Source organism: Peromyscus leucopus, chromosome 15 (genome assembly GCF_004664715.2).
Source record: "Peromyscus leucopus breed LL Stock chromosome 15, UCI_PerLeu_2.1, whole genome shotgun sequence".
In the NCBI taxonomy this organism is placed as follows: domain Eukaryota; kingdom Metazoa; phylum Chordata; class Mammalia; order Rodentia; family Cricetidae; genus Peromyscus; species Peromyscus leucopus.
The window spans coordinates 31723390-31794046 of NC_051076.1; the positions used below are offsets into that span (position 1 = coordinate 31723390).

The 70657-nt window shown below is 44.5% G+C and overlaps 3 protein-coding genes, 1 long non-coding RNA gene and 1 pseudogene across 4 annotated transcripts in view; 2 read left to right on the top strand and 3 right to left on the bottom strand.

The window, feature by feature from the left end:
* Positions 1-16567, top strand: part of Mgst3 (microsomal glutathione S-transferase 3) — a 22516-nt gene extending 5949 nt beyond the window's left edge. The window contains exons 2-6 of the mRNA XM_028864359.2: positions 10532-10655; positions 11599-11672; positions 13460-13517; positions 15035-15107; positions 16319-16567. Coding sequence (XP_028720192.1) covers positions 10539-10655; positions 11599-11672; positions 13460-13517; positions 15035-15107; positions 16319-16455 — 459 coding nt within the window. The 5' untranslated portion in view covers positions 10532-10538 and the 3' untranslated portion in view covers positions 16456-16567. The remainder of the gene's footprint in view (positions 1-10531; positions 10656-11598; positions 11673-13459; positions 13518-15034; positions 15108-16318) is intronic.
* On the bottom strand, positions 4920-5228 carry LOC114689913 (annotated as a pseudogene).
* A 12053-nt stretch (positions 16568-28620) lies between the features above and the next one.
* Aldh9a1 (aldehyde dehydrogenase 9 family member A1) lies at positions 28621-49997 on the bottom strand. Its single transcript, XM_028864360.2, has 11 exons — positions 49773-49997; positions 48529-48674; positions 46540-46669; positions 44708-44842; positions 42000-42196; positions 41216-41356; positions 37995-38183; positions 37685-37772; positions 34795-34936; positions 32804-32916; positions 28621-29269 (listed from the first exon to the last, which is right to left on the bottom strand). Exons 1-11 carry the CDS (start codon positions 49939-49941, stop codon positions 29166-29168), a joined length of 1554 nt encoding a protein of 517 aa, XP_028720193.1. The 5' UTR covers positions 49942-49997; the 3' UTR covers positions 28621-29165.
* Positions 49998-50055: 58 nt separating this feature from the next.
* On the top strand, positions 50056-53684 carry LOC114690012. The gene is made up of 4 exons (XR_003734003.2): positions 50056-50145; positions 51439-51490; positions 52006-52087; positions 52239-53684. It is a non-coding gene; the product is annotated as an uncharacterized LOC114690012 (long non-coding RNA).
* Positions 53685-70292: 16608 nt separating this feature from the next.
* Tmco1 (transmembrane and coiled-coil domains 1) overlaps positions 70293-70657 on the bottom strand; it is an 18511-nt gene continuing 18146 nt past the window's right edge. The window contains exon 7 of the mRNA XM_028864361.2: positions 70293-70657. This exon is cut by the window's right edge and continues 287 nt beyond it. The gene's annotated coding sequence lies outside the window, so the exon portion shown is untranslated.

The window sequence follows — 70657 nt, forward strand, 5'->3', positions numbered from 1 at the left end:
TGCCCCTGCTGGCCTTATCTCCCTGGGGGCAAACCCCCGTCAGGGGATCATTTGAAGGCCTGGTCCTTGGTAGAAACGTCCAGAGGTAGAAACCAAGCTGGACAGGAGAAGCTATAGGGAGTGAAGTGAGTCCTCGGTCCCACCTGGGAGTTTGCTGAGCCACCTGGTGTGTGGAGCTTTAAGAGACGTCCATTTTGTGTGATGGAGCCAACCGTTTAAATGATCATCCCTGGGCCACTCTCATTAAATTGCTGGGGTTTGCCATATAAAATAATTGGACTGGTAGCACAGCCAAGGAAGGGTTGCTGTGAGACCTTGGAGGGATGATGGCTTCGAGTTGAGCTAAGAATACATTGTCATGGTTGACTTCCTGGTTGTGTTAATACAAAACAGCAGCTAAACAATCTGCAAGAGGACAGTATCACAAACTGGAGTAAAAGTTGCCGTTGTCCAATCTAGGTTTTATTTGCTTACAGTCAAAGAGATGACAGATACCTATGTCTCCAAAGAACCTGTCATTTAGGAAAACCTAAGGTACTGTGTAACTTGGTGACTCGAGAGTGATAAATTATTTGGGGCAAGTGCCTACATCCATAAATCCTGTCCTTTGCTCTACTTATGCAATGCTGATTGTGCCCTGGGGAATTTCATTGGGCAGCCAAGAGGACTTGGGTACACAGTGGAAGAGAATATTGCACCAGACGTGTTTAATTGAGTGCAGGCTTGCCCAGAACCTTTCCTGGAACCGAAGGAACTGTGCCCCAGTGAGATAAGGCCAGAAGTGGCAGAAGCAGGAATTAGAGACAGGGTTGATCAAAATTGGAGGCCTCGAGTACTGATGTTCCCAGGAGACTCTCTCAGCAGAATTCCTAAAAGGGAGCACCCAAGCCAAAGAGCCCATGACCCCCCATCTGGCTGCCTCACATCCTGAAATGGAGTGTATTCTGGAAATGAGACAACAATAACACATTGTAAGGCTATATTTCATGGCTCTTAAATTGAGAGTGTGGATGGTGACTGTGGCATTCTTACAGTCCCCTAGTGTCTGCTAACTAGCGATATTGCGCAGCCGGGAGTGCTGTTCTCCCCCATCCCTACAGACATCAAGGGCTGGTTACCAGAGCACCCTCACTCTCCTGGAAACCCACCATGGCCTGGGGTGCTTTAAAAAAAAAGGTACTTTATTGAAATTTTTTTTAAAGACTTATTTATTTATTATGTATACAGTGTTCTGCCTGCAGGCCAGAAGAGGGCACCAGATCTCATTATAGATGGTTATAAACCACCATGTGGTTGCTGGGAATTGAACTCAGGACCTCTGGAAGAGCAGTCAGTGCTCGTAACCTCTGAGCCATCTCTCCAGCCCCTGAAATTTCAAAGTTACTGATAGACATGTTGCTGTGTTTTGAACATAGCACAAGAATTAGATTTGTAACATATTCTCAGTAGAGGCATTGATGGAAACCTCCTATAACATCGTATGTAATGGTGAAGAACTGAATGCCTACTCTCTATATGGGGAAAAGGACAAAAGCATCCACTTTTGCCTCTTCTGTTTAACATTGCATTGGTTCTAGCAAGGGCCATACATCAAGAAGGAAATAACAGCAGCTATAAAAAGCCATTGTCATTGGAAAGGAAGCAGTAGCTCTCTCTCTTTCTTGATAGCAGATCCGAGCTCCGGTGTAAAATATCCTAAAGACCCAGGAGGCTGGGACTTTGTACGTGCGCAGTACCAAGCATGTGTAGGGTTGACTCCCCAATGCTGTGAAAGCCTAAGGTGAACCCAGAGGAGCCTCAGTTTAGCTCCAGCCTGCCCCAGTCTGCTGTGCCTTTCCCTTTGTTCCTGGAACAGAAACGGGGTGCGGCTGTACCGCCCAGGACATAAGCTCTGCCCAGGATTGCTCCCTGTTACTGCTTCTCACTTTTAAGGCGCAAGCGCTGCAGAGTGACTTAGTAGCAAATAGCGTAGACACTGGTATCGGTCTACCAGACCCCAGACTTGCCTTCACCAGGGATGGGGGCTTAGGCAAATTGTGAATCTCCTCTTTGCTTCAGTTTCCTCCTGTGTACAGTGAGAGTGGCAGTGATTGCCACTGCCACCTGGGGTTATTGTGAGGATGAAGAGGGTTACTTTGTATGAGGATGAAGAGGGTTACTTTGTATTAAGTCTCTACCTGGCATGCACTTGGGCCCATAGTTAGATATTCAACATGTTATTGGTGAAATATTTCCCATTTTGCTGTTTCTGCCAGAAAGAATGAAAAATCCCATGAGAAGTTTATTGGAGATCCTAAGTCCATAAATATGTCTTTCACTTATTTATGGTATTGCTCATTTAGAATTTGAGGTGCAGCAATTGGTGGTGTGAGCCGTAACAGTCTCCCGAAGGCTGTCTTGTAGCACAGTGACCATCACTCTTGCAGCTAGTAAAGCCTTCCACGCCAGCTCCTTTGACATCTGGTGATTGTGACTGTGTAGAGAGATCCAGGACGGCAGAGGCTATCACAGGTCAGGCTCACTAGGTAAAGTCTCAGGGGAGAAAGAAAAAAAAAAAAAAGGAACTGTCTTGTCCACTTAGGTTGAGCCAAATGTTAAACCCGAAGAGATGCACGGGTCCTGTGGTATGTGTGAACTCCGGTATAACGATGAAAAGTTTAGCCTCAGCTTACCCTGCAGCCCCTTCATGTTCTAGAGATGCTGCGGGGAAAAGAAGGTTCCAGGAGAAAGCTTGGTGTGGATCACCAAGACTGGGGTGTGCTCCGGAGTGTGGCTCAGATACAATCATCACATCCTACAACTTCCCCTTTCCCTAAAACAGTGTTTTAAAATGTCATTCATTTTCGTGTGTACTGGTCTTTTGCCTGCATTATGTCTGTTCACTATGTAGGTGCTTAGTGCCTGTGGAAGCCAGAAGAAGGCATTGAATCCTTTGGAAGTGGAATTATAGACCGTTGTAAACATGGCCTGTAAACTGCCATGTGGGTGCTGGGAATTGAACCCAGGTACTTTAGAATAGCCGCCAAGTGGCCTTAACCACCGAGCTGTCTCTCCATCCCCCTAAACAACAGTTTTTAAAATTCGATCTCTGGCCAGTGATCAGCACACTTGGGAACTTTTGAAAGTTGTATTCACAGGTCCCACTGGAGCCCTATTGAGTCAGAAACTCTGGGAGGGGGCCATGTCTTAATTTACCCTCCAGGTTAAGACTGAGACCCTCAGCAGCACTCAGCCGAGTTTCTGTATTTGTGCAAGTGACTATTAAAAAACACAAATAGGAGGCTTATATCTTGTATTCTCTGTGTTCAGGTATGTGTTATGGTAGCCAGTTAGTTAATCTGTGGGAAACACGGGTATAAGCATTCATTGCAGAGCTTCTGTGTCCAGACCATGAAGACTAGGTCCAGGACGAAGTTCTCAAATGCAAAAACCTTATCTTGGTGGGTCCATAAAAGAGCTGCAGGTACGTGATCAGCAAGATAAGTACAGTCCACATGACTGCTCACACCAGGGGGGGCTTGTATATCAGTTATCGGCTCCACTGGCCTGAGCCTGTAAGCTATCTGCTGGCTCTGGATTCTAACAACCCAGGGTGTGGCTGGGGCTGCCTGGGTGTGGACTCTGAACCGCTTTACCCTTCGGGGTGCACCCTGACCCAGAGGCTACCCTCTAAGGACTGAGAAAGAGCATCCATCCCTTTCCCCTAGAATCTCAGAAAATAAGGATTTAGCTGTTGATAAAGCAATTTAGAACCTTGACTGACTGAATTAAGCTGATCTTGTCCTGAAGGCCTAACCATGTTTACTCTTTGGATCGAAGTTTTTAGGAACTATGGTGCAGACCTCTGTATTCTAGATTCTTCTCTGTGTAATTCGTAATCTGGTTTCTTCCCTGGTTTCATTCAGTAGGTGCTTTGGAGGGAAGAAAAGCAGAAGGAAATAGTTCAGGTGAACATTTTATTGCAGGTACTGTATAAGATGCTGAACGATGTCTCTTTGTGTGGGGGCGGGGGCTTTCCTGAGAGTCACCTGAAGTCGCGGCTCTCGCCATTTGCTCAGCAAGCCCCTGCATCCACCAATGAGCAGTCCTTGCCAGGATGAATGCCAAACCACATGGTCCCTCCCACAGACCTCAGGGGCTGTTCTGTCTTCTCTGAGTGCAGACTGGGCTTACAGAGTAGGACTCGGCACTGGATGGGGGAGCGTGTGGAGGTGTCGGCAGGGCTCTCCCACCATCCTGGAAGGCAGCGGTCAGGCTTTGTTCCTGCGTCTGTGCACAAGTGTCCAAAGCTCCTGCAGAAAAGCCCCTACCAGGGCTCCCCACCAAAGATCACTGGTCTCTGCACTCTAGTACCAGACACCCCCTCCCCCACCTTCCGGTTAATTCTCTGCGTTTTTCCACCAGCACCTCTTTGCTCTTTCTTTCTTTTTAATATGGTTTTTAGGTTGTTGGGGTTTTTTGCTATTGTTTGTTTGGTTGGTTTTTTTGGTTTTTTTCAAGACAGATTTTCACTGTGTAGCTTTGAAACCTGTCCTGGAACTCATACAGACTAAGCTGGCCTTGAACTCAGAGATTCACCTGCCTCTGCCTCCCAAGTGCTGGGATTAAAGGTGTGCACCACCACTGCCGGGCACATACACACGTGTGTGTGTGTGTGTGTGTGTGTGTGTGTGTGTGTGCGTGTGATTTAAACATCTCCAACAGGTTTATTTTTAAAGAAATGGCCTAAGGGAGAAAAAAACGGGGTACAGAAGTATGAACTAGAAAATAAATACAAATGTAAGCTGTTTTACTAATTATTTTATAACCACAAACTGGTAATGCCATGTACAAAACACAACAGATTCAAATGAGGTGTTCCCTTAGCAAGGATGAAGAGTCAGTCTCTGGTATTTAGAATTTAGGATGCAGTCCTTGTTTTTGGGTGGATCACTGGGTGTTTGGCACAGTCCATGCTTTTAACCAGATGTGACCAGGAGAATGGCCACCTGGCCCAGGCAGAAGTAGATGAAGTGTTTGGTTTCATGTGTCACATAACTACCGAAGTTCCGCCCCACTGTGCAGTGCCAGGTAGGGTTGTACTTCTTATCAAACTCCGTCTTGATATGGGCTGCAGTATCCTTTTCTATGTTATACTTCTCCAGCGCCTGAGTCGCGTACTCCACTGAGTCCTGTTGTATCTCTTCCTACACGTCAGCATTTTTGATCACCGCCTTCCGGTCACACATGGTTGCTGTGGAGCAGGGGCCAGCTGGCTGCTGTGAGCCTCTGGGGACCTAAGGTGCTGGTGCCACTCAGACAGCAGAGGAAAGCCGGTTGCTACCGAAGCCAGGGCGCATCTCCTGGCATATGATTTTAATTGAAATAGGATTACATCATTTCCTGCCATGTCTTCCCCCAGCCCCTCCTAGCTACTGTCCCTCAAACTCCTCCTGTGTCCTCCTTCAAGTGATAGTGTCTTTGCCTTTATTTATTTTTATTTATTTATTTATTTATTTATTATTATTATTTTATTTTATTTTATTTTTTTTTTTTGGTTTTTTCAAGACAGGGTTTCTCTGTGTAGCTTTGGAGCCTGTCCTGGATCTCACTTTGTAGACCAAGCTGGACTCGAACTCACAGAGATTCACCTGGCTCTGCCTCCCCAGTGCTGGAATTAAAGGTGTGAGCTACCACCGCCTGGCTGTCTTTACCTTTAATATATATTATATATATGTGTGTGTGTGTGTGTGTGTGTGTGTGTGTGTGTTTGTGTGTGTGTGTGTGTGAATGTATACGTATACACAGATATATAAATAGAATCTGCCGAGTCCATTTTTGTTGTGTGTATATGGTTCCAGAGTTGACCACTTTGCATTCAGCAACCAGTAAGAGGGCTCACCCCAGGGAGAGGCTAATTCTTCATCTCCCACCAGTCATTAGTGGCCTGAAGTTCTTTGCCTAGAGGTGGGACCCTGTGACATTTCCTCCCTTCCATGAAAACATATCCATGGATATTGCCATTGCAGCCATTTCCAGGAGAGACTGTTTCATAGCAGACTCTTATCATCTTTCCACCCGCTTTCTCCATGATGTTCCCAGAGCCATAGATGCAGGAGCTGCGATATGAAGATCAGTTGGGGCTGGACTCTCCACAATATCTGCATCGTGTCTGGCTGCGGTTCTCTGTGGTGGTCTCCATTTTCTGTAAAGAGAAGCTTCTTTGATGAGGGGCGGTGGCTACACTTACCTGTGGGTGTGAGAATAAGATTTAGTATGTAGTAAAGAATTATGTCGGTCTAGCAATGTGGCAGTAGTGGATTCTTTGCCAAGGTGATCTCTCTAGCCCTGGGTAGTTGGCTAGCTTTCCAGTACCGGGCATGATTTCCTCCTGGTGAATGGGCCTGAAGTCCAGTTAGATAGCTGTTGATTGGCACCAAGCTGGGAGTAACACTGACTGCACCTTTATGCATATCTTGCCATGCTGATTATTGTGGACCATAGGTAGGGTAGGACCATGTAATTGCTTCCTGCCCTTGACTGCTTAAATAGTATTTTCTGGAACCATGAAAGCTAGAGTGCAGGAAAGCGGCTTTGAGGTCAGATCCAGCCTTGAGTCATCCAAGTCCTGTGTCTAAAGTGTCGCCAGCTCCTCTTGACCCTGGTTCTTGATTGGTTCGTACTTGGTTCATAGCCAGGTTCATATTTGTTATCATCACCCACCTTCACGAAGTGAGGAGAGTGACTCTCACCAGGTGTGAATGCCCAGCAGATTGTGTTTCTGCTGTAAAAAGAGGAGCCTGGCAGTCATAGAGTACAGAACAGTTGTGTTGGGAACGGTCCTTACCGGCAGTAGACAGCCACCCCAAAGGCACTTCTCTGTCTGGCCCCCTGTCTGCTCTTACACATTAGGAAACCAGCAGTCAGGGGCTAAGCCCATTCTGCTTTGCCTCGTTTTCATGAATTCTAAAACCTGACCTGGCCCGAGCTCTGCCCTTGTACGCTTGTGCCACTGGACTTGCAAACTGAGCTAGAGTGGATATGCTTCACTTCATTGTCCTTACAAAGGCAGTTCTGACAGCCTTCGGGGCAGCTTCATTTGCGGTGCCTTTTGGTCCCAGTGGTTTGACTGCAAGGATGGCAAGTAGGCTCGATCACTTTTTATCTCCAAGGAGGTGTTCCGAATTCACGCTGCCTTTTTGCTGTGTAATTACTGCCATAGCTTCTAGCTTGTGTTGACTTTATAAACTTGAGAAGGAAGGAGAGGAAACTTGGGAGACCATCCAGGCCCCTTGTTCTCTGAAGCTGGGCAGGTGGGGCTGCTGACCCAGAGTCACCTCGTGCTGAGTCATGGAGGCAGTCTGGCCCCAGTGAAGGGCAAGTGGGCAGGGCAGGGTAAAGATCATAGGAGGGGAAAGCTGGTGAGAATTGCTGTGTGCTGTGAGGGGGGAGGACATTGGTCTGGGGGGCTTAGAACTCAAATGTCATCTTTCTAAGCTAGGAGAACCTTATTTTGAAATTTATTTATTTTTATGTGCATGGGTGTTTTGCCTGCATGTATGTCTGTGAGCCACATGGATGCAGTGCCCTTGGATGTTAGATAGACATGACCACTGGATCCCCGGGGCCTGGAGTTAGAGATGCTTGTGAGCCACCACGTCAGTGCTGGGAATCAAACCAGGAATGGCATCCAATGCTTTTAACTGCTGGGCTCTCTCTGGTCCTGAGAAGCTTACGTTTTTAAAGACCCAAACAATTTGCTCACCTCCCAGATTTCATGTTGAATAAGATATTGTGGCTCTACTGTTCATTCAGCTCTCAAATTGCAAGCAGGACTGAAAGCGGCCATTGGAGCGAGATGGATCTGAATAATACTTCCTGCTTTAGACTCTGAGTGACCCACATAAGCTCTGGGTGTCCCTCTGATGGTTGGGGCCCTGGAATCATGTCCCTCTGTTTTTAAGGATGACTGGAAACATTCTGCAGCAGGGTACCACCCTGAGCTGAATGCTGGGGAAATGAAAGCAAAATATTCATCAGAGACAGACTATATTTATTTGGGTGGGTGTGTAGCTGTATGGGGTGGGTGTGTTTGCATATACATGCATGTGGAAGCCATAGACAACTTGGGTTGTTGTTCCTTAGGAGGAAGCCATCTTGGTTTTTGAGACAGGGTCTCTCACTGATACCTCGGGCTCTCACCAATCAGGCTATGGCTGTCCAACAGTCTGTCCAACAGTTGCTGCCACCCTCGACACTCCCTGTCTTCAGAGCAGTAGGATCACAAGATCATGCCATCTTGCCTGACTTTTTACATGGGTGCCAGGAATTGAACTCAGGTCCCCATGGTTGCTCAGCAAGCATCTTACAAATTAAACCCTCCCCCAGCCCTTAAAGGTATAGCACAGATTGGCTTTGAACTTACGATCTTCCTGCCTCATCCTTTCAAGCATTTGCCTACTGTTATATGCTTTTCACAACCACTAAGAGATGGGCACTTTTTCTCTCTCTCTCTCAAAACAGGGTTTCTCTGTGTAACCGTTCTGGCTGTCTGGGAACTTGCTTTGTAGACCAGGCTGGCCTTGAACTCACAGAGATCCACCTGTCTTTGCCTCCTGAGTGCTGGGATTATAGGAGTGCTCCACCACAACTCAGTGAGATGGGCATTTTTAAACTGAAGCAGTCACACAGGAGCTCCTGGCTTGGGCAGCCTTGCATGTGGCAGTGAGCCACCTTAGCATGTTCTAAGGTGTTGAAGTTGCCCTTTCCCCCGGCACGCTCTACACCCTTCCATCTAGTGTTCAAAGCTCACAGAGGTTAGTGGGCAGCCCCATGGGCTCTGAGATGCTCAGGGCTTCTTCCATCTGCTAAGTTTGTCCTCTGAGACAAGAGTGCTAACCCTGAACACTGCAAGATGAGCTGGGACTTGCTTTCTCTCAAAGCCGTTTATGATGACAGCTCCTGTGTGGTCAGAAAAATTCCAAGAATTGTATCTTGAAACCACACAGCTACTACCCCATCTATAGTTAACATTTGTTCCGCTTGTATTGCCAACTTTTCATGGATTTCAAAATAAGTTTCAGACATCGGGACTCCTGTGGGGCTTGTGTTGAAGTGATGATTTGATGGGCAGCCTGGCTTCTCAGGATCCTGCCAGACTATGTGTCTTGTCCACACCATCCGCTCAGGAGCCATGCTTTGATGTCAGAACACCAAGCAGGGTTTCTCCACTCTGGCTTCTCAAACTGTGCTAGCATGTGGCCAGGATCAAGGTGCAAGGGCCAGGATCACAAGGTCCTGACCTCACAGTAGCCCTCCCCGGAAGCCATCATGGTAGATGCCAGATGCCACTTCATTAAAGGGTGTCTTGTTAAATACTTTCAAATGCAAATTTTAGTGGCATACTACAATGACTACTGCGACGATACAGGTAAAATTTGTAAATGTATGTTGAATCCTAGAGAACATATAGCTAGTTATAGTAGTGCACACCTGTAATCTCAATATGTGGGAGGCCGAGGCAGGATGACGGCTGTGAGCTTGAGGCCACTCTGGGTTATAGCTTGAGTACCAGACCAGCTTGGGCTACATGGTCTCAAAAACTGAAATTAAGGAGCCTGTGAGATGGCTCAGGGGGTCAAGGTGCCAGCTGCCAAAGCCAGTGACTGGAGTTTGCGCCCAAGGGCCCACCCACATGGAGGTAGGAGAGAACAGAATCGTCCATGTGCACACTGCTGTATGTGCACACGGGTGTGTGTATACACACACACAAATACATAAATAAGAATGGAACAAACTGTTTTTAGAACCGAAAGGAAAAGATAGAGGAGGAGAAAAGGTGAGGGAAGGGAGAAGGGAGGAAGGAAGGACCTGTATGATTTTATACTTTCCTGAGATTACACTGTGTACTGGAGTAATTTTTAATTCTGTCATCTAGTACACAGTGGTATTTCTGATGACCTCTTAAAAACATCTTTTTTTTTTATGTTGGGCAGGGTGTGTGTATATTATATGTATGTGTGATATATATACATATATATGTGTGGCATGTGCATTTGTGATGTATGTGATATATATATATACCTATGTGTGTATGGTGTGTGCATTTGTGATGTATGTGTGATATATACACGCGTGTGCACTTGTTTGTGCAGGTACTCTCGCTTGCACGTGCTCGTATAGAGGCCAGTGGTTGGCATTGGGTATTTTTCCTCTCTTACTCTCTACTTTCTTTTTACGGCATGTTCTGTCACTAAACCTGAAGCTCACCTTTTTTATTAACTGGCTAGCCAATGAGCTCCAAGGATCCCCTTGTCTTCATCCCCCCCACACCCCAGCACGGGGTTACAGGATGCCAAGCATCCAGACTCAGATCCCCTCCATGTTTGTGCAGCAAGTAGTTTACCTGCAGGGCTGTCTTCCCAGCCCTGAGATGTCTTTTTGATCCGTAGGCATCTGCTGGTAAGGAGGCACCATGCTCTCTGAGGCCTTGCACCACACGATGCCCGCTGTGTTGGGTTAGTTTCACACTGTGCCGTACTTTCTTCCACAGAGCCAAGATGGCTGTCCTCTCTAAGGAATACGGATACGTGCTCCTCACTGGCGCTGCCAGCTTTGTGATGGTGCTCCACCTAGCCATCAACGTGGGCAAAGCCCGCAAGAAGTACAAGGTGGAGGTGAGTGGGGTCACAGGTGGGTGCTTTGTGTGGGCTTTCTGAGACCACAGGCTTATCCAAAGGCGAGTTTTCAGTCATGGAGGGAGAGCGGAGTCGTTGGTGTTGGTCGTAGCTGTTTCTGGACAGTGCCCATTAGAATTCTGTTCCTGAGAGACAGGAAACACTAGGACTACTAGAATGTAGTTTACACCTTGTTGGACTTCGGCTCCTTTGTAGAAAGACCGAGCCTACTGGGGTTAAAAGTCCATTTTGACCTTGAGCTATCTGCTCGGGGAAGTGCTCTTCTCTAAAAAGGATGGAGTAACAGCACTGTTTCCTAAGTAGAGAAGAGATGATGGGCTTAACCTGGGTTTAGCTGGGAGCTGTAGAAAGGAAGCCTGTTAAATACTTCCTTTAGTTCTGGCTGGACTAGAAGGGGAACTTCTAAAGCTGTCCCTGGTGAGCAATTAGATATCTGTTTGCATGTAGCATCTTGTAATTACACTCCCTGGTGGAGCGTCTCTTCAAGTATTCATATCCGGCTGCTTCCCTTTCTTCTAATAGACGCTTGCAATAGCAGTCTCACACACTTCAATTATCTGTTCCCTATTAAGGGGAATCTTAAAGGGACGTGGCATGCGCGATGACTCTTGGGAGCCAGCCATTTCTCTGTGGCGTCTCCGTAGTGCATCTGCAGCCCACCACTGCTTTATGACATCAGTGAGACACACGGGCGCGCCAGAAGCCACTCCCGTCTCTTTTGCAGCCCCAACCTAGTCACAGGTTCTCACTCCCTTTGGTGGCTAGAAACACCAAAACTGCTTCTGGGCACTGAAGACCTTGTCACTACAAAGACTGAAGCAGAAGTCCGTCAGGAGTGCAGTCGGAGGTCCTTGGGAATGTCTCCGTTTCCATGCTAGTTAAGTCTCAACACTTACACTCTCCCTGGCCTTTGCGTTAACAGTACCCGGTCATGTACAGCACAGATCCTGAGAACGGGCATATCTTCAACTGCATTCAGCGAGCCCACCAGAACACGTGAGTGTCATGCTGCCAGGTGGCACAGATGTCTATCACTTCAGTCCCGAGTCTCTGAGTTTGCTCAGTGATAACATGGCAATCATGGGTACCTCATTCAATGTATGATTTAAGACATTAATGTGGTGTATAACTGAAAGTTTTCCTGATCTTGCCCGGCTCCCGCAGCCGCTCAGACCCAAGTAAACACACAGAGGCTTATATTAATTATAACTGCATGGCCATGGCTCAAGCCTTTTGCTAGCTAGCTCTTATATCTTAAATTAGCCCATAACTATTAATCTATGTATTGCCACATGTTCTGTGGCTTTACCTGTGTCCCATTACATGTTGCTCCCTGGGCGGCTTGCTGGCATCTCTCCCCTACCTTCTTCCTGTCTCTCTCTTTGAATTTCCCGCCTGCCTCTAAGCTGGCTTGCCATAGGCCAAATGGCTTTATTTATCAACCAATCAGAGCAACACAAATTTGCAGCGTACAGAAAGACATTCCCCCATCAGTGTTGGGGGTAGAAGCTCAGAAAATTAAAGCACTTTTTGCCAAACCGGATAACCTAAATTTGATCACCAGGCCCCACGTGGTGGAAGAAGAGAACCAAGTCTAACTTATACATGTGAGCTGTGGCATTAGCGCGCGTGCACGCGCACGCACACACACACACACACACACACACTCACACACATACACAAATTTTAAAAAAACTTTAAAAATCGCTATATGAACAGATTGAATACTGAGGAAAACTAAGCATTTTTAGAATGGAAAAACTTCAGAGCTGGTCCATGGTGGCACACACCTTTAACACCAACACTTGGGAGTCAGAGGCAGGCAGATCTCTGAGTTCAAGGTGAGCCTGGACTACAGAGTGAGTTCCAGGACAGCCAGGGCTACACAGAGAAACCCTGTCTCGGAAAAAAAATAAAAACAAAACTAATCAGAGAGTGATGAAGACCTGCTGTTGCTCAGCTCCTTTCTCTACACAGTTCAGGCCCCAACCTGGGAATGGTGCCATCCACAGTGGGCAGTTGTTTCCACCTCAGTTAACACACGATAATCTTCCATGGGCGTGCCCATCTCCCAGCAGCATTAACAGCAGCCATCACAATGTCTTCAAGGTGACCCTCTGCAGTTTTGGCAGGTCCCATCTAGCTGATTACATTCATTACTTCTCATTGTGAAATTATATATAGATAATATATATATATAATATATAGTTGTATATATTATATATACCTGACAAAGAACTGAGTGGAGGAAGACTTTATCTTGGCTCATAATTTAAAATAACAACAACAACAAAAAAAAAATACCCCATGACAGAAGGGATAGCAGCAGGCCTCTCATTGGTGATGGCAGAGACGTATAGCTAATCACAAAGGCACACAGGAAATGGTCCTCTGCTGGGCTATAACCCTCAAAGCCCACCCTCAGCGGCCTACACCTGCCCATCAGGCCCCTTTCCAAAAATATCCCACAGCCTCCAAAAGCAGTGCCACCAAGTAGACACCAGGCGTTCAAACACATGAGCTTGTAGGACGGTTCAGATTGTGCTTCGGTGAGGAGACCTACTCCGATCCAGGGCCTTCCTCGTGAGTTGGTAGGATGTGGAGTTCTACTCACTCCTATTCACAGCAAAAGCAGGTGGGCACTGGTCTTCTCCCCCACCCCCCAGTCAGTGTGTTCCCACTCTCGAGTTCCCAAACTGCCAGCAGGAACGTGAAGTCCCTTGGTTCTGTATAGACGTCGTTGTGAGGACACTCTTTTAAAAGTTACTTTCTGTCCATTCCAGGTTGGAAGTGTATCCGCCCTTCCTGTTTTTCCTCACCGTGGGAGGTGTTTACCACCCGGTAAGTTTCTCCTGGGGTTGTTCATCTGTTTAGATGTAGTTCCCCGTGCTACTCTCTGCGTGCAGGGTGGAGGGGATGAACATTGAATGAGGGATGTTGGTGTCAGGGTGCCATGTATTTAAAGTAGGCAGTATTTCACCTCATTTTTGCAGACCAAGGGAAAGCCTCTTAGACACTGTTTAACTTCCATGGGGTCAGATAAGCCACAGAAGAATGGAACTTTGAACCCAGATCTGTCCAATTGTAGAAGGTCCACAGGGAGTGTTTGTACTTTCCTCGTTCACCCTTGTATGCAAAAACATCTGCCCACACCCACAGTTACAGCAGTGAATCAGACAGGCAGACACCCGGATTCACTGACCCTGCCTTTTACTGGGGTCATAAAGAGCATCGGAAGTGAATTATTGGGTGTTAGAAGGTGCTGAGATGCCCAGTAGCAAACAAGGGGAGGCGGAGAAGGAGGGTGGGGCTCAGAGACTTTGAATGGTGTGGTCAGGCTCAGGGCTGTTACTGAGAAGGGGACAGTTAAACAAAAGGTGAGGAAGCAGGAGCTTCGGCTGTCTGGGAGCACCCGGCACTGAGAAGGCCATGGAGTCGTGACAGCTACCACAGACACTGACTCATACCTGAGGTTACGGCAGTGAACGCAGCCGGCTAGCATCTGAACACCTGAAGACAGCACCAAACCATTGTTCCAAAATGGCTAGTACTCAGCACTGTAGTAAAGCCTGGCCTGGGGGAGACCAAACTTACTCAGAGAGTAACCGGGGCTTTGTCTCTAGAACCTCATCCTCCCGCCAAAACTACTTACCCAGAATCAAACAAACAAAATCCTGCCATAGCCACCAGCACCACCGACAGCAGCACTACCGAATTGGAAAAGGACTCGGGGAGGGTCACCTACTCAGCCTACCCCAACCTTTTTACTCTTTCTGGCCAGATGGGTTCCTCGGGATGAAACAGAGGAAAAGATTTTTCATCCTACATAGGTTTTACTCTCTCCTGTCAAAGATGTCAGGAATAGGGGGGACTTTTTCCTCTCAGAATATATATATTTGGGGTTCACTATACATTCTCCTCACCTTCCCTCATCGAGCCCCACCTCTGTTGTGTCCAGTCACTTCCAGCAGGTGTTGTCACTGAAGACAGCGCAGCCCAGCCGCTGATGAGCCAGACGGCAGGGTTTCCGCTTCCGACTCACCCTGGAACCTTGAGGTCTGCCTGCCCTTGACCTGAGCTCCAGCCCCAGGTCCCTCAGTTGCCCAGAGCAGAAAACAGTCCGACACCCACTGGGAAAGCGAGTTCCCACCTCCCAGTTGAGCATGCAGTTATAGACAACCACAGGTCTTGACTTTTCCTGACCCAAACAAATAACTCCATTCTTTCCTCAGTGGCAAATACATTACCAAAGGTGTGAGATGACTGTTGGCCAGCACAAGTGTAGCCAGCTCTAGGCATTTGTCGTTAATCAAGGTCTGTTTCCTCAATGTAAACACAGAATTGTCCTTTTATCTTAGCGCATAGCTTCTGGCCTGGGCCTAGCCTGGATTGTTGGGCGAATTCTTTACGCATATGGCTACTATACAGGAGGTAAGTCCATGTTGACATCTGCCAAGGAAACACCTTTTACATTTATCTTTTGAAACATGTTTTATGTATCCAGGTGCATGTTAGATCATGTTAGATCCCCTGGAGCTGGAGTGACAGGTGGTTGTGAGCCGCCTGACGTGGGTGCTGATGGCGGAACGCTGGTCCTCGGCAAGAGCAGCAAGTGTTCCTAACCACTGCCGTCTTCCCTGCCCCAAAACAAATGAGAAGTTACTGTATTTTAACTCTTAGCAGGGCTTTAAAAGGGGGTGGAGGGGTAAGGCTGGAGGACTGACTGCTCGTCTGCAGGACCCAAGTTTGATTCCCAGCACCCACGTGACAGCTCACAACAGTCTGGAACACCAGTTCCGGGGCATCCATGCAAGTGGCGCACAGACACACCTACAGACAAAACCCCCACGCATATAAAATATGATAAAATGTTAAATGAGGAAGTGGCTTAATAATGAAGATGAAAGGTCCATTCTCTTGTTCTTACTGCCCTTAGAACAGTAACAAACCTTTGAGCATTTTCTATATACCAGTTGCTTGTCTATGAGCTTTATGTATGCTATGAAAACCTTGTAGCCATTCTGTATACAGATAACAGCTTTATGGATGTGGAAACAGTTGTAGAAATACTGGGCAGCGGGGGGCGGGGGTGGGGGTGGGGGTGGCGCACACCTTTAATCCCAGCACTCGGGAGGCAGAGCCAGGCAGATCTCTGTGAGTTCGAATCCAGCCTGGTCTACAAAGCAAGATCCAGGAAAGGCTCCAAAACTACACAGAGAAACCCTGTCTCAAAAAACCAAAAATAAAAAAGAAAGAAAAAAGAAAGAAAAAGAAAAGGAAAGAAAGAAATATTGGGCTGCTATCCATAACCCCCAGGAATCAAACCTAGGTGGTATAATAGCAAAACCTGACTACCACTGGGTAAGTGGATAACAAGAGAAAGGAAAAGGCTGTGCTTCGTTCTGGAAGAAACACTCAGAATGGTCCTAAGACAATGCTGCTTTACTCACAGAGTTCTCCAAGGTCTAGGCAATGCTATTGTAGAATTACTTTGCACATTTTGCACGTAGCTTCTATCATACTGACGGCCTAGGCTGAAGCTGGACAGCCTCCCAAGAGCAGGTGGTTGAACATGCGGCCTCAGATGCTAGAACAGAATCGCTTGTACATGTTCTGGTAACTTCTGCTCTCTTGTTTTCCAGACCCTAGCAAGCGGTATCGAGGAGGCGTGTCGTCTCTGGCCCTCTTTGCCTTGATGGGCACAACTGTGTGCTCTGCTTTCCAGCATCTCGGATGGGTTAGACCTGGCTTGGGCAGTGGGTCCAAGTCCTGCCACTGAGGAATGGTAGGCCTTCCAACTCTCGTTCACTTTGAACGACTTACCTTTATTTCCAGTTCCACTGTTTTTTTTAACTATAATAAAAACTTCTGGCATCAGCCTCATACCTAAAGCTCCGGACTCTACTATGCGTTTGTTTTTTAGTCTCTTTCCTGTGGGGCGTTTACCCACCACCCCCACAGCTTCCCAGAGTTTTCTTGAGTGCGAGCAGCAGGAAATATTAGATAGAAGGATTTATAGCGGAGAATCCTGCGGAGATAAACAGATAGAAAATAAAGGATAGCCTCGAGAGGGCCTGGAACCTATTCCAACGGGCCCGGACTGTCTCTGGCCCAGGGTTTATATAGAGACGCCAAGGGGTGGAGCAAAAGACCTCCTCCCCCAGCACAGCCAAGTGCAGAACATCTCAGACACCTGCACTCAGGCCCGTGGTCCTGATCATCCTCTATTCGGACCTGCTGGGTAAAGCCACGAGGAACCCCAGAACGGGCTCCCACAGGTCCCCCCTTCTTAATATATAACAAAATAACTATTAATGGCTTACAGCAATCTCCATAGCTGTTACACCTCCCAGTATGGGAGTAGAGGATGATATAGATGGCATTTCTCTTTTGAATTAGGTCCAAGGTGACCACAGCAGTCTTAGCTGCCTCAAGCCCTTTCTAAACCAAAACTCTTAAGGCGACTACAAACTTAAAGAATCCCTTAGCTTCATCATTACCATTAACAGGTTAACATAAATATTGTTATACATAGTCACAGTTCTCTCAATCTTACAACTCAAAGCAAACTCTTAACAGAACCATTAGAATTAGCATATATGGTGCTATATATAGTTAACAATTTTCTCCGTCTTACAACTTTAACTTAGTCATTTGAATTTTCTTGTTAACAGAACATAGGAAAAACTTCAATGAATTCACATCAAACTTAAGCATTTCCTCAATTCCACAAAGCCAGGGTGCATTAATATCAATAGGTTTCTGCGAACATAATTCAATCTCATAGCTCCTCCTTTTCTTTATAATTTTTTAAGCAAACTCTCAAGCCTAGTTAGAAAACCCAAACTTTTCTGTTTAAACAGTTCCATTTGTAACACAAAACCAGTTCCATAAGTAATTCCATTTTTACATAAACAGTTCCACAAAACAATTCATAAATCTCCAGTTAATAAAGCATATATGCATACACAAAATTGCATCTTGATTCTAAGTAGAAATACATTTCTTCGTTTAAACAGTTCCATTTTTAACACAATTCCAGAAAACTGTTCCTAGGTCATTACTCAAAACTGTCCCATTGTAATGAAATCTCTATGGTTTGTTTCATTTAAGTCCTAAAATTCAAATGATAAATTCTGGTACTCGCCTTCCAAATATGAGAAATCCATAACCAAAATCTTTTTGTAATTTTATCTCATTTTAAGTTCAAAAAGTTCAAACAAGAAATAAATTCTGGTATCAGGCTTTCACTTCCAAATATGAAGAGACGTTTTTCAACCAAAACTTTTTGCAGTTAATAATTTTGTTCAAACAAGCGTCTTTTTGTTCTCACAGACAGACCTTTTTAGTTAAAGTAATATTTTAAACCGCACCGTTTTTGCTGTTAGCTCAGGTTTTTCTGTGCTGTGTTGATATTCCATGGATCTCAGCTGCAGTTGCCTTGTGCTAGTTCTGGTGTCCGCCATTCTTAGCTTCTTAGCAGCTTCTGGAGCTTTTGAAACCATTCAGACTGTCTACTTTGTAGTCTACTAGGACACTATCTCCTGTGTCTCAGGTGTTTTCACCATATACATTAATAGACTCACACTTAACATTTACACTTTTTCACAAACTCACATATAACATTTTTTGCCTTGCAAAGCATTTAGACTCATATTCAACATTTACTTTTTTTTTTTCAAACTCACATATAACGTATCAACATCTACTTATTTATACTCTTTAAGGAAACTATAGAACTACTTTAGCAAATATATTTCTTATTACTTCTTATACACTTATATTCATTCCATCTTATTTCTTATTTAAACTTACATTTACAACTAGCATCTTACAAGCTTATTACTACATGTCTTAAGACTACCTTAGATACTTCTTACAAGCTTATATTCTTAAAGGAACTCTATTCATCTATTTTACAAACTTATATAGGCTACCATTAGCATATATCTAACTTAGCAAACACCTAAAGATTTCTTAACACAGATCTAACAAGACAGAATTTTTACAAACTCACATATCTTATATTTGTCTTTCTACTTCTTACTCTTAATTATTATCACCATCTCTATCAGAAAGATTCTCTTAACTAGACAGGAAGTACGTACATCATTTCTAAAGTTTACAGTTTATAGTTAGTTTTGTTATAAAGCACTGGGATTTAGTGAGTGTTGTCATTATAGAGTTGTGATACTTGTTGCTAGGGGATTGTAACATTCTCAGGACAAAGCCACACCCCAAAGTTGCGAGTGGGCCTTTTCGAACCGGCAGAGATGCACTGTCAGCGGTAAACGGTTTTTAACTAGAGGCTGTCCCTTCACCCAAATTCATAATAGCTCCCCTAAGAACTTCAATTCAAACAAACGTTTCTATCACAGCAGTACTTTTGGTTTGTTCTACTGAAAAACTTTACGCTGAGGGTGAAATTATCATATTTAGCTGCTGTAAAGCTCTTTGCCAAAAACTGCACAGCTATTAGGTGGTATTTGAAGGATTTTAAAGTGACTTGTTTGCTCTTATAGGTAGCCTTTTGTCATCCAACTGCCGTAAAAACTTTGCACAGCTATTAGGGTAAATAAGGCACTTTACCAACGGAGCCCCAAACCACGAAGCACCTAGTTCCGTATCCTTTCAATTTGTTATTGGAACTGACACTTAAACTTAGACGACTTTCCTACTCATTCTTTTAAAAGCTGTATTTTAAGTTTACCATGAACGTATTTTCGAGCTGACAAAAGTGTTTCAGGGCAATGTCGCCATCTTTAGCGGAAAAACTACCTTTCCCATAATGCATTTCCCTTATATCAGTCCATAATATAATCAGTCCCATATCAGTCCCTTATATCATTTCCCATAGTTCTTTTTGGGTCTGAGAGTCAACTGGTTCTCTTTTACCAGACTTGCTTACAAATTCTTGCCCGGGAGGTTTGAACAAAATTTTTTGCTTTTGCAATGGGAGATTTGAACAAGCATTTTACATTTTCAGCTATGGGACATTGGGAGGTTTCTATTCTCCTCAGCTGGCTTTAACAGGTGTTTCAACTTCATCAGACACTGGCCCCCAAATCAGAACCACACCTGCCTCGTTAGCCGGCATTGAGGCTGGCATTTCGGATAGCAACTTTCCTCGGGGCTTGTGTTTGTTTTAGCCAGTAAGTGAAAAACAAGATCATTTGCAACAGAGCTTTTCCATAGCTCCTTCAGAGATTTTCTCCCACTGATCTTATTTTCATTTTGCTTGTTCCTTCCTCCCCAGATGCAGAGCTTTAGCTATCTGCGGCTCTGTACCTCTGTTAGCTGCTTTTGGAGGTAGGGGCTTTTTTTTCTCCCCCCGAATCTGCCTCAAATTCTAGCAGCTTTTTCAGGTCATGCATTTTCTGAGGAGGATTATGTCCCTTCTCTGTTCTTCAGAGTCTTTCTCCCAGACAGTTCCCAGTTTGGTCTCAATTTAATCCCTCTGCTCCAGAAACAGTTTCAGACACTACAGTGGTGGCTTTCCCTGCTCCTGAAGGTAGGGGCTTTTTGTCCGTTTCTGTTTTCGGGGTCTGTGTGGTTTGCGTACAGACTGAAAAATCTAACAAGGGAGGTTTTCGCCATTTCTAAACTCCCATTAGGACAGGTGTTTTGCCTCATCAGGCCTTCACCTGGCCCAGTCCCCCAGTGGGTTCCATTTGTTTTTCTGGGTGCTCAAGGACAGAGCTTATGCCAGAGGCAATCACCCCTCAGGGCTACACTCCCTCATCTTAGGGAGTCAGTTGAAACAAAGCTTTTCTCAAAGAGGTGCTTTCTCTGACAGAAAAGAAAGCTTTACTCCTGGATAGTTCTGTTCTGCCCTGGCTGGGCTCTTTCCCCAGACAGTGTTCTGACTCAGCAGCACGACTGCTTCAGACACAGTTCAGCTTTACTGTTTTCCCAGAAAGGTCCTTTCTCTGATAGGAAAGCTTTTCTCAGATTTCTTTTTGCAGCTGTGGACCTATCAACCCGGGACTTATAGGAAAGTGGACAACTGTGCTGTTCCCACTGGCTTTAGCTTTGTTCATTAGCAATCTTCCCCTGGGTCCTGCACCTTCCTGCCTCATCTCTGTGCTCCAGGAAGTTTACAACTGCAGGAACCCTAGTATCCCCGAAATGCACTCCAACTCAGAGATGCTGGCCAGTCACCTCTGGGTTTTTGGTCACAAGCGAGGATATAATGCTAACAGTTTGCATTGCTTCAGGGGATCTTTGCATTAGGGCAATTAGGAGCACCTTTTCATTCTGAAATGCTCACTCAAAAACCTTTGCTGCCTCAGCTCAGCTGTAACTGAAAAGCTTGGCTTTTTTGCTTTTCTCAGGTAAAGTTTCCAGCCCTTTTGGGCTCTCTGTAGCTCTTTACCCTTACTCTCCCAAGCGTTTCCCTCAGGGTACTCTGACCCACTGTCTTTTACTAGCTTGAAGAGACAGAGCTTAGAAGAGGTTTTTAGGAACTTGTCCCTGCCTCCTGCATTGCAGGGAGGATTTTTAAAGCTTGAAAGAGAACTTAGAGGTTTTGTTGTCTTAAGTTTGTTGTTTTCCCTTAGAGCTAATCACAGGTGGTCCCCATACTAATATCTTCAGGTGATTCTACTCTCCTCTTTCTGAGAGAGGTTAGAGGCTTTAGTTTTTAAGTTTCTTAAGAGAGAAAGATTAAGGCTTTTTAGAGAGATTTTCCCCCCAAATTTTCCAAGAAAAGCTTTAGAGTTTAAGAGAAATATTTTTTACCCCCAGGAGAGAGACCAACTTTTCCCAAAACTTCCCAACTTAAACTTTGACTTCTTACACCCCCATTTTTGCCTCAGGGAGAAATTACTTTCTCCTGCCGCTTGGACTTAGCATTTCAGCTGTCCCCAGGTCAAAAGCTTCCATAGGAAACTTTTTCTTCTCCATAAGCTCAAAGAAGAGCTTTTTTACTACCCATAAAGCCCAAAGAAAGATTTTTTTTCCCAGTTTGCTTTCAAAGCCCTCAAAGTTAGAAAATTGAAGAATTTTTCTGTCTAGTTGCCTTACTTATTTTTTCCTACACAATCTTACACTTCTAAGTTTTTCCTACACTATATTACTACACTATACCTTATACTTATCACAGATAGAAATTGAGAAAGGGATAGAAGATAGAAAATTTTGACAGAGAATTTCGCTGCAGCATCGGACATCCTTCCAGTCCGCTTTCCTTTTCTCTCGAGGATAAAACCCCTGCCTCACCAAAAAAAATATATATAAAATATATATATTCCATAACACCGGCATGCCTTTCCACTGGCAGGGCTGACTCAGCACTTTCACCAAAAACTCTGTAATAAAACTATTATTTTCCTTTATCTTTAGTCCCTATTACTTTGTCTTAAGTCCCTGTTCATTTGTCTTTAGTCCCCTCTTTTTTGTTCCCCCTTTTTTTCTTCAGTCCCTTTTTTTTCTTTTTTCTTTAGTCCCTGTTCATGGCGCCATTCTGTGGGGCGTTTACCCACCACCCCCACAGCTTCCCAGAGTTTTCTTGAGTGCGAGCAGCAGGAAATATTAGATAGAAGGATTTATAGCGGAGAATCCTGCGGAGATAAACAGATAGAAAATAAAGGATAGCCTCGAGAGGGCCTGGAACCTATTCCAACGGGCCCGGACTGTCTCTGGTCCAGGGTTTATATAGAGACGCCAAGGGGTGGAGCAAAAGACCTCCTCCCCCAGCACAGCCAAGTGCAGAACATCTCAGACACCTGCACTCAGGCCCGTGGTCCTGATCATCCTCTATTCGGACCTGCTGGGTAAAGCCACGAGGAACCCCAGAACGGGCTCCCACACTTTCCTAAATAATTAGGCCATTTCTACTAAGTAAGAGTAAAGCTGTGAGTATACCTCCTCATGTTATCTGTGAAGCTGAGAAAAAGTCTGATTGTGGTGATGTGTTCATGATGCCACAGTGCTGAAATATTACGTCTTCACTCTAGTTCATATGTGGTACTAATTGATACTAATAATTAACAGTATGGACTTTGTAAAAAAAAATCTATTGAAGGTTGCTTATATTGCTTAAAATATAAGGTTAAGTAAATGGGATCTAGTCAGATGTCTTAGCAGGTAAAGACACTTGCCATGAAGCCCGATGGCTTGAGTTCAATCCCTGGGACCCACATGTTAGAACTAACTCCTACAAGTTGTCCTCTGACCTCCACATGTACACTGTTGCACATGTGTGTACACACACATACAAATAAACATAATTGTCTAAAGCTTTTTTTTTAAGTTAAGCAATAGACACGGATGATGGAACTAGGTATGAATATAAAGCTAGAACAACTAACAGCCCATTTCATGGATGAGGAAGCAGGCTTAGAAATGTCTGTGCCAGGGCTGGAAAGATGGCTCAGCGGTTAAGAGCATTGACTGCTCTTCCAGAGGACCTGGGTTCAATTCCTGGCACCCACATGGCAGCTCACAACTGTCTGTAACTCCAGTTTCTGGGTATCTGACACAATTGGCAGAACACCAATGCACATAAAATAATAAATTTTTAAAAAAGATTGAAAAGAAAAAAAAATGTCTGCCAATGTCTGATTAAGTGCAAATAGGAAAGGCTTTACAATTTAAAGAATGATGTAAATTGGCAAAATAAGATCATTGCTCCAAAAACTGAAGTTTGTAAAGGGAAGTTTCTTGTCCTGACCACCTGTTCCCAAATACCTGGCAGCCACTTCCCAAATTACCACACAGAGGCTTATATTAATTATAAATTATAAATGCTCAGCCAATAGCTCAGGCTTATTACTAACTAGCTGTTCCATTTTAAGTTAACCCATATCCCTTATTTACACTCTGCCACATGGTAGTACCTTTATTAGCATGGCATGTTCATCTCCTACTCCCTCTGTATCTGGCTGGCTACTCCTAACTCTGCCCTTCCCATCATTCTTAGTTTGGTTGCCCCGCCTATTCTTCCTGCCTGGATACTGGCCAATCAGCATTTTATTAAACCAATTCAAGTGACAAATCTTTGCAGTATACAAGAGAATTATTTCATAGCAAAAGTTGACTATGAAATATGAATAAGAATTGTGTCCAGCCGGGTGGTGGTGGTGCACACCTTTAATCCCAGTACTCGGGAGGCAGAGCCAGATGGATCTTTATGAGTTGGAGCCCAGTCTGGTCTACAGAGCGAGATCCAGGACAGGCACCAAAACTACACAGAGAAACCCTGTCTGAAAAAAAGAAAAAAGAATAGTGTCCAACATGGCAGCCACTAGGAGTTCGTGGCTTTCAGATGGATAAAACAAACCCACAAGATCTTCACTTGTGCCAGCCACACTTCACCTCTCTGTAGCTTCTGAGGATCAAACCTAGGATTTGGACAGAGGCATAACTCTAAAATCCATGCATTTCCCATCTTACTAAATTGCTCAACCTTCAGAGATAAAACACTGAAGAGTGACTTAGCTTTGCCTAGATGGCTGTGACACCCTTGGAGATTATATCAGAATATAGCCAGCTCAGGTCAGGAGAATTTGTCACCATTGTACTGAAAAACAAAGGAAATGCACCGCCACCCCCCCCCCCCAGCTAAACACTTTAAATTTTTCCTTCACTTTAGCATTGTGCTTCTTTATGAAATGACAGCGATGAGGTAGGAAGTTTTGGGTTTGGACTAGAAAAGGTGAAATCAGGAAGCCTCTGTAATAGTCAGGTTTTGTTCATGTTGTATAAGAAATGCACCCACATAGCAGGCTTTCTTGGACTGCCAACCCCCAAATCATGACAGGGAAACTTACTATGAATGCTCAGCCTTAGTTTAGTCGTGTCCCACTAGCTCTTATAGTTTATTTTAACCTGTTTCTCTTCATCTACATTTTGCCTCAGGGCTTTTTACTTTCCTTTTATTCTATATGTCCTACTTTCCTGCTTCCTTGCATCTGGCTGGCTGGCAGGCATTTCCCTTTCTTTCTCCCTCATTCTCTTCTGGCAAGCCTAGATTCCTCCTCCTACTTACCCTCTCAGCCTTCCAGCCCTACCTATCCCTCTACTGCCTAGCTGTTGACCTTTCAGCTTTTTATTAGACCTTAGGCAGGCAAGGTGAAACAAATGTAACACATCTTTACATAGTTAAACAAATGCAACATGAACAAATGTAACACATCTTTACATAGTTAAACAAATGCAACATAAACAAATGTAACACATCTTTACATAGTTAAACAAATGCAACATAAACAAATGTAACACATCTTTACATAGTTAAACAAATGCAACATAAGCAAATGTAACACATCTTTACATAGTTAAACAAATGCAACACACTTTCACATAGTTAAAGTATTATTCCACAGCACACCCAGTGAGCCTGGAGATCTTGCCCATGTTCTCCTCTCACTGCAGACTGCAGGCTAAGCAAACTCAACAAGGATGACCCAGTGTTGGTCTTTGGAATACTGGCTTCCCTCTGTGGAGCACTGGAACTAAGCAAATGGGAACAGCAGCTTGGGGTACCTTCTGCTGTTACAATCCTTATGCACATAGTTCCTAGGCATGCCTCTAGGTCAGTGGTTCTCAACCTTCCTAATGCTGAGACCCTTTAATACAGTTCCTCAGGTTGTGATCCCAACCATAAAATGATTTTTGTTGCTCTTTCATAACTGTAATCTTGCTGTTATCAATTACAATGTAAATATCTGTGTTTTCTGATGGTCTTAGGCGACCCCTGTTAAAGGGTTGCTCGAGCCCACCCACCCCAAAGGGATCGTGACCCACAGGTTGAGAACCACTGTTCTAGCCCTTGGCCCAGGTAAAGACCCTTGGTCTTAAAGAGGGCAGCTCTCTGGAACTCTCCTGGCAACCAGCGACTGCTTCTCATCGCTGCATCCTAACAGACATTGTCCTCCTGTCTCAGTTCTGTCCTCTGCCTCTTGCCGTCTCTGCTGCTGCCACCTTCCTGCCCTGGCCTTCCTCACACTGCAGCTGCGGCCACTTCCCTGTCAAGCAGCCAGCTACCTTACCCCTTCAGTGGCCTGAGCTGCCACTCTGTGCCGCTTTCTCCATGCGGCCAGCTGTACTCCCATTATCAAAAGCAGGCCAGACCAGGGGGGAGACAGCTTTTATTGGGTATAATGATGTGGCTCGGGAGAGGCAGTAGAGTGTCTCCCCGCCTAACTCTGTGCTGGGTAGTATGTCCCAAAGATTCCACAGCCTCCTAAAACAGCAGCAGCTGGGAACCAAGTTTCAAGCACATGAGCCTGTAGGGACATTTACCTCCAAACCCTCATAGTAAGGAATTAGAAACATTTGTACACTATTACTGAGGATCCAATGATCATGCGTGCCCAGTAGAAGGCACTCATGATCAGAGGCGGGGCTCAGGCTCCCACAAGGTATGGTAGGAAGCTTGGGTGCTACCTGCTGGTGTAACCTAGCAAAAGGCAGCAGCCAAGTTATCCGTGTTCTGCCAGAGTGTGCCCAACTTCCCCTTTACATCCCTAAGATGCTCTCCCACCTTAATCAAAATGGCCAGTCTTAGGCCAGAGAGACGACTCAGCTAGAAGCAGCATTCACCACCAACCTGACCACCCGAGATGGATTCCCTTAATCCACATGGTGGAAGGAGAAAACACCTGGGTGGCCTTCTGACCGCCACACTCATGCCCACACACACCCAACTTATACAAATATATAAAAAGCAGTTTATTTCATCCCTCTTAAGCAAGACTATTTCCAGTAGAGTTTTCTGACATTACATACTCTGTCCAATTAACTAGCACCTATGTGCGGCTACTGGGGGCTTGATATGTGGCTAGAACAACAACTCAGAAGCTTTTGACTTCATTTTTATCGAGCTGAAGTGGCTACAAGGCTAGCAGCTACTACTGTACTTAGTACTGAGTGCTGTTCTCAACTCCAGCTGCCTACTCAGTTCACCTGGGAACCTTTTCAGATTCCAGATGCCCAGATCAATTAGCATCTCAGTATTTTAAATGCTCAATAGGCAGCTCTAATGAAGAGCCGAACTTGAGAACCAGTTCTCTCAAAGCACCGCCTGACAAGCTACAATGCCTCTGACTCAACTGAGGCTCTTACTAAAATGCAGATCTGATTGACAGGCCTGAGGTAGGTTGAGAGCCTGCAACTTTTAAGCAGCAGGTGCTACTGCTCCCTGGGACACACTGGGCAGCGCCTGCTCAAGCACTCAACACTTCAAGCCCAGGGAAGGAGAGTCAACAGGTACACAGTTTCAAGTAACAATGAAGTAAGAGGGATGTGAGAGGTGTATGCTGGTTACCTTGCCTTGGAACAAATGTTTGTGGTTTTTCCTTTATTTTATTTTATTTTATTTTATTTATTTGGTTATTTTTATTTTGTTTTTCAAGACAAGGTTTCTGTGTCGTCCTGTCTGTCCCGGAACTCACTCTGTAGACTAGACTGGCCTCGAACTCAGAACCACCTGCCTCTGCCTCCCAAGTGCTGGGATTAAAGGCGTGAGCCATCACTGCCTGGCTAGTTTGTGGTCTTAAGGTGTAAGGTGAATTTCTGAGACACGTGGTCTAAAGTTAAGAGGGAACAGCCTGAGAGAAAAGGGGAAAGTAGCAGAAAATGACGCCGCAGTGTGGATGGTGGTGATAAGGCGCGTGGGCTTTATCCTAACTGTCCCTGAAGCTACAGCAGGCCTCAGCAAGAACACACTGTAATCTGACCAAGAAAAGCTCACTCACTGTTGTCCAACTGCTTTGTCAACTGCCCCCCAACCTTGAAAAGACAAATAGGCCTTTGTATAAGAGAAAAACAAGGATTCAAAACGACTTCAAGGCAAATAACACCAGGAAAGGCTGACTTAACCATTCCGACTGTGCTGATGGTCCTAAGTCACCTGAGCGAGGACAAGAGAGGGAAGCCCAGTAGTGACAATTATCTCTAAATGCCACCTTCACTATGACTTAACTAGTCCCCAGAAAGCAGCTGTAGGTTTTTAGGGTAGGCCACAGCAGGGAAGGACGGCGTCAGGAAAGGTTATCATGCCTCAACTTCCCTCTGTCTGTCCTGTGCTTTTTCCTGTCCCATCCAGGCTTTAAGATGTGATGAGATTCAAATTAAGACTGCAAAAAGGCCGGGCGGTGGTGGCGCACACCTTTAATCCCAGCACTTGGGAGGCAGAGCCAGGTGGATCTCTCAGTTCGAGGCCAGCCTGGTCTACAGTGAGATCCAGGACAGGCACCAAAACTACACAGAGAAGCCCTGTCTTGAAAAACAAAGACTGCAAAAACATCAACAGTGTGATTGGTTTCAATTCACTGTCACAGTAGCATACAAGTAATTCATGTATTCTAAGAGCTCTTGTGATATTGTGCCCCCCAATATATTGTGCACCTTAATAAATTTATCTGGGGTCAGAGAACAGAACAGCCACTAGACAGACAGAGGCCAGAAAATGGTGGCACACACACCTTTAATCCTAGCATTCTTGAGGCAGAGATCCACCCGGATCTCTGTGAGTTCAAAGCCATACTGGAAACAGCCAGGCATGGCGACACACACCTTTAATCCCAGGAAGTGATGGCAGGAAGCAGAAAGGTATATAGGGTGTGAAAACCAGGAACTAGAGTCTTGTTAAGCTTTTAGGCTTTTGAGCAGCAGTTCAGCTGAGATTCATTTGGGTGAGGACTCAGAGGCTTCCAGTTTGAAGAAACGAGATCAGCTAAGGAATTGACAAGGTGAGGTTGGCTGTGGCTGGTTCTGTTTCTCTGATCTTTCAGCATCACCCCAATACCTGGCTTCAGGTTTGATTTTATTAATAAGACCACTTTAGATACGTGTTACAGGTTCTCTTCCGTTGTAGGACAGCAGGCTGCAGTGCAAGGACCGGGGATGAGCATTTGCTGTAGGATAACGGGATGACAGTGTTTGCTGAGGCATCAGCTACCTTCTCTCTAGTCAGGTTTCTCAATGAAATGACAAAAACTCAGCTTTTGTAATAGATTTATTATGCATGTGTATGATACAGGGGAGGGGCACACCACCTTTATGTGAGCCTGGGGATAAAACTAAGGTCATCAGGCTTGCCCACTGAGCTAACCAAAAACAAAAAAAAAGCTTTTTAAATGCCAATGAAATCACTTTTTCTACAAGTATTAAGACTTTTCTGTCTCCAAATAAAAGCTTTCACCAGGAACCCAAGAAGGAAGGCATCTTTAGAGCAAACTAGAAAGTTGCCATTGTTGGTGGGATAGACAGTGTACAAGCAGAGCTGCGGCCTGCCTGTTCTGAGCGGTGTGTTACTAGGGTTTACAGACCTCATAGGGACTTATGGGAAGAACAAGTTCCCTGGTTAGTGTCTGAAAGGCACTTGTGCACATTTGCAATTGGGAAGGATGACTGCAAGATAGAGGGCAATACTGACCCATTCTCTCATCCTGAATGACCCAAAGTCTGCATGGAAGAAGCTATTCAGTTATACAGCTGTAAGGACAGCCAGCTCATTCCACAGCCTGACCACAGGAACAGGATTCACTCATTTTCAAAAGGTGACTCCACATCACCCATTTCCACATACACCGTCTTGAGCTGTGAATAGTATTCAATCGTCACGCGGCCGTTCTCTCTGCCAAATCCTGAAAAGAAGAGACGGGGTCAGGGTGAACTGGTCACTACAGAGGTATGAGGTCACACACCTCAAAGGCAGGCTCTGCTGGTCAAGGTGGGGAAGCATGTCCTCAGACCAGTTCTATGGAGCTGAGTACACAGTCATTTCTTACCAGCAGGGAGTCCTAACCTCAGGTGCCTGCTACTCTGGGTGAACATCTGAAAAACATTCAGTCTCTTTAACGAAACTCGTTAAAGGCAGGCAGTATAGCTCAGTGGGTAGAGTGCTTGCCTACCAGGCACAAAGCCCTGGGTTCCAGCACCACATAGCCTGGGCATAGTATCACCCACCTGTAATCTCAGCACTTCACACAGAGAAGGAGGCGGAAGGTGCTGCGGGCCGCAGGAATATCATAAGAACTCAGCTGGTTATGGCAAAGTCACTACCTGGAGGAATCAGGGAATTCCTCCAGAGGAAGCCAAATCCCAAGGAGTTTTTGGTGTTACTTGGCTTGTTATATATCAGCTGTATTCTGTTATGAAAATCATGTGTGCCTTCCTAGTTTTCCCAATTGATTTTTCCCTAAGAAGGGCTAACAATGTGGACTGATTACTCTCTGGACATACACATTCCAGGCATTTGGAGAACAGCCTCAGGACAGGCTTTCTCTGGAATCAGATATCTCCCCTAGCCACTTTCAAGGACTAAAGGAGACATCACCCAGGTGGTCACCCAATTTCCGAGGACTAACAGTGATAACAACCCACAGGCGAGTCTCCTGACTTAAGGTAAATTCCACAAGGGGACACCACCTAGGTCAGGTAGACATTAAGTAATAGCTTTACACAATTTAGCTCAGACCCCTCCTTTCTTACAGCCTTACTAACTTTATAGACCACTAACTACTTACCTAACCACTTCTAGGAATATTTAGATAACCTTCTGTGTTCACAGCTATGCTCAGCCAGAACTCCTAGTTCAAGCCTCCCTGTAATTATCATCATTGGCAGCATCCGGCCAGGTGCATCCCCAGACAGAGGAAGTACCTTATCAGAGATACCTCTGTACTCTCTAAGAACAGACTTAAGCATCCAGGCTACCTGTTTGAGAAGGCCTGGTGGATGTGCTAATTAAGCTCTTCTTCCTCCTTTCCCAAATCTTACCTCTAGTTCCAGATCTCCCTTTAACTATCACCAGAGGCATCTAGCTGTGCACAGGTTGCCTAGAGACTGAGCACACTTTCCCCCACCCTGCAGAAAAACGGCAGACAGCTTGGACAGATAGGAGCCACAGGAGAAAAGAAGACAGTTTTATTTTCTCCCATTGACCTAGCAACTTATAGATTTTTAACATCTTTTACCAAACACATTTAAGATTATAGTTGTGCACGTAAGATCCCTCTTCTTAGATATTACCCATATTTAGCCTTTAGTTAATTCATTAGTCACTTTCCCTTTGGGTCACAAATGGTAATTAACAACTAGTGCCCCTCTTTGTAATTCTTATCAACCCTCCATTTGATCCTGATAGCGGACAATCACTGCCTGAGGAAGTTCAGGCTGAGTGTCCTGGGTGGAGGGGAGGATTGTGATTTTGGGGAGATATATAACTGTATAGTAGAGGACAGAGAAGAGAGAAGAGAATGGAAGAACTAGATGGGTAAGAACTTGGAAGGAACAAACTGAGATGGGGAAGAAGTAGATTGAAGGGCTACAGGAGAGTACTAGAGGAACGAGATGGAAGATGAGGAAGAGCCAGATGAGAGAGAAGGAGACGGAAGAGGAAATGATATGGGAAGGAACAAGATGGATGAGAACCTAGAAGGGGCAGAACTAGATGAAGGAATTAAGATAGAACTTAGAGGAGATCGCAGACAAGTGTAGAGAGAAATCAGGCTAAAGATGACCTAAACATGAGAGCAGAATATAAGCTTGTAACTGTCACAGAATAACAAAGTATATGGACTAAGGAGTTTCATGTACATAGATTCATTTCTTTTCATCAAAGATTAATTATCAGCTGGTTGTAGATTCTTCCCGGGCCCTGGGAGGGGACTATCGAGGGGCTGGACCCCCGAAGTCCACGATAGGAAGGGTCTGTTCAACCCTGCTCCACTACATAACGAGTTCAAGGCTAAGCCTGGATCCATGAGACTGTGTTCTTCCTCCCCCACCCCCAGCCCTGCAAAAAAACAACGAAGCAGCTCACTGAAAGCAGCCTCCAGACAGTAATCCACCAGACAGCCCTGGAAAGCAGTGTTCACTTCACACTTGACTCCTATCAAGATTCATCAACCTTTAAAATGTGCAACGAGCATACTTTCACTTCCTTGATGACTCAGGATCCCCACATACTGCCCAAAGCCTAATGAATAATGTGTGAGAAAGACAGCACCCCCATGCTTGGACTGTGTGCTGTATCCTGGCTCACGCCCATGGCAGGCTAAGCATGAGGCCAGGCACTCTGAAGATCTAGCCATCTCTCTCTCATCACACACTGTTCACTGTTGTGCTACTCAAAAGAAAGGAAAAAAGAAAACTGGCCTCAGGGCCCCCCTAAGGCCTAAGCCCTGTATTGAAGTTAGCTACTAATAAAATAGCACCTTGACGTCTACTTGCATCATGCACGTGTGCAGCTGCTCCGTGTACCACACTGAGATGCGGAGGACTAGTGGGATATCACTGGAGAGTGCAAGGATAATGCTGAGTATCAGAGAAGACTGTTGGCCGGCGGTGGTGGTGCACACCTTTAAACCCAGCACAGCACTCAGGAGGCCGAGCCAGCCTGATCTCTGTAAGTTCGAGGCCAGCCTGGTCTACACAGTGAGATCCAGGACAGGCACCAAAACTACATGGGGGAAATTCTGCCTCGAAAAAACAACAACAAAAAGACTGTCAACACCCACCATCACATCAGTGCTCCTAATATTAAGGTGGCCAAAGGTTATGGTTCGGACTCTCAAAATTGTGTTCAAACCAATTTTTAGTTTAAATGAAAAAACATCTGGCATCTGGGAAATAAATGAATACAGGTACCAGAATACAAAGAAGGAACCTCAAAGTGCTTGCCTCAAACCCCTGACACACCAGACCACACATCTGCAGGGACAGAAATGAATGAGCAGTAGTAGTCACTTAGGGAAACATTCTGTTGCCATGCAGAACAGATGAATGTCCAATTAAGAGAGTTTATAAATTTGGGTCCCAAAGAGAAAAATCCATAATGTAGGCTTTCTGGAATACGACTTCAGAAGCACCTAAGCCCCTACTGATGGGTATACCTGATAGGGATCCCCTGCAGAAGTGTTTAATGCTCAGAGCAATCAATCCAACACTAGAGAAAAGGCAATGCTACCCACAAGACACACCTGGAGATTTATATCAGCCATCCACAAGCCATGCTACACAGAAGAACCTCCTGGAGGTGCCTGGCCCGCATTCCAGTGAGGCTGGCGAGGACTGAGGCTGTGCTAGTAACAGGCTGAGACACACTGGGGTAGCAGTACTGGCTAGGATGGTAACCCTGGAAAATCTGGTTGGTTTGTACATTTCCACCTCCTCACCTGACTTCTTATATCCACCAAAGGGCAGCTCCACCGGACTGACGTTGTAGTTGTTAATGTAGCATGTTCCCACCTGAAGCTGAGCCGCCACTCTGTGAGCCCGCTGGATATTCCTGTGAGGGAGAAGATAGTACTGGTTATTCACAGTTCAAGCAAATTTCACAAGAAATGTCAGAGTATAAACTTGAAGGACCTGAAATCCCGCCAAACTGTTTCTTCAAACTGTTTAAAACCCTTTCATCACCCAGGCAAAAAAGAACCCGATTGAAAGATCTATCAAATAAGCAGCACAAAGTGCCACCACTCAACAGTGTTGGAACAACCACACCTCACACAGGCTTTACATAAAGGTGGAGCCCTTACACCTACACAAGCACGCACTTACACGGAAAGCAGATCTGAAAACTGTACAACTATCAGAAGTATGGAAATACCATCTCCGTGATCCTGGATTAGACAAAGCCTCCTAAAGTATGACCTCACAGCCAGGAGGATGCTGAAACCGAAACATGCTAACAAGGGCTAATACAGGTATGGAGAAATCATGTTTGTAGGCGCATGTGTGCCACAGCACATGTGTGGAGGCCCAAGAACAACTTCTGAGTCAGTTCAAGGCCTGCCTGGGCTACAGAGCTATGTCATGGCCGTCTTTGGCAATATAGAGCACCTAACTCAAAAAGTAAGCTGGGTGGTGGTGTACGCCTTTAATCCCAGCACTCAAGAGGCAGAGGCAGATGGATCTCTGTGAGTTCAGGGCCAGCAAGGGTTACAGAGTGAGTTCCAGGAAAGGTGCAAAGCTACACAGAGAAACCCTGTCTCAAAAAATCAAAAATAAATAAATAGTTAAAAAAAAAAAAAGGACTGGTGATGCTGGAGATGGAGATACACGGCTCAGCATAGGATGCTTGTTTAGTATTATAAGGCCCTAGGTTTAATCCTTAGTACCCCAACATACACACACACACACACACACACACACACACACACACACACACTTAACCCAGTCTCCAAATCAGAAAAGCAGAGCCCAAAGGGAAGCAATCATATGAGGGCCAGCTTCAAAGCACTTCCATGGAAAGAAAACTCGGGCCTGCCTTCCCAAAGGCACAGCATCTGCCCGTGGTATCACCAAATGCTCTGCACTCTCAGTGAAGCCTTAGAAAACCACCTTCCCAGGCCAGGGACTAATCAAAGTTCGCATACCACCTGGAGATTCGCAATCTTTTTTTCCTCCTTCTTTGTTTTGTTTTCTTGTACTGTGGTCTCACTATGTAGCCCAGGCTGGTCTTAAACTTATGGTCCACCTGCCTCACCCTTCTGCTAGGGGTTATAGACATATACCACCACATCCAGATTGCTGGGGTTATAGGCACATACCACCACATCCAAACTGTTTTCAAAGAAGTTTTATATCAAAATCATTTTTTAATCTCTATTATAGTGGTTAACATTTATGTATGAAGATATTAATGCTGATATCACAATATTTAAAATTGGAGCAACATCATAAATATGCAGCACACTAACAAAGTCTATGTGAGTTACAATGCACACAAGTTAGGAACTACTACATTGCACTAAATATACTGTATTTGAAGAACAATGTCCAGTATGCATAGTTAAAAGTTTTCTAAATTTCTTGATGTGAATGTTTTCGATATCTAGCCCAAAGCTTTACATAGATCAGCATCTTAAATATTCAATGAAAGAATAAAGCCAGAACTTTCATTAATAAAGTTTAGAGTTCAATTTAAACTCCATAGCAGTGTAGGGTCCTCTGGCCATTAATGAAAAACTGTAAAATGCAGCTTTGGCATCTTCTGAATTAAGAAGCAAACAGACTTAGAGGGGTGTACCTCGATTCGGTCTTCAGCATCATGAAACAAAAACAGAGATGCTGATGGCACTAATGTCAGCAAAGGAAGGAAGAATAAGAATGATCAGATGCCCAGGAAGACACCAAGAGGCTGGGGGTGTCCTAGTCCACATACCTGGTAAAGACACCAGCCGCCAGTCCATAAATGGTATCATTGGCCCGCTCCAGAACCTCCTCTTCATTTTCAAATGATAAAATGGACATAACTGGTCCAAAGATCTCCTCTCTCACACAGGTCATGTCATCTGTGCAATCAGCTACCAACGTTCAGAAGGAAACAAATGACAGTGAGGGGAGCATCGTCTCATTTACCCAAAACACATTATCTGCAGTAAACAGTGAAACACGGAGCTCTAGGGGAAAAAGCTTCAGAAGGGTATAGCCACCATGAATATTAATCAGGCCTTCCTTCTGTATGGCAATTTGGTAATACATATTCGAGTGTCATCCTCTATGTAATTCCAAAATCACTTTTTAGAGTTCCTAAGGAAGTATCCAGTGAGGGAAACAGGTTTACTTACAAACATCTTCACCACAATATTACTTATAATGATGAAAGCTGGAAGCAACAAACTAAACATCCAAAGAGGAAACAATCACACAACCTAAACACACCCTAACGATGAGCTTTTATAAAGCTTCTAAAAGCAATGTTTTTGAAGAAAACATTAAGTTGATGCTCATAAAATACTCGATGAAAATGACCCAAAATTACATCCATCACATATCTGTTAAAATGTTACATATAGTGTGTGTGTGCTGTGACAAAGTATGTGTGTATATGTACATATATGTGTATATATATATAGATATATATATAGATATATAGATATATGTGTGTGTGTGTGTGTGTGTGTGTGTGTGTGTGTGTGTGTGTATACGTGTATATATATTTGTTTTGTAAAAGTGTACTTAAATGTTCCTGGAAATAACTAATTCCCTAACATTAGTTCACACTTGAAATGTGAACTCTGCACTTAGCACTCAGAAGCACCAGTACTGAGCCCAGTGAGCAGCAAAGGAGGGAACACTGGCCTGCACCGTGTTTGCAGAGCTGCATGGGCGGACGACCTGCTTTGGACACTGTTAGACACTCCCGCCCACTATAGCCAGAGTCTAAAAAACAGCTAGGTCTAAAAAATTTAAATAATCATGGATTTACAAAGATGACAGTTCTAGAATCTCTTCAGAAGTGGTGGGGGGGGGTGGAGGGAGGGGAGGCTGCAGCTGGGGTGTACGATGAGAGAAGAATAAATTGAAGAAAAAAGGAAACAAAATCTCTTCAGTGGCGGATTAGACGCTGCCCTGGACACAGCGCACAGTATCGGTGCATTACAGACACCTGTACTTCAAGGACAAGCCATAGTTAGATTGTATTCACGGATAGTCTGTCCTGTTCCAAGTCTTGGAAAACTAATAAGTTTTATTTAATTACTCAAAACAATAACCCAATCATCTCTGAAAACATTGTATCAGCTTCCAAAGGCTGGGGACACAAATGGCTCTGTGAGTCACGAGTTTTACGCTGGAGAGCTGAAGGGAATGGGTGGAAAAGGCAGCAGCGTGCCTGTCTGAAACACAGGCTAGTCCTTAAATCTCGAGCAAGTTAAAGACTGCTCTAAAGTTAGTCCTAAACTTCCTTGTGCATAAAAGTGAACTGTAGGTTTATTACAATGCACATCTCTAGGCCCCAGGCTCTCGGAGTGACAGTCAGAGGTCTACAGCAGAGACCAGAAATCTGTCTTAACAGGTTTTCCAAACCTCACATTAGAACACAAGCTAGTTTCCAGCATCCCAAGAGTAAAGGGTTAGCTCCCTCCTCTTTGCCTAGCTTCACAATCTGCATAAAGTCTAATTGTAAAGTGCATGTTCTGGGTAGAAAGTCTATACTAGTTAGAAATACACAAAAGGTAAGGAAAGGCACCTTAACCTCAGCATACTGAGACCTCACCATGCACACTTCATTCCTTCTTTTGCTTATACCTGCTCTCCAAAAGATTTGGAATAATACCACATACTTTATTGTCTGACCCATATAGTTCACTTAACAACATATAAACGTTCCCTATTTGTTACTCATTCAGCTACAATTAACCTGGTCCATGGTATGGATGATGGCTCATAGCTTTTCAATGTCAGTGGCTATTTCCTTAGGCTGTTGAAAGGTAACACCACTACCAACTGGTGGAATCAGCTTAACTGCTAAGAAGGAATTATGTAAGATTTATAGGTTTTGCTTAAAGCCTGTAAAACAACCAATATTTGTACAAAAGGTCCTAACAAAAAACTGTAAATGAGACTGATGAAAGCAGTGTTTAGATGGGCACAGTGGTGCTTGCCTTTAATCCCAGCACTCAGGAGGCAGAGACAGACAGATCTCTGAGTGTTCAAAGCCAGCCTGGTCTACATAGAAAGTTCCAGGCCAGACAGAGTTACACAGTAAGACCCTGTCTCAAAAAGAAAAAAGAAAAACAAAAAAAGAGCAGTGTTTATAATAATGGGTACCTCTGAGGCAGGAAGGAGGCAAGTGGGTTTAAGAAAGATACCCATGTACACTTGACTGTCCAAAGTAGAGTTTTAAAAGTGAAACAATGTACTAAAACTTAATAAAATTACATCTGACACATTGGTTTTATTATACTGATATGTTACTATGTTACAGTTCAAAGGAAAAGCATGCTTTACATTACTGAGGAGGGTTTTTTGTTTGTTTGTTTCTTTAAATCAAACGTATTTGGAGGGGTGGTGTTTTGTTTTAAAGCTCATTCCAAGAACAAGTGTCTCCAGTACATATATAGTACATAAACCAATACATATGGTTGCCCTAGAGGAGGGGTACCTAGGGGATTTCAAGAATAATGAAGTAGTTCTACTTCTTAAACCTGGGCAGTGGAACCATTCAATCTGCCAACTCTCACTCTACGACGTTACATAGTTCATAAATACTCATTTCTAACTATCTACCATTTAATTCAGGTCATTTAAAAGCAAACAAGAAGACATACTTAAAATGCAAGGTGTCATGTAAAATCCATGTTTTAATTTAGGATCCGTCGGTACGTACGGCTTTCCACCATAGAGCACGGTAGCACCCTAAGTGAAAAAGAAAAGTCAGGCATCTTCTGTGTTGAACACACGACCCCTTAGGTGTCCCCACAAGGCAGAAGGTAGCCTGAGCAAATGCACACAGCATTTACCCTCCCAAAGCAGAACATCATGGATAATAACCACCAAGGTAGACGTAGAGAAGGGCATGGGGCAAGGAGCCAGGACATGACCCTCCCCCTTCCACCCCAGCTTCCCTTCACTTCTCACCTGCTTCTTTGCTGACTTTATAAACCCAAGGACTCGTTCCAGATGTGGCTCATTGATGAGTGGGCCCATCCTTGTATCTTCCAGAAGGGGGTCTCCAATTTTTATCTTTTCAGTCTGCTCTACAACTTCTTTTATAAATTTATCAAGAATTGTCTTTTGCACAAACACTCTAGTGCCATTACAGCAAACCTAAAGGAAAGATAAGACGTAAGTTTGTGTGTGGGATGGGAAAAAAAATGAGGAAAAAACATCCCAAACTTTCAATGAGTCATGATCCATTTTTTTACTATTTTATTTTATGTATACTGATGTTTTGCCTGCATGTCTGTGTGCCATGCGTGTGCCTGGTGCCTGTGAAGGCCAGAAGGCAACCGAGTTCCTGGACCTAGAGTCACAGATGATTGTGAGCCACCATGTGGGTGCTAGGAATCAAACCCAGGTCCTCTGCAAGAGCAGCCAATGCTGAGTCACCTCTCCAGCCCTACAACACTTTTTAAAGAATATTTTCACTTCTAAAAACTGCCCACAGTAATTAGGAAGGATCACATATGACTGGGGACACACATCCCACAGGTCTGATCTGCCCTTGAACGGAAAGGTTAATTCTTACTGATGAAATTGTCTTGAGACCACTAAAGGGCTGCAGGCCCAGAGTCCACTCTCTGCTGCAGTTCCAGCTGCTCACTCGGAGGGGAGCGTGGGAGGGGAGCGTGGGAGGGGAGCGTGGGAGGGGAGCGTGGGAGGGGAGCGTGGGAGGCGAGCGTGGGAGGCGAGCGTGGGAGGCGAGCGTGGGAGGCGAGCGTGGGAGGCGAGCGTGGGAGGCGAGCGTGGGAGGCGAGCGTGGGAGGCGAGCGTGGGAGGCGAGCGTGGGAGGCGAGCGTGGGAGGCGAGAGGGGACCGAAAAGGAATGGGCTTAAGAGCTGTAGTCTTGAGCCCAATTTTGAAAATGGAACATCTGAGTTAGTGTCATCTCTGAAACTGTACATAATCAGTGCTTACTCATTCTCACGCAAATGAACATGAGAACTATTCAAATACCACACACACACAGTAGAACAGAGAGCTAGGTCCCAGAAATTGAAGATCCCTATGAAGTTAAAAGGCATGATTTCCAGGATATATTACGAGAAAAATGGTGCTTTGAACCGGATACCTTTTGTGAACGAAAGTAGAGGAAATAGAAATATACCAATATCTGGTCATTTTCTTCAAAGAGCAGAATGGGAAATGGGTCCGAGTCGGGAGGAGGAATGACAACAGGTAAGAGGAATGAGGAGTTACAGTTCTGAGTGTGGCTCTTCAAAAAAAATTCTGACATTCGGAACTATGTTCATGTTTTGCCTGATCAAAACAGATTTTTAAAAATCTTTATAGGACAGAGGAAAAGACACCTCAAATGAAATACAAACAGAAACCAAAGGACCCGCTATTCTAACTGAACATCCATAGTGAAAGCAGGGGACGATAAACTAGACCTAAGTAACTTCTGAACATAGCATTCAGTCTGTACAAGAAAAAAAAAAAAAAAAAAAGGCTGGGTAGTTAGTGGTGGCACATGCCTTAATCCCAGCACTTGAAACACAGAGGCAGAGGGATCTCTAAATTAAGAGGTCAGTCTGTCGGGAGGTAGAGCTAGGCCTGGTCTACAGAGCGAGTTCTAGGACAGCCAGGTGGGGCAAGACAAATACAAACAGCGTGCAGCTGTGTGTCTCACATACACACGGACATGCGCTCCCCAGCCCTGGCCGGAGAACTGTGAGCAACACGGACACCACAGTCGCAGTCAAGAGCCTGGCACCAAGATCTTAGTGGGTTTTTTTCCCTTGGCAGTACTGGGGTTTAAACTCAGGATCACAAAAATGCCAGGTGAGTGTTCTACCACTGAGCTACACCTCCAGCCCAAGAGCTTTGTTTCCAGATCTCACCACTCACTGAAACCAGGGCTGCCTAGACAAACGGCCAATTCCAGAGTTCAGGCGGAAAAAGAATGAGATGGGTCTAGAATACTTCAGTGTGCCAGAAATCAAAGAAGTCACTCAGGTTAAAGAGTTCAAACCAGGCGTGACGGCACATGCCTGTAATCCCAGCACTTGGGAAGCTGGGATCTCAAGGACAGCCTGGCTACACAGAGACCTTGTCTCAAAAAAACTCATAATGTATCCACTGATTAGCATGATACATATATCAAATTATCACATGGTACCACAAATATGTATAGTTTAGAGACAGGCTGGAGACATGGCTCACTCATTGCCTTGTTTTTTTGAAGATGGAGTATCGCTGTGTGGCCCTGGCTATCCTGGAACTTCCTCTGTAGACCAGGCTAGCCTTGAACTCAGATCTGCCTGACTCTGCCTTCCAAGTGCTGGGATTAAAGGTGTGCGCCACCACCACCTGGCTACATTTTTTGCTTTTGGAGAAGACCCACGTTCAGTTCCCGGCACCCACACAGTGGCTCACAACCATCCCTAACTCCAGTTCCAAGGGACCAAACTTCTCACTTGTTACCTCGCCATCAATGGCTTCAATGGCTTCTTTTGTTTCTGTGGTGTTATAGATCTCACCTCAGACGCTAAGGTAGGCAAGTACTCTACCACCATACTACAGCCTGAGTCCCTTCAGCTCGAAGGGACTTGTCCCAGGAGAAAGAAAATTACTATCTTTTACTAAGACATTAGTCAAACAAGTGGCCAAGTTTTAGTTTAGGGCTACAGATGGAAACAGTAAAAATCAACAAATTAACACCAATAGAGTACTAATCACACTATGCTTCCACAAAAGAATGTGGTTGTTGCCTACACTGAAGTGTTTGTTAGGAATCTTGTGTCTACAACTTTCAAATAGTTGAGGAAAACTTACTTCTTTTGTATTATGTATATAAACACATATCAGTTTCTGCAACAGTTCTCAACTTGTGGGTCATAACTCCTTTGGCAACCTCTAGCTCCAAAAATATCTACATTATGATTCGTAACAGTAGCAAAAATTGCAGTTATGAAGTAACAATGAAAATAATCTTATGGTTGGGGGTGACCCACACCAGGAGGAACTGGATTAAAGGGTCGCAGTGTTAGGAAGGTTGAGGACCACTGAATTAGAAGGATGTAGTACTCTTTGTACTATCTTTTTGTTCACAACTACCATGTAATTCCGTGTCTAGAGTGCTACTAGCTGGAGAGGAGGGGCCCTTCCTCCCCGGCCCTTCCAGGAAGAGGTCGTACCTGGCCTTGTGAGAGGAAGTTGGCCACCATTGCCCCCTTCACAGCGTTCTCCAGGGTACAGTCTTCGAAGATGATAAGAGGAGATTTGCCTCCAAGTTCCAAAGTGACGGGTTTGATTCCTTTAGCTGACATCTCCATGATCTACAGGACCAAATAAGGCACCCAGAAGTTTAGCATAAGTTAGCCTGCCTGCTAGGTCAACTCAACCTGAACCTACCACCAGGTCATTTTGGTCTGACAGAGCCCAGAACCTGTTCTCATGTGTACTGGGCCCTTCATCCACTTAGACTATTCTTTGGCAAAAGCTTCTGAGAATTTTCAGAACTTCACTTGAAACTCGGAAACAGGAGTTCATTGAAAACATATTGATAATTCACAGGATTCTTGCAGCCAGGAATTCTTTTTGCATTTTTATGTTTAAGGCTGTTCAGAACTTGGAACATAAATCCAGGTCAAAGTAATGAATCTGAAGTAACCTGAGAGAACATTCCTTCCTCTGTACAATATAGTTAACTCACCAAACGAGAGTACAGCGCAGCCCAGGCCCCAATCCGTCACACACATTGTCTCCTGAGGCAGGCGAGGAGAATTTCTGCCCCACCTGGCCTACCACAGACCACTCACACATGCCCTCTCCCCCTCTCCCTTGCATAGGAAAAGTAGAATCTCCTGGCCCATTCCCAACATAAACTAGGAAATTCAAAGTCTGCAAAATACAAAGTGGGCATGATCAGCTTTGCCGGACTTGGGCATTTGTGTCGAATGAAACTGGTTTCATCTGTACCTTTGCGCCAGTGGGCACGCTTCCAGTGAAGGAGACTTTGGCCACGTCAGGATGCTGACACAGAAACTGGCCTGTGGCAGCTCCCCCTTGCACCACGTTGAAGAGCCCAGGAGGCGCACCAGCTTTGGTATAGATCTCAGCCAGGAGCAAAGCAGACACAGGCGTGAAGGGAGAGGGCTTAAAGATCATGGCATTACCTGCAGAAAAGCAAATGCTCCTTTTAGACAAGACTAGACAATTCCAACCAGTTCCTGCTCTTCCACATTCACCAAAGATGTTATTAATAATAGAAATGGTTGGGACTGAAGCAATGGCTCAGTGGTTAAGAGCACTTGCTGCCCTGGCAGAGGTCTGGAATAGGTTTCCAGCACGCAAAGGATGGCTTATAACCAGCGCTAATTCCAGATCGGGGACCTAGCACTCTCTTCTGGTCTTTGCAGATACTAGTGGTGCGCGTGGTATATATATGTGTATATATATATTCAGGCAAAACACTCATACATTTAAAAATAAAGCTATATGCAGGGACACTTGGCTCAGTCTGGGAGGAAGGGACTGGACCTGCCTGGACTGAGTCTACCAGGTTGATCGCAGTACTCAGGGGAGGACTTGTCCTGGAGGAGGTGGGAATGGGGGGTAGGCTGGGGTAAGGGGAGGGAGTGGGAGGGGGGAGAATAGGGGAACCCATGGCTGATATGTAAAACTGAATGGTATTGTAAAATTATATATATATATATATATATATATATATATATATATATATATATATATATATATATAAAAGAAAAAGCAAGAAAAATACTGGTTAGGAATGCAAAGAGGAAGTGAGAAAAAAAACTGATAGAAATTCAGGTAGTTCTTCCTCAGTTATGCACAGAGCTCAGCCCTGTGGGCAGTCAACGGTTGTCCTTCTCACGTTGTGGAAGGTGGTGGTTTTGTGTGGTCCTCTCCAACACTCTAGCGTCCAGCTCCCAGCCCTTCCCCTCGAGTAAACTGCAAAGCTAACAGACTGTCTCACTAGGATGAGTTACCGGACGTGTTTCCAGGTGTTCATCTGATAACTATGATTTTACGTTTGGGGGAATTTAATCTTTTAACCTGAGATGAACCAGTAGCTACTGTATACTAGGAAGCTGTGCATCCCCCTTGCTGGTGTTTAGAGAGGACACTGGAGTGTGAAGAAATGTCGGGACTGCAAACAGTAAGCTGGACTGATTACCTAGTCAGATCTGAATCTGTGTGTCCTGTCTATCCCACTGCACTGCTACCTCATTGAGGAAGACATTTCTAGTCTCCAACAAGTGGCTATTGGTTTTGACATTGAGTTGCTGCTGTTCCCACAGCAACCACTTGTTATCAAAATAGAACGCTCCCATCACCTCGGGACTCCTTTCAGTACTGATTGCTTTACGTCTCCCCCTGCAAAGCCCTGTCCTCCCAGCTGCTGGCTCTTCAGTTCCTCCTTTGGTTGGAGTATTTCTCTTGACCTTGTATCAAACAGCCCCCATGTTCTGCAGACCCTCAGCCGGTATCCTTTATGGCGTGGGATCACATGCTAAGCCACTCACTGCCTTTTAGCACACATCAAGAACTTCTGATGGAGTCAAGAAGGAAGCCTCTAGGGGATGAAGGTGTGACTTTCTAAATCTGGATCGCATTTACTGCACAAGTGTGAACGTTTTGTGTTATTGTATTTGTTTGTGATTATCTTCTTGTTTTGGATGTATAATTTTGATCTGCATTTAGAGTAGTCACATAAAGCTTCTTTTAAAATTAATTTCAGAGCTGGGAAGGTAGCTCAGGTGTAGATTGCTCACGTAGCACATGTGAGGCTCTAGATTGGATGGCCGGCACTGCAGAAGGGAAAATCCAGTTGGAAATCAGTTGAGGTAAAGAAAAGCATTAATTGGAGGCTGGTGATGTAACTCAGTTGGTGGAATACTTACCTAGCACGTACTCAAAGCCCTAGGGTAGATATATATCCCTATTGCTGAGTCAACCGGATGTGATGGCCAGATCTGTAACCCTACACTCCAGAGGTAGATAGAGGCCAGGAGGACCAGATGTTCAGGGTCCATCCTTGGTTACACAGCAAATCCAGTGCAGCTTAGGGTACATAAACCATTATCTCAAACAAGGAAGATATAAAATAAATGAGTAAATATGTTAAAAGAGAATTGATTAAACACCTCAGATTGTTGTTATGAGATAGGAAATCACAAAATTCACCTCTGTTCAAGAAGGAAAGCAATGTAGTGAAAATCTGGGCTATAGCCTTATCTTGAAAAAAAAAAAAAGCTAAAATTAACTGTTTTAAAAAAGGACATTTTGTTTTCCCACATTGGGTTATCATGTATCAAGGTCTTTGTACATGGATTATCCCATTTAAAGCTTGCAACTTCAGTGTGAAGTAGGGATGATCAGTCTAATGTTATAACAGTTACAACTGAAGACCAGAAACTTTCATTTCAACACCAGAGTGCTGAATCAAAAAAGATAGCCTAGACTAAGCAGCCAGTTCCTACATCAGAAACAAATTGGATAGATAGAGGCATGACCTGTGTGTGTAACCTAAATGTTAAATCCCTTCAGAGGTAAGGCAAGGCAGGAAGAGGCCCACATCCTGAGATCTGACTGCCCTAAGGCAGGTCTTTCTGTCTGTGGAGGAATTGAGGATGACTCACTGTGGAGGAGTGACTTATTCTTACCACAGGCCAAAGCAGGAGCAGACTTCCAACAGGCAATCTGGAAGGGGTAGTTCCATGCTCCTATCCCCACACACACCCCGAGTGGCTCTCTTCTGGTATAGCCAAAGGATCCTCCTGGAAGTTGGATGTGCTCTCCTGGGGGTAAAACAGAGTAAGAAATGATGTAAGTCTATGCGCCCCACAATTGCACTACACAAGTTCATCCTACTCAATTTAATTCTCTAAGAATCTCCTGCAGGGGCCGGGCAGTGGTGGCGCATGCCTTTAATCCCAGCACTCGGGAGGCAGAGGCAGGTGAATCTTTGTGAGTTCAAGGCCAGCCTGGGCTACCAAGTGAGTTCCAGGAAAGGCGCAAAGCTACATAGAGAAACCCTGTCTCGAAAAACCAAAAAAAAAAAAAAGAATCTCCTGCAGGGGCTGGAGAAGGATCAGCAGTGAAAATCCCTGGCTGCTCTTTCAAAAGACCCAGTTCTCAGTACCCACATGGTGGATCACAGCCATCTGTTAATTCCAGTTCCAGGGGATCTTACACCCTGTTTTGGCCTCTGCAGATACCAGACATGCAAGTAGTACACAATATAAATGCAGGAAAATCACCCATACACATATAATTATAAAAAATAAGCCAAGGATGGTAGTGCATGCCTTTAATCCCAGCACTGGAGAAGCAGAGACAGGTGGATCTCTGTGAGTTCAAGGCCAGCCTGGTCTATGTAGCAAACTCCACCCAAGCAAGCCAAGGCTATATAACAAGACCCCATTTCAAAATTAAATAACATTAAAAATAAACAAAACAAAATCTCCTAAGTGCTACTATGGGAGTCTGTGGGAGTTCAGCCCCCACTTTCTTCCACCTTTCAAAGAACTCTTAGGTGGAGGAGAGAGGAATAAGATAGACAGACCTAGATGACGAGGAGAAAGACAGAGACACAGGATAGCTTCGGGAGGGCCTGGGTCAATACCCAACCGCCTCCAGGTTTATTCAAAGGGCTTTTTATAATATGAAAAGCAAAAGACCTCTCCCCTTGGCAAGATCAAAGCACATCATACAGCCAAGTGTAGACCCTTCCCAACACCTGGTAAACATGCCTGTGACAAAATCATCTCCTTATGCAGCCCTGCTGGGTAAAGCAAGCTCAGATTCTCTGACCTTGAGTAATTTGGGACCCCACACTACTGGGTAACTTAGATAAAATATGGAAATAAGAGGACAACTCATCAGCAGGGGAAGTCTGAGAACCCCAGAACCCTGGACTGCTCACATACCACACGTGGCTCAGGTGGGCTCTACCAACCATTCAACATAGACTGCTGGAAAATCTTGTTTGGGATGTTTCATTTACCTCAGGCTGGCCTCAAACTCACTACGTAGCTGAGGATGCCTGAAACTTCTGATCCTCCTGCATCTGCCTCCTAAGTTCTGGGATTACAGGTGGGCATCCCCACACTCAAGAGTATGCAGTATTTGGAACTGGACCCAGGGCTTCATGCACACTAGGCAAGTAATCCACCAACTTATCTACATTCCTGGCCTAGCCACGAACTGGATAACAATGGTAAGCATGATGTGGACTCTTACAAACTAGTGTTTCAAACCATTTGGTCTAAAGCTCAAGTTCAGTGCTGGGTGCTTTTCATGTACTATCTCACTGAATCTTTCAAACAGCCCAAGAAATTAGGTGTTATCCGCTCTACCTTAGCTAAGGAATGAGCAAGTAACTTAAGCCACCCCCAGCCGATAACAAGGAACTCAAGACTTTGCCCTTCTCCACCAGGCTCCAGCTCTTCTGCCCTCTGATCAGATGGTCACCCGAGGCCAGGCCAGGGCTCACCTGCCATGGATGCAGCCAGGCCTGCATAGTATTCCAGGCACTGCCAGGAAGTGTCAACATCCTGGCGGGCCTCAAATACGGACTTCCCGTTGTTGATTGTCTCCATGGTGGCAATTGCATCTTTCTGTTCCTTTGGGTAAAACAGAAAAATGGATTTAATACATACTATGATGTCTCAATACAGCCAGTGCTTAAAAAGAATGTGTCACTCAAGTTCTAAGCCTAGGAAAGGCTGGCACTTACAAGGAAACTTGACAGAATAATGGTGCGGCACTGGGAGATTAAAAACCCGCTGTCACAGAGTACTTCTCTTCCTTTATCAGGTGACAAAGATTAAGATCACAACCTCATTTCAGTGTAAGAAAATTAAAGTTTTAAGAACTAGTGTGTGTGTGTGTGTGTGTGTGTGTGTGTGTGTGTGTGTGTGTGAATAAGAATATATATATCTGAGCATGTATTCTGACATTTTTGCATGGCCCAGGCTATCTGAACAAAGAACATGGGCAGGCTAACTGAAGAGCAAAGGCCATGGAAGACAACTGCACGCCCTAGAGACCTTTGGAGCTATGTCTTACTCCTAGGGTCAACTGTTTATACTCCAGGGTGATAACTGTAGTGACCCTTTCCTCTCAGTCCCAGAGACTTGCTTGATAAGCAATTGATCTCAATACCTCCCCAGAAGAGGATGAATACAAGCATAAGAAACATTCAGGCCAGGCAGTGGTGGCGCACGCCTTTAATCCCAGCACTCAAGAGGCAAAGCCAGGCGGATCTCTGTGAGTTCGAGGCCAGCCTGATCCACAGAACGAGAGATCCAGGACAAGCACCAAAGCTGCACAGAGAAACCCTGTCTTGAAAAAAGAAACATTCAGATACACTAATTCCCCTGTGGTACAAACTGCACCTACAGGCCACTACATTTTGCTGTAATAAGCCTTTTTCTCTGATCTTCAAAGCCTTGTGTGTTCTATCAGAATACATGTGTGCACTGATACGTTGATATGTGTGAATACAGATATTTGGCATGCACACATGCATGCATGTGCGCGCGCGCGCGCACACACACACACTCTTTCTCAAGTGGGTTAACTCTCATACCCTTCAAGGTTTCTCACAGCATATTTACGACAAAGAAAAAGGAACCCTACATTCCCAAAGATTTAATTCATGTTTTGATGTATATCACTCTGAATTTTCTAAGTTTCTAGTAACGCTTTTCTCTAAAAACAAAAAGGATACCTGTGACTCTGAAATGTTCCTAGGCAATTAAGGTAGAAAACAAACCTGAAAGGTAGGCTGAAATATCATCAGGAGGAAAAAGAAAAAAAGAAACAAGCACCACCCCTGGCTGGTGAGATGGCGGAGTCTGTGAAGCGGCTGCTGTGCAAGTGTGAGGACCTGAGTTCCAATCCCCAGCTCCCACATACGAAGGCCAGCCACTCCCTCCCGCACCGCAGCCCCTCCCACACCGCAGCCCCTCACCCCAGCACCGCGGCCCCTCACCCCAGCACCGCGGCCATTTCCCCAGCACCAGGGAGGCAGAGCAGGCGGATCCCCGGAGCTCAGTCAAGCCAAAGTGATGAACTCCGGGTTCATTGACAGACACGATCTCAGAAATAAGGTGGACCGAGATCAAGGAAGACAACGGATCTCAACCTGTTCACACAACTGTACATACATATGCATACACCCACACAATCATGTACACACAGTACACAAATACATCTAAGTAAAAATAATTTAAATTAAAAAGTAAGCTACCAAGAGCACATTATAATTCAAAACAATTGGGGGGGGGGGGGGAAGCATGCCCAGAGAGCTGTCCAAGAGCCAAGGTCCCATGGAGCACTCAGTGGATACTTGTTTTACATACCAAGGTGTCTCCATTTCACAGAAATATCACAACCTAAAGCTGCATCAATGTTAACTGCAACTACCATCAGAACATTATGAGTGGGGTTTTCTAGAAAGGAATATATTGATACAAACCTTTATCATCCGGGCAGCCTCTAAAAGGACTTGGGCACGCTCCATGCCAGATTTTTGACTCCAGCTTTTAAAGGCAAGCATTGAATTTTTAACAGCCAGATCTACTTCCTTTTCTCCTGAACACTGTAAAGTAGCTATCACTCTGCCTATAAAGAAGCAAGAAGTCAGTTTTATCTCAAGAAGTTGCAACACATTTGAATTCTTTCTATCAACATTCTCTGGGGGATCCCTTTTGACTATGGTCTCATTTAGTTCTTTTTTGTTACCAGGAGTCCCTTTAAAGTCCAATACTTTAAAGTGGTACACAACACACATGCAGGCAAAATACCCACACACATATAATTTTAAAAATAAAAATAAGCGCCAGGCAATGGTGGCACATGCCTTTAATCCCAGCACTCGGAAGGCAGAGGCAGGCGGATTTCTGTGAGTTCGAGACCAGCCTGGTCTACAGAGTGAGTTCCAGGACAGGCTCCAAAGCTACACAGAGAAACCCTGTCTCGAAAAACCAAAAATAAATAAATAAATAAATAAAATAAAATAAAAATAAGCTAAGTATGGTGGTACATGCCTTTAATCCCAGCACTGGAGAAGCTGAGACAAGTGGGTCTCTGAGTTCAAAGCCAGCGAACTCCATGCAAGCAAGCCAAGGCGATATAACAAGACCCCGTTTCAAAAATAACATTTAAAAACAAATAAAACAAAATCTACGTGCTACAGGGTAACTTCGGTAAAATATGGAAATGAGGGAGCAATTCAGCAGTAGAGGAAGTCTGAGGACCGTGGAACCCTGGACTGCTCACCACATGTGGCTCAGGTGGGCTCTACCAACCATTCAATATGAACTGCTGGAAACATTTGTTTGAGATAAGTTACATTTACCTTAGGCTGACCTCAAACTCACTACCTAGCTCTCGTGATTCAAAACACACAGCTGAGGACGCTCCTGCAGGCCCAGGTCTGAAAACTCAAGATATCCACAGCTCCTGCACGCGACTCCTCTGCTCCAGACTTGTAGTTAACTGCTGACCTCCACCCGACTCCACCTCCCGTGCCATCTACCAGCTCCCGCTTTTCCAGAGCCTCCGCAGCACTCTGTGCTCCATGTTGCGGCCATGCAAGTCCAGCAACCCTTTGCAGAGAGCTCGGAAGGAGGACACGGGGCAGCAGACTCGGTGCACAGGCCCAAGGAGAGCCCGCCGGGTGGGCCCACTCCCTCCGCATCCAGCCCCGCGCTCGGTTACCAGTGGCCGGCTCGAACGCCTTCTCCGTGCCGCAGCTGTCCGCCGGCTCCACACGGACTCCGCCACGGTAGTTAAGCGGCTGCAACAGGACGAAGGTGCCAGTACTCATGGTGGCGACCACAGAGCGGACGAGCGAGGCCTGCCGGGGTCGAACTGCACAGAGAAACATGTATGGAGTGCGGAGCACTTAGGGAAGCCCCAGAAGATCACGCGCGGGACGGGGCGGGGCGGAGGGGCGGGGCGAAGGGGCGGGGTCGCGGAGGGGCGGGGTCGCGGAGGGGCGGGGCCGATGGAAGCAGGTGACCCTGGGCAAGTTTGAACTGCGAGAGGACCTGACCTGGAGGTGTGGTCCGTGATTGGGAGGGCGAGCAAGGTAGGCCCCGGAGAGGACGCTGGGAGGAAGGGGCAGCGGGAGGGGCGTGGTCACGTGTAGGCGTGGTCACGTGTAGGCGTGGTCATGGGGCGAATTGCTAGGGAGGACGAGTCGTGGGCCTAGGGTATCTTGGGCCCAGTCAGCATAGTTAAGGGAAATTGAGGCTGGGTGAGAGCTTCTGGGGTTGGGGACTGGGAGACCTCTGGCCTAGCTGAGAGCACCGAATACCATACCACCCATGTCGTCCATTCCAGATCCCCAAGAAGCTCCAGGAAGGAGAATGAGACTTCCTCTTGAGCCTGCAGGTTTTCGCAAAATTTCTGTCTTTCACCTACACAGCACCAGCACCGTATTAGGATATGTATTCTTCAGATTTAGTAAACTTTTGGTCACTTTTTCCAGCTCCTACCGCCACCCTGTCCTGCCAGGCCTTCCTGCCATGATGGGCTGTATCCTCAAACCGCAAACCAATAAAAATCCTTAGTAGTAACTGCCACAAGTGGCCTGGTTAGCAATACTCTTTTTCACTACTACTGAGATGTGTAGGTCTGGATCTTCAAATAGAAACAGAAACAGGGCCCAATCAGGAACACCTGGGGCCGAACTCAAAGGGCTGCCTTGGCTCTGGTCAGTCAGAAACAGATTGGAAACATGGGGCCTTTGTGATCAAGACTGAAGATCTCACAGGATCGCAGCAAGGAGGGCCATTGACTGGTACAGAGACCCGGCATCTCGTTTTATGGCCAGTCCTGTTTCCAGTATTCTGCCCGCAATCCCACATTGATTAATCACACTTTAGATCTTGTGATGTGTGCTTCAGAAATGTGACCATAGTATCTGTTGATCTAAACATGGCAATAAAAATGGGGTGTAACCCAACCTTACCGAAAGCCTCCGGCAAAATTTGCTCTTACTCTACCAGTTCCTGAAAGTCTGTATGAAAACTCTTTATATTGGCACCTGCTTTTAAGTCAGAAAAAGTTTTGAAACATCCTGAGTGGACCCCTGAGAGAAAATTTTAAGACTGTATAAATTTCCTAAGAATAATGGTCAATATTGATTGTCAACTTGATGAAATCTAGACTCATCTATAGGGGGACAAACTCCTGGGCATTTCTATGAGAGGATTTCTAGATTGGGTTAGATGAGATTCGAAGACTCATCCTAAATGTGGGCAGCCCCATTCCATAGGCTGGGTCCCAGGCTGAATAAAAAGGAGATAGGAAACTGAGTATTATTAGTGTTCATTTCTCTCTCTGCTCAATGTGACCAAACACCTCACTGTCCTGCCAGGCCTTCCTGCCATGATGGACTGTATCCTCAAACTGCAAACCAATAAAAATTCGTAAGTTGAGAAGTAACTACTACAGGTGGGCTTGTTAGCAATACCCTGCTAAGCATTGGGGAATGTTGTTTGTTTTCACTCTTTTCTCTTTTGGGGGGCCCGCCACCCAGCTCCCAAATAAATCACACATGGAGGCTTATTCTTAGTTACAAATGCATGGCCTTAGCTTGGCTTGATGCTAGCTAGCTTTACTTAACCCGTCTACCTTTGGCCTCAGGGGTTTTTATCTTTCTCTATTCCTACATACCTTTATTTCTTACTCCATTGCTGGTTTGTGTAGCTGGTTGGCTGACCCCTGATGTTCTCATTCCTTAATCTTTTCTCCACCCCTATTTTGCCTTCTATATATTCTCTCTGCCTGCCAGCCCCACCTATCCTTTCTCCTGCCTTGCTATTGGCCAATTCTTTATTAGACCATCAGGTGTTTTAGACAGACACAGTAACACAGATTCACAGAGTTAAACAAATGCAACGTAAACAAAAGTAGCACACCTTAAAATAATATTCTGCAACAGGGGAAGCCACAGAGGTTCATCCTGAGAATTCACACGGAAGACCATGAGAGCTCCGAGAGCAACAGACGAGAAGCATCCTTAGGTGGGTGCATGTTGTCGGGCAGGCATTTGGGTAGAAAGATTTGATGGGGGAGGGGAAAGAGGAGCTGCAGAGACAGCCTATCCAGAAGGGTACTTAAAGCCAAGCTGGGAGGGGAGCACTAAATCACCTCACTTCTGTGTTTCCTCCCTAGATAACTGGAGATAAAGAAGAAATATGACTTGATCACCTTCCCCTCTCCAGACCTCCCAAGGAGAAGAAAGTCCTTGAGAATCCATCTTGTCATTTAAGGCCGTTCTTCTCCCCAACTCCCAAGCATACTGGTGTCAGGCAATTTATTGTTAGGGTTCAGTTTCACATTAGTTACACTCTTACACACACACACACACACACACACACACACACATACTTTTTTTTTTTGGTTTTTCAAGACAGTTGCTCTGTGTAACAGTCCTGGATGTTTTATAACTCACTTTGTAAAGCTGGCTGGTCTCGAACTCACAGAGATTTACCTGCCTCTACCTCCCAAGTGCTAGGATTAAAGGGGTGTGCCACCACCACCCAGCCACACACACACACACACACACACACACACACACACACACTTTTATTCCCTGAACACTAATGACTATCACTCTTATTTTTCCTTCAGTAAGCCAGAAAACTCTTCACAAAGAAATACAGCGAGAAGAAAAAGATCATCCAAAATCCTCTTCCTGACCATTTTCATAGGCATTTTTCTTAAAGCAGCTTACATACTGAATTCCATGTTAGTATGAGTGTCTTCACTTTCTTCATATATAGAAAATATAACTTTCTTATTCAGGGCTTAGTAGGTTTCCACCCAGCCCATCACTGGCTCAGGTCCTACATGAATATTTGTTGAATGGGCAAATGAACAGTAACTGAAACCAGAGCTGTTACAGACCTGAAACACCTGTTAAGACCTGAACCCACCACTCTAGTGACGATGTCCTCTGATGTCGGTTAGGCCTTTCTAACTTGAGAAGACTGTCTTTTTATTTTCAGCATATATGGTACTGATCCAAAAGTTGGGAAACACTGTGTAACTGTTATTATAAGAGCAACACACACACTTGGAAGGCAGAGGCACTCCAAGTCTCTGGGATTTGGAGGCCAGCCTGGGCTACATACTGAGTTTCCAGGATAGCTGAGTCTACATAATGAGACCTTATCTCAAAAAAATACATAAATAAACCAAAACAATTTAACAAGAGCAATTTCCATGGTTTATCAGGCTGTCCTGGTTTGTTTTTGTCCAAACAAAATTCAGAGTCATGCACTTTGGAATTCGATCTTAGAGCTGATTATAACCTAGAAACGGCAGGCAGCTCCCAGAAACATTTAGAACACCTGTGTTAGCTGAGGGAGCAGGAACTACAGATAAAATTCCTTTTATCTGTGCTAGATAGAGCCATAATTGCCCATCTCAGCGTTTATTCTAGAATGAAGAACTTTAATTATCTAAATTTATGTGTGTTTGTATATAATTAGTTAAAAACAAAATTTTAAAAGTTAAGCAAGTACTTACTGCAATTTTCTAAGTGCACAGTATTTCAAAACAAGTTGCATAAGAAATAAACTTCATGGTCACTGCAATAAAAAAATTAAAGTATGATTATTTTTGGGTGTTGCTAATTGAACCCACTTGTCCAACAACCCACATGGCCTCCTACATGTTAGGCAAATGCTCTGCCAGAGGTATCTACCTGGCCCTTAACCATATGTGTGGATTTTTGTTTGTTTTTTGTTTTGTTGTAACTTATTAATATATTTTTGGTTTTTTGAAACAGGATCTCACTATCCAGGTCTCATGCTCCCTCTGTAGCTCAAGCTGACCTCCAACTCATGATTTTCCTACCTCAGCCTCCCAAGTTACAGGCTTACGCCATAATGTAAAAGTACAGATTTTTTTTAAAGAAAAAAGTTAAATTACTTCATTGACAATAAATAATTTTAATAACTAAAACGTGCTAGACACACTGTTTTAGTCTATCTAGGTATTATAAGGGAATGCCTTCCGCTCCATAAGTAATAGAAAACAGAAATTGATTTCTTACAGTTCTAGACACAGGTCAGCAGTGGATTCTGTGTTTGCTGTATACCTGCTCTATTCCAAAGGTGCTGCCTTTTTGCCAAGTTCTTTTATGGCATAAGAGAGCTAGGGGATTTTCTCATGCATCTAATTTTTCTTTTGCAGAAAAAAAATTGTGTTTATACATTGTACAAAATGATAGGCTTTGTTATGTATTGTCATTGATGGAGAGCATCTACTTTGCTCAAATTCTCCCTATTATTGATGTCCCCGTCCCTTGGTTCCCTTCTTCCCCCTCAGTAGTCCCACTTGGAGTTTCATGATTCATATGTGTCATATATTTTTACTACATATAATATAGTATATATAATTTTAAAATCTAGAGTGGATATATATGTTGTGGAATATTAATTGAAGATATGTTATATTTGTTTATGCTATGGAACATTTGTTTAATGATGCAAAGATGTGTTGCATTCTTTTATGTTGCATTTGTTTAACTCTGTGAAGCTGTGTTACTTTGCCTGTCTAAAACACCTGATTGGTCTAATAAAGAGCTGAATGGTCAATAGCAAGGCAAGAGAGAGAACTAGGCGGGGCTGGCAGTCAGAGAAAATAAATAGGAGAGGAAGAAAGATTGAGAAGGAGAAGGAGAGGAAGATGCTAGGCGCCAGCCAACTATCCACACAACCAGCTACAGAGTAAGTAAAGAAAGGTATATAGAATTGAGAAAGATAAAAGCCCAGAAGCAAAAGGTAGATGGGATAATTTAAGAAAAGCTGACTAGAAACAAGCCAAGCTAAGGCCAGGCATTCATAAGGAAGAATAAGTCTCTGTATATTTGTCTGGGAGCTGGGTGGCAGAACCCCCCAAAGAACAAAGAGCCAAAGAGTAAAAAACTAACCAACTACATATATGAGCAAAAACATGTGACACTTGTCTGTCTCAGTCTGGCTTATTTTGCTTAACATGATGATCTCTAGTTTCTTTAACTTGTCTTAGTAAATTACAATAATTTAGTTTTATATTACTCCATTGTATATCCATCCCATGTGCCTCTGCCTCCCACGTGCTGGGATTAAAGGCATGAGCCACCACCACCTGGCTCTCTTATGCTTCTTTACTCTCTTATGAAGTCACAAGCCCCAACTCATTATACCCATGAGTTAGCCACACTCTTGACAAAGCCACTTCCTAATGGCCCCCACCTCTTAACACTAGCACATTACATTAACTATATTATGTTTTGCATTTATTATCTCATGCCTCAAAGTGATACCAAGAGTGCTGTGCTTTTAATATGCCCTTTCCAAAAATCATGTGCTGGGAACTTAGTTCTAAATGTGACTATATTGGGAGGTAGAGCTTTGGCGAGTAATTCAGATTGGAAGGGCTCCATCCTCATGAGCTGATAAATGCCTTTCTGGAAGAGCTTGGCATGGGGAGTTCTTTAGTTTCTTTTCTTTCTGATTTCTGGAGATAGGGTGCAGTAGGATACTAGCACCTTGATTCTGGGCTCCCTAGCTTATAAAACTGTGGGAAAGTACATTTCTTGGTTTTAGATTTTGCTCTTGTTTTTAAGACAAGGTCTTGCCCAGGCTAGCTTCACACTCAAGATCTTACTGCCTCAGCTTTCTTTGCTGGGAACATGTGTGTACACCACCTCTGGCTGATTTCTGCTCTTCGTAGATTACCCAGTCTTAAAGAAGTTTGCCAAAGCTGTATGAAACCAAGAAAGGAAAGTAGGAAATATTGTTGCCACTTTATAGATGAGGAAAACTGAGATTTTGCAGAGCTAGAAGGAGCTGAGAATGTCACTGAGGCACACTGATTAATAATAAGAATTGAAAATGGCAGGTGTAAAAAGATGACTCTGATCTTCATGCTATTGCTTAAAAGCAGGAGCACAGTCGACCAGTAGCAGTGCACACCTTTAATCCCACCCCAGCACTTGGGAGGCAGAGGCAGGCAGAGCTCTGTAAGTTGGGGTTGGAGGCCAGCCTGGTCTACAGAGTGAATTCCAGAATAGGCTCCTGTGGGAGCCTGTTTTCAGGTTCCTTGTGGCTTTATTCAGCAGATCTTCATAGAGAGGGTGATTAGGACCACGAGCCTGAGTGCAAGTGTCTGAAATGGTCTGCCCTTGACTGTGCTGGGGGAGGAGGTCTCTTGCTCCACCCCTTGGCGGCTCTATAAATACCCTGAGGCAGAGACAGTCAGGGCCCATTGGAAAAGGTTCCAGGCCCTCTCAAGGCTATCCTGTATTTTCTATCTGTTTATCTCCGCAATACAAATCCTTCTATCTAATATTTCCTGCTGCTTGCACTCAAGAAAACTCTGGGGAACTGTGGGGTTGGTGGGTAAACGCCCCACAGGCTCCAAAAGGTACACAGAGAAACCCTGTCTCAAAAAACAAAAAAACAAAAAAGGAACAAAAAGAAACCCTGTCTTGAAAAACAGAGAGAGAGAGAGAGAGAGAGAGAGAGAGAGAGAGAGAGAGCAGAAGCTAAGATTCCATGTGTGGCACATGAGACATCCATATCCTTATGAAGAAGTTGAGTCCAAGAGAATTCTGAACAAACCTTGTTAAATAGCTCTGACCTCTTGACCTTCATCCATCAACCAGTCTATTTTAATTACTTTTCTTTTTTCTTGCACACATTTTGTTTCTCCTGGGGTTCATAATTGTTTTTGTTTGTGTTTGTTTTTCTTTTTTTGAGACAGGGTTTCTCTGTGTAGCCCTGGCTGTCCCTGGAACTCACTCTGTAGACCAGGCTGGCCTTACACTCAAAAAGATCCTGCCTCTGCCTCCTGAGTGCTGGGATTAAAGGTGTATGCCACTACACCCAGCTCATAATTGTTTTTCATTGTAAATGGGACTATTGTACTGTCTTTTCATACTATCAAGCAGTGTGGCTGGAGACTAGGGGTAGAGGAAGAGACATCAGATTAACATATGGGGATGGAGAGAGTACTGGCCTGCTCTCATAAGGACTCCTGTCAGGTCTCAGTACCCAAGTAACAAGCAAGAACTCCCTCCAGACACCTTTAACTAGCTCAGCTCTGCAGTGAGTGCAGACAGAGGAATCTCTGGGGTGTGCAGGCTTCCAACCTAACCAAGATGGAAGCCTCAGGTTCAGGGAGAGACATTGCCTCAAAGGAATAGGCAGAAAGTGATAGAGGAGGGTACCCAGTGCCTTCTTCTGGCCTCTGCGTACACCTGCACACAAATGTGCACATACACACATAATCTTTAGAAAAAGATTAACACTTAAAAGAAGACAGTGGGGCCGGGCAGTCGTTTTGCACGCCTTTAATCCCAGCACTCAAGAGGCAGAGGCAGGCGGATCTCCGTGAGTTCGAGGCCAGCCTGGTCTCCAAAGCAAGTTCCAGGAAGGCTGCGGGCCGCAGGAATATCATAAGAATTCAGCTCGTTATGGCAAAGTCACTACCTGGAGGAATCAGGGAATTCCTCCAGAGGAAGCCAAATCCCAAGGAGTTTTTGGTGTTACTTGGCTTGTTATATATCAGCTGTATTCTGTTATGAAAATCATGTGTGCCTTCCTAGTTTTCCCAATTGATTTTTCCCTAAGAAGGGCTAACAATGTGGACTGATCACTCTCTAGACATACACATTCCAGGCATTTGGAGAACAGCCTCAGGAAAGGCTTTCTCTGGAATCAGATATCTCCCCTAGCCACTTTCAAGGACTAAAGGAGACATCACCCAGGTGGTCACCCAATTTCCGAGGACTAACAGTGATAACAACCCACAGGCGAGTCTCCTGACTTAAGGTAAATTCCACAAGGGGACACCACCTAGGTCAGGTACACATTAAGTAATAGCTTTACACAATTTAGCTCAGACCCCTCCTTTCTTACAGCCTTACTAACTTTATAGACCTCTGACTACTTACCTAACCACTTCTAGGAATATTTAGATAACCTTCTGTGCTAACAGCTATGCTCAGCCAGAACTCCCAGTTCAAGCCTCCCTGTAATTATCATTATTGGCAGCATCCGGCCAGGTCCATCACCGGATGGAGGAAGTACCTTATCAGAGATACCTCTGTACTCTCTAAGAACAGACTTAAGCATCCAGGCTACCTGTTTGAGAAGGCCTGGTGGATGTGCTAATTAAGCTTAACTTCCTCCTTTCCCAAACCTTACCTCCAGTTCCAGATCTCCCTTTAACTATCACCAGAGGCATCTAGCTGTGAACAGCTTGCCTAGAGACTGAGCACACTTTCCCCCACCCTGAAGAAAAACGGCAGACAGCTTGGACAGATAGGAGCCACAGGAAAAAAGAAGACAGTTTTATTTTCTCCCATTGACCTAGCAACTTATAGATTTTTAACATCTTTTACCAAACACATTTAAGATTATAGTTGTGCACATAAGATCCCTCTTCTTAGATATTACCCGTATTTAACCTTTAGTTAATTCATTAGTCACTTCCCCTTTGGGCCACAAATGGCAATTAACAACTAGTGCCCCTCTTTGTAATTCTTATCAACCCTCCATTTGGTCCTGATAGAGGACAATCACTGCCTGAGGAAGTTCAGGCTGAGTGTCCTGGATGGAGGGGAGGATTGTGATTTTGGGGAGATATATAACTGTAAAGCAGAGGACAGAGAGAGAGAGAGAGAAGAGAATGGAAGAACTAGATGTGTAAGAACTTGAGAGGAACAAACTGAGATGGGGAAGAACTAGATTGAAGGGCTAGAAGAGAGGACAAGAGGAACGAGATGGAAGATGAGGAAGAGCCAGATGGGGAAGAACAAGATGAGGAAGAGCCAGATGAGAGAAAAGGAGATGGGAGAGGAGCTGAGATGGGAAAGAACTAGATAGATGAGAACCTAGAAGGGGCAGAACTAGATGAAGGAATTAAGATAGAACCTAGAGGGGATCGCAGACAAGTGTAGAGAGAAATCAGGCTAAAGATGACCTAAATATGAGAGCAGAATATAAGCTTGTAACTGTCACAGAATAATAAAGTATATGGACTAAGGAGTTTCGTGTACATAGATTCATTTCTTCCCATTAAAGATTAATTATCAGCTGGTTGTAGATTCTTCCCGGGCCCTGGGAGGGGACTATCGAGGGGCTGGACCCCCATAGTCCCCGATACAGGAAAGGCGCAAAGCTATACAAAGAAACCCTGTCTTGAAAAAAAAAAAAAAAAAAAAAAGACAGTGGGAAAACTAGAAATCTGTCCCTACCAGGGCTACATATAACAACAAGAAGAGCCCCAGAGATCAGGAAAATACAGATGCTACATATATGACTTATAAAGGATCAGAAATCACAAGGTATGGGGCTTCTGAGTATCTCTTTTCCCAGCATACTAGATCACCCCTGCTTTTCAGAATACCTTTCAAATGTTTGATTACATTTGTGTGTGGAGTTGGAAGGAGGGACATACCATGGTGAATGTGCCATGTTACAAGTGTGGAGGTCATAGGGCATCTTACGGACTTCAGCTCTTTCTTCCATCATGTGGGTCCCAGGGATGGAACTGAAGTTCTCGGGGGCACTCAGCAGCCTTTAGCCCACTGAACTACCGTGCCGACCCCCTTTTTATTTCTTAATAAATTGCCTCTATTTCTATCACCAGCCACGTGTCTCTGGTCCAATTAATTGTTCTGGGACACAAGAACCTAGAAACCTCTCTCTACCTCTGATCCGCTCCCCTAAGATTCCTGTAAGAGAAGCTCTGTGAAGCAACCTGATTTCAACATGCTCAAACCCACTAGATAACTGGTGTGTTGGTTTTTGTCTGGAGTCTTCGAACTTCCACATCTACTGGACTCTCTCAAGTTGCTTTCTGAGCTGTTGCCCTAAGGCTTTCCTTCTTTTATCTCATCCTTCTGCCTCAGTCTTTGAAAGTCTTTCTCTTCCTCGTACACTCCCTTATTTTAGGAGTGATATCATCTAGTAGTTGCTGTTGTGTGACAAAGCTTTTCTAGGGGTGACAAAACACACACACATCTTTGTACCCTAGATAGGGAACCCACAGTGAACCAAAGCACAGATACCACTCAAGTTCAACCTGGTTAACCAATGAGTTTTGCTGGGGCTACAAGAATATGGGTGTCCTGGATAGTTTTGTGTCAACTTGATACAAGCCAGAGTCACCAGAGAGGAGGGGGTCTCCACTGAGAAAATGCCTCCATAATATCAAGCTGTCAGCAAGTCTGTAGGGCATTTTCTTGATTAGTGATTGATGGGGAGGGCCCAGCCCATTGTGAATGGTGCCATCCTTGGGCTGGTGGTCCTGGGTTCTATAAGAAAGCAGGCTGGGCAAGCCATGATGAGCAAGCCAGTAAGGAGCACTCCTTCATGGCCTCTGCATCCGCTATTGCCTCCAGGTTCCTGCCCTGTTTGAGTTCCTGTCCGGACTTCCTTTGATGATGAACAGTGATGTGGACGTGTAAGCCAAGTAAATCCTTTCCTCTCCAATTTGCTTTGGTCATGGTGTTTCATCACAGCAACAGTGATCCTAACTAAGACAATGCATCTAGTTTCACGTAAATTTTGAGTGCTGAGTCCTTTATATATTCTGGCCTATAATTTTTTCCTTTAATATCTGACCATGTGACTTTAATCTTGTTGGATAACAAAAATTGGAAATACTCCTGTTTAATGGTGCATGAATTTTTCTTACTCTTCTTGTTACACAACTTTTGGAATGAAATAGGAATAAAAAGAGGCAAACACAATAGAAAACTCATACAGTAAAGACTACAAACTTGAGCTGCAACGTTTATTTTATGTGTGTGGTGGTTTGAATGAGAATGGCCCCGTAGGCTCATATGTTTGAATGCTTGGTCATCAGGAACTGTCATTATTTGAGAAGGATTAGGAAGAATGGCCTTGTTGGAGGAAGTTTGCCATTGGAGGTGGGCTTTGAGGTTTCAAAAGCCCATACCAAGTCTCTCTCTCTCTCTCTCTCTCTCTCTCTCTCTCTCTCTCTCTCTCTCTCTCTCTCGTTGCAAACACATACTTGTTTTGCTCATCTTAGGTGAAATAAACACATACTTGTTTTGCTCATCTTAGGTGAAATAGGACAAACAGGATATTTGGCCAAGAAAAACAGCTCATGTTACCTCCTTGAGAATACAGAGGTAGTTTGGCTGTTCCCTGAACCCGAGATACTTTCAGATACAGAAGTCTGTTACAATGTAGTATTCTTGCTGATTCTCCTTTGTTTGAGCTGTACATAAGCACTGGACAGAATAAACTCCCTGATGCAGCACTTACTGACCGTCCTCCGGGATCTATTCTATGTCTTTGTCTTTTCTTCACCCTCACACCGTTTCAGGTGCTGTTGGACAGGTCGGCTGGTCTCATCTCATCTCATCTCATCTCATCTCATCTCATCTCATCTCATCTCTTCTCTCCTCTCCTCTCCTCTCCTCTCCTCTCCTCTCCTCTCCTCTCCTCTCCTCTCCTCTCCTCTTCCTCCCTCCCTCCCTCCCTCCCTCCCTCCCTCTTATCAGGATGTAGCTTTTAGCTACTTCTCCAGCACACCTGCCTGCCACCATGCTGTCATGATGATAATGCACTAAGCCTCTGAAACTGTAAGTAAACACCCAATCAAGTACTTCTAAGAGTTGCCTTGGTGATGATGTCTCTTCACACCAATAGAACAGTGACTAGGGCAGTGTGTTTTGCCAGCATGCATGTCTGTGTACCACATGCATACAGTGCCCACAGAGGCCAGAAGAGGGCATTGGATCCCTGAAACTGGAGTTACATTTGTTACTGGGAATTGAACCTAAGACCTCTGAAAGAGCAGCCAGTGCTTTTAATCACAGTCCCTATATTCTAGTTTAGAATGTAATTGAGAAGTCTTTTTTAATCAGAATTTACAACAAACTTCTTTTCTTTATCTGCGGTACTAGGGATTCAATCCAGAGCTAGGCAAGTGCTCTACCACTAAGTAACATCCTCAGCTATGATTTCTTACACTAGTAATAAGCATGCATAGTGCTTTTAACAGAAACACATCCGAAGCACACTCCCAACAACTGAGAAGCCCTTTTTCAGTGTGTTACAGAATGATTAACTTTACTATGGTTGGCAGAAAACAGAAAAAGAGAAGATGGGGGGATTAATGTTGTAGACTCCCAGGTGGTAGAAAAGCAGGTTTGTGGGCGTGGGAAGTCAGCGCACAGAGATTCTGTATTCAGTAATGCAAAGTTTTAGATGGAGGATAGGTAAGTTTATGAGAACTAATTGTTGGAGTCAATTGGAAGGGAACATTCCTTCAATGAGGACTACTTAGATGATACAATGAAAAGAGAAAAATCTTGGTTCTGTCCCTTAATAAATTAATTTGAATTTGCCAGGCGGTGGTGGCACATGCTTTAATCCCAGCACTTGGGAGGCAGAGGCAGGTGGATCTCTGTGAGTTCAAGGCCAGCCTGGTCTCCAAAGTGAGTTCTAGGAAAGGCTCCATATACATATACAGAGAAACCTTGTTTCGAAAAAAAAAATTAATTAATTAATTTGAATTTAATGCTTAATCCCTTCACTCTCTTGTTTTCACTCGTGTGTTAAGAGGAAATGATAACCATTTGTAAGGAGTGGTAGAAGATAAAAGAAGATAAAAAGTATCTAGCATTGTGGCCTTGATAAGTGGCAGGTATTTATAATGGACTGACCAAATGTGTGGATATTATAGAAACCAGAAATGATGGCAGAAAAGAATAACAAAGAAAAACTACTCCAGGTGATTAAGTCTTCAGTGCATCCGAGGGGCCTGACTCGTGGGATGCTAGGGGAGTGTGTGAAGATCTGAGAGAACCCAGGCAATGTAAAGTTCCCTCAAGAGCCACTGGGTGGCACTTTATGATCCTCTGTGCTCCATGTCCTCATCTGTCAGCAGCAGCAGCAGGCTTCAGGTTCCATCTACTGTAGAAAGCTGGGACCAGTTTCTCTCTCTGCTTTAAGGATCCAGAAAATCAGGAAAAAATACAGGAAAAAGTTATATTAGCAGATAACTCTATATAGGGAGGAAATAAAGTTAGCAGTCTGAGAAAAAAAAAAAAAGTACAGCCAAAGGAATAAATGCCAACAGAGCCTGGCTGCTTTCCTGAACTGAGGAGATGTAACTCAGAGGTCAAGAAGGGAAGGGTGGGTAGACTCTGTGAGTCCTATGAGAAGGGAGGGAGCTTTATGAAGAGAGAGTTTTGGAGATCTGTAGAATTTCCCCCCTTTATATCTGTAGCTTTAAATTGTTTGGGGGCCGGGCAGTGGTGGCGCACGCCTTTAATCCCAGCACTCGGGAGGCAGAGGCAGGCGGATCTCTGTGAGTTCGAGGCCAGCCTGGTCTCCAAAGCGAGATCCAGGAAAGGCGCAAAGCTACACAGAGAAACCCTGTCTCGAAAAACCAAAATTGTTTGGGGGAGCTGGAGAAATGGCCCAGCTGTTAAAAAGCACTGGCTACTCCAGGTTCAATTCCCATCACCTACATGGTGGCTCATAGCTGTCTGTAACTCCAGTTACACAGGATCCAACACCTTCTTCTGACCTTCGAGGGCAATACACACATGTGGTACACAGATATACATGCAGGCAAAATACTTAACATAATTCCTTTTAAGTTGGTTCTGTGTAAGATTTAGAGTGGGGTGTTCTGGTGCCCATAGAGAGTAATGGGATCACCACAGCCAACCTAATGAACATCCATCACCTCGGATGGTTAACATTTGGAGCATGTGTGCACACACACGTGCTTGTGTGAGCATGCATGTGCGTGCATGTTAAAAACCATTTAGCCTCTCCTAGTAAACAGCCAAGGAGTAGTCAAGGTTGAGCATCTTCTAAGAAAAGAAAATTTTAACTCTTAGTATAAATCAAAGGTCTGGGATTATAGATCAGTGGCACGGGCCCTGCCTAACGTGTACAAGAACCTGGGTTCAATCCCTAGTAGCGTATGCACACAGCCAGATAAAACAGCAAGAGCCTTTATTCTTTCTCCTGCCATCCTAGGACCCAGTCACTGGGGCCAAGATTGGTACCCTGATTATATAGCCACCTTACTGGATGACGGGACAGTGTGACCGATGGCCTCTGTATTAGTTACCCAACTATTACTTTAATAAAATACAATAAAATTCACAGCTAAAGCAATTTCATGGAGGTTTTAGTGTCCAAGGGTGTAGTCTACTGTGGCAGAGACGTCAGGACAGCAGGAACTTGAGGCCCCTGGTCACATTGCCCTTGCATCCAGGAAGCAGAGAACAGTGAAGGCCAAAATCCACTTAATTCCCCTTCACCTCTGTACTTAGCTCAGCGATTAGAGTGAGCCTTCCCACCTCACTTAACCCAATCTAGACATCCCTCACAGGCATGCCCAGAGGCTTGTCTCCTACCTCATTCTAGATCCTGTCAAGCTGACAGTCAGTATTAACCATCACTGCCCTCCAGGGTCATATGAAGTAGGGGAGGTTAAGGTTCATGCCATAGTTTGAACGTGAAATGGCGTCACAGGGTCAAGTGTTCGCATCATGGTTGCCTCATGGTAGCTCTGCTTCACTGATGGATTGATTCCCTGATAGATTCATAATATGAGGGCGTTACTGGGAGGTGGTGAAAGTGGGGAGCAGATTCCCTGGGGGCATGTCCTGAGAGGAGGTCTCTTGCCCTTCTCTCTCTTCCTGGCCACCGTGATGTGAATAACCTTGCTCTTCCATATTCCTCTTCCATGATCTACACCTCATCAAGGCCCAAGAAGAAGAGGCTGAGTGTCTGCGAGTCCAAAGGAACCCTTCCTTCTTTCAAGTTGTTCTCTCAGGTTTCGGCCACGGCAATGCAGAACTTTAACGTGAGGGTCCCCTAAAGGAAACGGACGGGCAGCCAGGGACAGCAGAAATGGGCAAGTACGCTTCCAGTTTTTACTTCTCGATTCAGGATCTCCCAAACTGCCCAAGCAGGCCTTAAACTTCCCATCTTCCTGTCTTAGCCTTTTGAGGAGCTTAAATTACAGGTCTGTGCCACCATGCCTCCCATAATTTTATGTTGTACAGTTTTAGTTAGCATACAAAATAATGTGTTTTGTTACGGCATTTTCATACACATGTATCATTGTACATTGATCATACCCATCTGCCTTATCCCCTCCTGCCCCCCTTTCTCCCCTTACCCTCCTCCTTCCTCCTCCTAGGGTCCTAAAGGTACACTTTTTTTTTTTTTTTTTTTTTGGTTTTTCAAAACAGGGTTTCTCTATGTACCCCTGGCTGTCCTAGAACTTGCTCTGTAGACCAGGCTGGCCTCAAACTCAGAGATCTGCCTGCCTCTGCCTCCTGAGTGCTGGGGTTAAAGGTGTTACCCTGAGGAAGGTATGCTTCTACTGACTTTCACTGACACACTAGCCCAAGACGTCCCCAGAACCAGTGCTTCCTTCTCTGTGTACCTGCCTCTTTGGCAGAAGGTGGTGCCAGCGTTTCTGCTCGTCTCCCTCCCACCAGGACACCGTGTTACTAATGGTTGCCAAGCTGCTCTGACAAGGGTGAAAAAAATCACCACAGGGAAGTGATAGTCACAGCGCAAGAACATTTGAGGACTGAGTTCTAGCTGAGGAACGAGTTGTGGAGATGATCTGCAGCCATGAACTTTTTTCAGAGAAGATGCAATCGTCCTTATTATTTCAAGTCTTCTAGATGTTTTAATCTTTCTTGTGCCTCAGTAAATCTTCCCTACTGAGATAAGCAAGGGATGGGCTTTTATCATTTATCATTGGAGAAGAAGATAAGATTTTTAATTAAATGGTGTATCTTAAATTATCTAGTGAACATAGAGTGCAGCTAAGCCTGGAAAGAAATGAAATGTGCACACTCACAAGCCTAGCACTTTATCAATAAGATTTACTGGGTAAGGCTTTTGGACAAAGGGACCGTAACAAAGTAATCTGTATCTCTGGGAGTTGGTTCTTTGGTAGAACAATTGACTGCAGAAAAGTAAGCCATATCCAACTAAGGTTGTTTTTGTTTCCTCCAAAATGTTTCACATATTTATCATCGGACCAAGCCACTAGTACAGATCAAAGAAAAGAGAGAACATATTCCCAATTAAATGTGTCCAACTCCAGGGAGTGCTGACGTGCAGCTTGATATAGTAACTGTGATCTGGACTTAGTGTAGACATATAATCATCTCATGTACAATTCCTGAGAGACCCAGCTTGGCTTTCCTCCAGAGTCTCCTCTTGGAGATATGTCTGCTTTTATCGCTAATTTCACCTAAACCCTTCAGAAATGGTGTGATTGACTCTGTGATCCAAGTATTATGAAAAGTCATGAGTACTGAGTCAGTGGCATGCACCATGATGGCAGAGAAAACACACGAGTGTTTTTTTTTTTTAATCTGAGTATCCTGATGACTTTGGAGCCCTTGTCCGTTTCTCCCAGCAGCTACTTGCTGTAAGATTTCAAGGTGGATTCCCACAGTTCACTTGCACAGATGTGTCAGATGTCTTTGGTCCACAGAGGAATGAATGCATGCAGTTGTACCTTGATGCCTACCAGAGGCAGAGACTGCCAGAAAGCAGCCTCCTGCATCTTTGAGGAAACAAGTCAGACTCCTGGATAATGCCTTTCTAGAAAACTGGTTATGTTGGCTTGACCTTTTTCACCTAGTTATTTCTTAACACATCCAAAGCCTTAAAAAAACACAACTGAGGTGGGCTGTGGTGGTATTGTGTTCCCCAAAATATTGTGTACCCTAATAAACTTATCTGGGGTCAGAGGACAGAAAAGCCACTAGATACTTAGGATAGGCAGTGGTAGCACATGCCTTTAATCCTAGCATTCCAGAGGCAGACATCCATGTTTTCAAGGATACAACCAAGCATGGTGACTCACACCTTTAATCCCAGAAAGTGAGCCTTTAATCCCAGGGAGTGGTGGTAGAAAGCAGAAAGGTATATAAGGCGTGAGGACCAGAAACTAGAAGTTTTTAGCTTTCCACCAGCAGTTCAGCTGAGAGCCATTTGGGATAAGGATACAGAGGCTTCCAGTCTGAGGAAACAAGACCAGCTGAGAAGTTGGCCAGGTAAGGTTAGCTGTGGCTTGTTCTGCTTCTCTGACCTTCCAGCATTCACCCCAACAACTGGCCACAGGTTTGATTTTATTAATAAGACTCTTTAAGATCCCTGCTACAGTGGGCAGTGTTCTCCAGTGCCGAGATGTAACAACACCAGAATTTCTGATGGGATGCTGCAGAGGCTGTGTCTGACTCCTGAACTCATGTGACCCTCCCCTTTCAGTCTCAGGAGCCGGGACGACAGGAGTGGGTAAATCATCACACCACACTCCTTTCCCAGTTCTTCTAATAATACCTCAAGTCCACAGAGGAAGAAAACCCTTATTTCTTCTGTTTAGAATGGGCTTTGCTTTTTGCTTGTCTCGTGCAATCAGAATGGTGAAATTTGTGGGTTATGACCACATTTTTGAAAAATGGAACAATATTCAAAATGCATAAAGGAAATATTTTACAAAACTTCAGTATTTGGATTGTGATAATAAATAAATCCCTTTGCCCTGGGTTGTAGTTTAAAAGGAACAAGCATGAGAACCACAGCATTGAAGCATTTATTGCCTAATCTTGCTTAAAACTGTACTTATTTTCCTAGAATGGAATACACCACCAAGTCAAGCAGTTTCAGAGTTTTTCTAACTTTCTTCATAAGGTATCTGTTTGTCTGTTCAGAATGGTTAGAATAATTATAAACCTGAAACTTACTTTTATGCTGAGAAAAAAAAAAAGAAAGAAAAGCCTTTGATTGAAGCATTTCTTCAGCAGCAAATGAGCCCCAGATCTAAATATTTCTGAATTTAACAAATGTATTAGGTTCCACCTGCGAAAGGGAGCTGTTTGAATATCATCTCTTACTAGACTTCCACTTATTCTCTTCCTTACCCATGTGGTAACAAGCTAAATAAAGAAGCTTTAACTTATGATGAAAGAAGGCTTCTTAATATAAACTATTCAGATGGTAATACAGGAGAGTGGAGATATTTTAACAGAATAGACACAGACAATCTTAAGTTTCCAGACCCTGACTTACCTTCCATGAAGACGCCTGAACATTGGGTAATGAGTCTAGATGAGATCCATGCTAAGTTAACACTGTAACAGGACCAAAGGGTGCTAGGTAGAAAGCCAATGAGCCCTGAAACCCACAGATCTGAGTTTTTGCTGGTTCTGCCATCTGCTGGTATGTGATCTGGGAATAAATCAAACAAAAATCTCTAAACCTGTTTATTTGTTTTGTGGAGACAAGGTCTAAGCTATCCCAGGCTGTTTCCTTGAACTTCTGACCTCACTGCCTCTACTCCCAAGTGCTGGAATTCCAGGCATAATAAGCTCCTCTGCCTGGTTCGACAAACACTTCTACCCACTGAACCACCCTGATAGCCCATCATTCACTTTTTTAAAAAAAAGTAACTTTTAAGTTAGCAGACAAAGTATTGGGTTTCATCATGACATTTGCATAAATATGTAACACTATATTTTGACACCTCCTCATAGTGATTTCTTTACCCAGAGTCTGTGGGCCATCAAATATTGGAAAGGAATAAGGTAGCAATATCCCCTGAGACATGCATGGCTTTGGGATTAACCTAAATGACAGACACATAGAGAAAATCTGGGATCAGGTGGTCCATGCACTCTGATGGAGACACACCAGCATCCTGGAAACACGGTGTTTACTATTTAAACACAGGTTAGCTTGTGTCTAGCTAGTATTGGTGGGGGCAGGGCGGGGTGAACGGCCTCAGACTGAAGTCATCAGAGAGGAGAAAGCTGTGGTCGACACTTTCTGAACACAGCTAGTTTCTATACTCAAGACATTGGGGTCCTTGACATGGCTGTGCTCATCAACAACACACACTCACTCAGGACTTCGTCTGCTTCCCCAAAGTATCCCTGCAGGGGTGTTCTTGATGACCCCACCACTGGTTTAACATTGAAAGTGCTTTGGGCAGCCTTCTGCACCTGCCCATCTTTCTTACATGTAGAGTCTTAAGAACAGAGTTCCACTCGTTAACAAGTGTAACCACCTCCATCTCCTTTGCTGCTGGCCTAGAAACCCATTAAAACACTATACTGTTGTAACAGGAATTTAAAATGCAATTTCTGCAGCTCAGGATGCAGCTCACTGATGGAGTGCTCATCTGGAATGCACAAGGCCCCAGGTGTGACTCTCAACACTACTAAATAAATCACTCAGAAACAGTCTCTAAAAATTAAAATCAAAATCAAAGAAATATTACTTGAAATCTCAGCAATCCGACCATGAGTCCACAATGAGACGTACTGTTCCCTCCCAAAGTCAATACATTCTAGAAGCTTCGGTTACACTGCTGGCTAACACCTGCAGTACTGGGTGTGTCTGGGTGTGTCTGGGAGAGTCCTCCCCTGCCATCACTCCTGCACTGAACTCTGCAGTTCTAAACATGGCTTGACAAAGGGAACACAAACCACAAGTACAGCAGGAGTTCATGATGTAGTCTGCTCTAAAACAACAGCAAATATTATGTTCACAGAAAGGTCTAGAAACAGAGAGCAGTCTCCATGAGCACCCTGGTGCTCTGAGATCAAACTCCAAGTCCTATCTCTCGTAAAGAGAAAGAAGCCCTCTTCTATGAAGTTTTGCTTTCCAGTCAAGCAGGAATGTACTAGATAAGCACTATTATCTAATCAAGGCGCATTTTCCTTTCCTTTCTACTCTTACTTTCTGTGCTGGTAAGTTTTTATTGTCAACTTTACATAACCTAGAGTCTCCTGGCAAGAGGGAACTTCAATTAAGAAATTGTGCAGATCAGACTGGCCTCTAGCCATTGTCTGGGAGAGACTGTCTTGATTGACAGTGATGTAGGAGGGCCTAGTCCAACCATCCATAGCATGTGGAGTCTTTCCTAGGCAGGTGGGCCTGGGCTGTCTAAGAGGCAGCCAGAGAGTGAGCTGGTAAGCAGCATTTCTCCATGGCTTCTGCTTTGGCTCCCACTTGAGTTCTACCTTCCCTCAATGATGAACTGTGACCTGGAAGTGTAGGCTGAAATAAACACTTTCCTCCCCTAAGTTGCTTCTGGTCACGGTCTTTATCAAAGTACCAGAAAGCAAACTAGAATACTTTCAAATTGCACACTAGGACAATTCTATATTTTAAACATATGAGACAAGGCTGGTAAAAGAACACATAACAAAATTTTATTTTAGCTCTTTTGGGCCAATGCTTACCCTTATATTCAGATTACAGAAAATATTTTTTAAATATGCAAAAAAATCAAATATTTCTCTAAATGAAACAGCTAAAAATTTGGCTTGTTACCAAATATAAGCGATATATTTGGCTTTTTAAAAAACAGCAAATACTTCCAGTTAAGTTGTTACACTAACTGTTTTTTCTCCTAGTTGCCTAATGTCCATGGACAGTCTGCTTCTATGGTACATGGCACATACACAGGCTTGATCATTAGTCCCATGGAAATACTGAAGTGAAGGAAGAAAGATGATATTTGTGGTTACATAAAAATCACCCAAATTTAAC

What these genes read in the sequence shown, in the direction of transcription:
- Aldh9a1 (XM_028864360.2), bottom strand. Translation starts at nt 49,941, where the DNA reads ATGTTTCTCTGTGCAGTTCGACCCCGGCAGGCCTCGCTCGTCCGCTCT. An exon ending in GGCGTTCGAGCCGGCCACTG is followed by an intron (nt 48,675 to 49,772) that starts GTAACCGAGCGC and finishes GCTTCTTTATAG; the next exon opens with GCAGAGTGATAGCTACTTTA. An exon ending in GCGGCTGGTGTCTTTACCAG is followed by an intron (nt 32,917 to 34,794) that starts GTATGTGGACTA and finishes TCTCCCTCACAG; the next exon opens with GAATATCCAGCGGGCTCACA.